Raw genomic sequence first — 72089 nt, forward strand, 5'->3', positions numbered from 1 at the left:
AATTAAAATATTAAAAATAAAGTTTAATGGGCCAACCTATGCCAAGTGGGCTGGAGGAAGGGGTTATAGGCCCACTAAAGAAATTGCCAGGTATATGACCGTGACGTGGCACATGGAAGAGATGCCACATCAATCCCTATCCTATTGGATCCCACATCAATCTGTATCCTAGTGGACAATTGTTATGATGAATGTCCTTGTTGTTCCACATAAATATATTCAAATACGCCTTCAAAGTCCAGAACCCTCCAAATCAATCAACGCCAAAAGGCATTTCTTTTGGGCCCCAACAAGAACCAAAAATCTAATCTCAAGAGAATCCCACCCTCTACAGGATAAGCCTATAAACCTCTCCATAATCTCACATTCTTAGGCTTAGCTGCCCATTATCCACAATCTCTTTGCCTTTTTTATTTTTTATTTTTTTCATTCATTAATTCAACAAATTAATTTATTTAATCACCACAAAAATAAATGCTCAATTCTTTACTTGCTTATTTGTTTAATTAAATTTTAAGAATTATAAAAAATATATATATTAAATAAAATAATAATAATAATAATAATAAAAATTAAAATTAAAAAAAAAAAAGGATAATTCCTAAGCACTTGCGGCCCATACTCTTTGACCTTTGTCCTTGGCACGACATCAATACCCAAAAAGGAAAAGAACTCTTGGTAAAGTAGGCAGCCTAGTCCACTTTATCTACAATCTACTTTGTGTTCTTTATTTATTTATTTCTTCTTCTTTCTTTCTTTTTTTCATTTTGATCTAAAAAGTATGATTAGTTTTAACACTCCTAGTTTTATATTAGAATAGTCCATATTTTTTTTTCCAAAATTATAATTCATAACAAAAGTTTGAAGTTGAAGATTTTGATGGAGAGTCGTTTCTATCCCGATGTGATGTAAAATTTCGTTTTATCGCTTTTAATAAAAAATTGACACATTCTGTAAAAATATCATATACAATAATGATGAAAGTATAGTATTTTTAATTTAAATCAATTTCATTACTTTTTCATTCGTTTTAACCTAACATCCACCACCCACCTCCGAGTCCTAAATGCCCGTGCATCTAAAACCAACTAAGACGGTGACTCCAGTAGTTTTATCAATGATTTTATCAATGTGTATATTGTCAAGCAATATATATATATATATATATATATATATATATATATATATTTGGCGTAAAGGGTTATATTATTTTTTGGGGTTTCAAGTTAATGTGTTTATTTTCTATTGGAATATAAACAACACTAATTTACACTACGACCTAATTAAAGTTATTCTCTATATATATTACATATAATATAATTCTTTTTCAAAGAAAATATATAATTTTCGAAATAAAGAATGTTAGCTGTTTTCCTTACGTTTTTATAGTGTTCTTGTGATCTAAATGGTTATTATTTAAAAATATATATATATATATATATATATATATATATATATATATGATGCTGACTTAGTTTTTTAAAAATAATGCCAGGGGATGATGAGAATGGTAAGAAGTTTCTGCGCCACTGTCCAAGAAAGTCCGTGCAGTGCGCTTGCGGTCTTAAGCCCTCTATAATTATGTTGGTGGTTCTTTTTAATTTTTTGGTATAATTGTGTATTGATTTAGAGAGTGACTTCTAAGGAGGTGGTGTAATCCCACCCCTTTTATGTCCACCACTTATTAAGTGACGCTTCAGTATTTTAGATGAACTCATCCGTTAAATTCAATCGTTAACTTCAAATGGAAGCTCAACATATGACCTTCACTTGATTTTTTATCCCTTCCATACCCATTATACCCTCATACTTATTTAACTTAAATATCCAAATTACCCTCCTTTAAAAAAAAAAAAAAAAAAAAAAAAAAAAACTCAAATTTAACCTGTGAAAAATCTTTCGATCAAAACAGTTTGGCAAACACATTCGAAAAGAAATATGCTGTTCTTTGCTCATGATCGCGATGCTCTATTTCTCATACTCAAAAGATTGTTAACATTCAGCAGGAAGAAAACCGAGATCCTTTCTATGTTGGATACAACTATGATAATGCCAAACGGATAGACTCTTTCAATTACCAGCCCTTGAGAGCATGAGAAGACTCATATCAATTCCGTCTTTCTCATGCTCTTTTGTGCCTTCTTTCTTGCTTTCTTGGAATTGCTACAGTTTCGCCGCTAACTGAGAAAGGGATTTTGCTTCAATTCAAGGGAAACATTTCCAATGATCCGTACAATAGCTTAAGTTCATGGGTTTCGAGTGGGGATCCTTGCCAATATTACAGCTGGATTCGTTGAAAGGATTGTGTTGTGGAACACTAGTCTTGCTGGGGTATTATCCCCGGCTTTATGGGGTCTGAAGTATTTGAGGATTTTAACATTGTTTCGAAATCAATTTTCGGGTAATATCCCACAAGAATATGCTAACATTCAGACATTGTGGAAGATCAATTTCAGTTCCAATGCGTTATCCGGGTCAATCCCAGAGTTTATTGGTGATTTACCAAGCATTCGGTTTCTAGATTTGTCAAGGAGCAAGAGCAGATTTCAGCCGTGGGTCAGAAGGACTGCATCTTCGAGCGGGTCTTCTCTTAAGTTAGTAAGGGTGAGCATGACAGTGAGGGTACCGGGTACGAAAGGGGTAAAAAAGGTCACGTGTTGACGCTTGTGTTTGAGGTTCACGATTCAATTTAAGAGAGGGATCTAAATTGATTTTAATTAAAAGTTCAAGAGACTAAATTGAGAGGTTTTGAAGTTTTCAGATTTGTCAAATTGAGTAGTAATTCAAAAATATAAAGTAAAGTTACTTCAAAATTGTTTTTCCTTTTATTTCCGTAAACCATTTTTCAAGTTTTCCACTCTCTTTCTCTCAGTTTATTTTCTGCAGTCATTAGAGATCACCGAGATTCACCACCGGCCGCCGTTAGAGATTGTTGGGATCCACCACTGGAGTTCACCAAAAGTCATCAGCCATTTTCTAGCCGATTGTTGCATGAAGTCGCTAGAATCCCCCACAAGTATTCACCAGAAGTGGCCGATCGTTTCTAGCCACTGTCGGAGGTCACCAACAGTTTCTGACTTTACATACGAGAAACCGAACTTATTTTCTTTGCTGGAAAAAATATTTTCCGTCGAAAGAAATCTAATAATACTCTTTTAGTTTAAAAATAATATTTAGTAGTATAAAGCTTCCCTTTTATATGATATTGTGATTCTTTGAACAAAGTTTAGTGTTGAAGAGAATTTTGGCATAGAAGTTGCAAGTTGTTGGAAGCAAGTGGTTGAGAGTATAAATGTGGGGTTATCTTGGATACCACTTTTTCTTCGTGAAGGATTGACAATAATTATGCAAATTCCTCACCACTATTAGTCTATTACTATTTCCATATTTAATTAACTCCATATATATATATAAAGGAAGAGGCGTGATGATCCATTATTCTTCTAAATACTACTACTTTCTTTTACATTAAAAAACAAAAGACTATATATATATACTGCTGTTTTAATCTTCTAGAAACTCTGGTCGTATTTTGACGAATTCATCGTGGCTGAGCGGTGGAATGGCATTAAGTAACGTGGCATCTATATCTATATATTATAATATATTTTTATGTGAAAAACTTTTAAAAAATAAATAGATAAATAAATAACAAAAAAAAAAAACATGATGACATTGACTGCAATATTTTTGCCTGTTTCCTGATAAAATCCAATAATCCTTGCCTTTTTTAAAAAAAAAATTTTTTTAGGGATGATAGGGACCCAACTTTTTTGCCCAATAAAAGTTTAACTTTTGCCTTTTCTTTTCCCTATTTATTTTTTGTCTTTCTTTTATTTGGTATTTTAAAAAAAATGAAAAATAGTATTTTTTTCATAATAATGTCATTTTTTTTAAGAAAATGTCATTATTATGAAGAAAAATACCATTTTTCATTTTAAAAAAAATATTAAATAAAAGAAAGGCCAAAAATAAATAGAGTTACTTCAGACATTTTTTTCATTTTATTTTTTATTTTTTATTTTTTAAAAAAATAAGGCAAAAGTTAAACTTTTGTTGGGCAAAAAAGTTAGGCATTTAGCATTTTTTTTTTTTTTTTAAGCTGCTGATATCCATGCATTGAGCTTGTGACACGCAATTACTCATCTACTTGTAGAAGAATCTCTATCGATCTCTCGAGTTTCATGATGGCGGCGGCTAGAACTTATCAAAGACCTAAGAGCATCCACATCATATTTATTATTTATATATGCTTTGAACAACCATTTTCTTTCTATTTTTTACAACCCCATCTTAAATCCATTCTCATTTTTATTTTTTCCCATCCTTCGTTCTTTTTTTTTATTATATAAAAAAGCATCCCATCGTTCATTTTAAATGAGATGATCTTTTTTATCTCCTATTTTATTTATTTTTCTCTCTTTCACTTAATAAAAAAAACTTCCTCTCTCTCTCTTACCTAATAGAGAAATAATAAAAATAAATAAATAAATAATGAGTCATTCTCCAAGATAAAAATGGGATAAATATTAAATAATAACCCTCTTAAATTGCCGCATCATTTGCAATTATACTTCTAAACTTCAAAAACTCTAAATTTAGTATATCCATCTTCCATTTTTTTTCAATTTCGCCCCTCAGTTAAGATTTTCCGTTTAATTTAGTCAAAATTCTCAAAATATCCATATATTTTTTATTAAACAGTACTAAATTTTTTAAAAGATTCAGGCGTGGGTCTTTTTGCAAGTTCCGTTAAATTTTGGCCAACTCCTAAATCCTTGCAATTTTTTTCTTTTTTTTTCTAAAAAAAAAAAAAGTATTTTAAAAATTTGGACACCAAACCATTAACATATGGGTGAAATTGAAGAAAAATTAAAAAATAGATACACTAAATGAAGAGTTTTTGAAATTTTTGGAGGAAATTGCGGAGGCAGCGACAATTGATCAAGGAATTACGTGAAATTTTTCCTTTAAAAAATGGTTCTTCAATTTTATTTTTTTTTATAAGTAAGATTAATTTTCAATTTTTTTTTTTTTTTTAAAAAAAAAAAAATAAAGGATCCAATGTGATGCTCTAAGAACAGTGGCAGAGCCAGACGTTTGAGAATGTAGGGCCGTAAAAAAAAAATTTCGCGTCCTAAAAATTTTTTTTTGCGTCCTAAAATTTTTTTTCACACTGAAAATTTTGTAATTCACACAATATATGCATCACAAAAAAATATCTATAAAAGTTTATAAATATGTGCTCAAATTGATATATTAGAGAGACTGAGTCATTGAGGGCAGTGAGGGGGAGAGCCAGAGAGAGGGAGAAGAGGAAGATGCGTGAAATTGAGATTTGAGAAAGGGGGAAAACAAAATTTTTTTAATAAATAATATCAGACCATGTAGCCGCCAAAGGCCCAAAAGAAACATACACTAAATTTTTTTTTTTATTTATTTTTTTTTAATATGGAGGGGCCAGCTGCAGTGCATTGGGCCCTATTTTGAAAAAAAAAAAAAAACAAATGAGCTTTCAGAAGAATTGAGGGGCCTAATTTAGGGGAAAAAAAAATCTTAATAAATTAATGCTGATCCTAAAACTCGTTACTATAAAATTAAAATTAAAATAAATAAAAAATAAAAAATAAAAGAGCAAGAAGTTAGGGAACAATAATCGCGCTGAGGTTTGAAAAGAAAAGAAACATAGAGATACGTGAGCCCCACAAATCATTTATCTCTTACTTATGATCCACCATAAAATTTAATTAACCACATTATTATTATTATTATTTCTCTCCCCCAATGCATTTCCGTGATTCCACAACTTAAAATTAAATAAATAATACAAATAAAGTAAGCCTTTGAGAATCTTCACCCAATTCAAATGGTACAAGATGAACAATTTACAGGTAAAGTAAATTCAAAATTTTTTTATTTTCGTGTGACTAACAAAATACTTCATACGAGAGAGGCTAGCTAGCTTGATGCTATATACATATACTCTTTCAAAAGTTTTCTATCTTCTTATTTTATAAATTGAATAAAATTTGACATCCTATGCAAGTGTTACATGTATATGCATCTTTTTTTTCTTTTTCTTTTTCTTTTTCAAAAGTTTTTGTTTATTATTGTTCTTTACTACCCAGAGCCCACCCTTTATAAATATTTGTACTATATTATTTAGTAGACAGTTATACCATTGCCATAATGATATAGCAATGAAAATCAATTATTGAACCAATTTTTATAAATTTTAAAAAATAAATAAATGTTGATTTTTACTGGCACATCATTTAACTGATGACATGGCACGTGTCGTAGATTCTCCAATCAAAATAATGAATAAGGACTAACCTTCCTCAACAATTATCAGCTTAAATGTTGTAGGCTTTTGCCGAATTGGGGTTATGATTGTTTGGGGACATGTTGTAGTATTCCTGATTTGGATCAATGATTAAAGAAGGATTTGTTTTTTTTTTTTTTTTTTTCCTCTTCTTTTATTTTTCTTTAAGCTTTGTGTGTGTATGTGTGTAAGATCTCGCTTTGCAAATTTTAGGCCAAAACCTTTGACCATCTTTTTTTGGTTGTTTGGTTTTTCTGTCTATGGCACCTAAACGTTCACGAGGAAGAACAAGGTTGATCAATTCTGAGGCTGACATTTTCTTTATTTCTTCTGAGGAATTAATAAGGACAACTCCGGAAGGAAGGCATCAAACTATCCAGTTAATTAAACGTGCAAGGCCTACAAAACAAAGAATGTTGGATATTTGGTAAAAAGGTTTGAACTTGGTGATAGGTTTTTGTCATGAAGTCTACTTTCTACTTAGAGCGGTGTTAGAAAGTATGTTTAGGCCTTACAACATGCTAGATAGGTTAAAGGTAAGAAATATTTGGAGATTTAAAGTTTCTATCCAATAGAACATTCAAATGATCCGAGCACTAATCGAATAGTTATAGCATTCAAACATTGCGAGGAACGATCGAACGGTCAAAATGTTCAAATGATCCCAATAACAATTGAACAGTTAGGCTGACCGAATGTCTAGAAATCCAAATTTTTATATTTTTAGATGGGTTCAAGTCCTAGACATGTGACTAGCTAATAGTAGAACGTTTCCCAAGCCGACGGTCTTGGAGAGTTTGAGGATGTATACCATGACGATCCTTATGACCAAGGTGAGTAAAAATTAAGTAGAAACTTTTTATCAACCTTTACGGTATGTCGATTTTATTATTAAACGTACATCATTATACTTGCATGAAATATTTTGCATAAATATTGTGAACTCTATCTTTGTGTAAATGGAGTGTTTGAAAAAATGATTGATGCATCGTGTGAGTTTTATAAGCATATGCATGTAAAAGGCAATGATTAACTGTATCATATGACATAGCTACCACGGGAAATATGTGTGAAGGATATGGATCCTATGCATGTCAATGTATTGGCTTAACTGTATGGTCAATATTTAGATTAGTTTTAAGTTGCCTTGGATCCATTAGCCAAAGTGACCAACACAACCATCCACGAATGACGAGTAATTTTAGATGGTCTACTTGTGTCCTACTTGTATCCTACTAAGAATGATGTAGCTATTAAAATCATCCTTTGATCAAAATTCAATAATGATCAATCACAAGCTCAATGGTGATTTTAATAGACACATCATTCTTAGTATGATACAAGTAGGCCACATAGAATTACTCACGAATGACAGCCACACCCAAAGGTATCACTAGTGGTGTGGATCACCTGGGGTTGGACTTAGTCGAACACTAGTAGCGGCTAGCCATTGTACCTCACCGGAAAACTAGTGTTGTACTAGATGTCCTTCGAGGATGCACAAACCTTATCATTAGAGTGTAAAGGGTACCAGTAGACCATATAGGGAATAGTTGTGACTTATTCACATGTGATATTACATATTATTATTATACGCATCAACGTGATTTTTCTTCCTTGTTATTCTAATAAGAGCCCTATTGCATAATGCTGCTTAAAATTTATTAATCTTTTACAAACTTGCTGAGTTTACTACATAATAACATGTTTTCTTGTGTAACATCCTACCTCAATGATACACAATATTGTTCGCTTTTGGCTCCTCCAAACCATACTTCCCAAGAAGTCACCAATCCTGGTACTACTCAAGCAGAAACACGCTTAACTGCGGAGTTTTGGTAGAATCATGATCATCACGGCTTTAAAACACGTTGTTGTCATTAAGGGTGTAGTATACATTTAAGCACATCTTCATCTCCATACCCAGGCAATGCGGGACATCACAGTCACCCCCTCTTAAGACCCAGCATCCCCGCTGGCGACACTCATGGGATTAGCCCATTCTTGGCGTCCATCCCAACGAGTGCCCGCTAGTAATCTTCATGGGCTTGTGCACGCTCCCCCCATCTCAGGCTGGGCAATGGCTCTGATACCATTTGTAACACCCCACCTCAATGACACACAATATTGTTCGCTTTTGGCTCCCCCAAACCAGACTTCTCAGGAGGTCACCCATAAAAGCACGCTTAACTGTGAAGTTCTGATAGGATCATGACTATCATGGCTTTAAAACACGTTGTTGTCATTAAGGATGTAGTATACATTTAAGTACATCATCATCTCCATACCCAGGCGATGTGGGATGTCACATCCTGTGTGCTAACTCATTAAGTCATGGACCTACACTTTATCTTTTCCGTTTGTAAAACACTTTTGTTTTACAATGGGTTATACCCTAAATGGTGGAATCTGGGGACCAGGCAGGAAGACGTCATTAGAGAACTTTGTCAAGTTGCTTTTTCAGGAGTTTGACCCAAAGTTGTCAGGCACGATCATTTTTACTCTCTACATGATTCGTTCGAGACTTTTTGTGGGGATATTATCAATTGTTTTGTTGCCCCGAGTTCATTCAAGGATCTAGTATCTCTTATATTTAATGACTTTATGACTCTTATACTTAGATTGTAATATTGATATCTAACTTGGTGGCCGGTCCTCGAGCGAGATACTGTTGTGCCAAATACTACTTAAATTAATAGATAATAATTAGTACGTTTTACTCGCAACTGCACAAGATCAAACGATAGTATAGTGCGACAAATATGATATTGTTCCCAAGGAGATTGTTGATTTTGTTTCGAATTAATTAAAATATCAAAGTTGTCACAAAATTAATATTGATATATTTAAAAGAAGTAAAGATAAATAAAAGGTAGGGCTTTGATATCTACCACTAATCATGCTCAAATAATATAACAATATGACAATGCTTTAATTATATTATAAATACCTAATGTTTGCCAACCTAAGAGCATGGGTCTATACTCCTTAAGCTATAGATTTTCCTAAGTAACGAATTAGGCATGGGTGTATACTCTAACTCTTTTATTTCTTAAAGGATTTAGCATGGATGTATACTAAGTTGTTCTTTAAGAAAGAATAAATCTAGGAAAATCGACAAACACACGGAACCTAGGGCATGGGTATATACTCCTGGTTTTCTATATTGATTAACCAAAGAACCCATGAGGAATTCTTTTGTTACTCTATTAAACCTAGGACTCGATTATCCAAATTGATTTAATTAACTAATACATACCACATGCATATAATAGTCAATCACACACATATGAGGAATTTAATAAAATAGGAATTAATCAAGTTAAGCATCACAATATGATTATCACAAAACCGCCAATATTCAAATATTAAATAAATATAATTAAGACTTTAATCTAGCCCTACTAAAGAGTTAGTTACACATAATTAAAATAAAACTTAAAAAGAAAAGGAAAAGAAAGAACTCAAAACCGCTCCTAGAAATAACCTCCAATTCCTCTCCCTAAGATTGTGTATTGAAGGATCCTCTTTCTAAGAGGCTTAGGGGTCTATTTATAGGCTTAGAAATACTCTAGAAATCCTAGAAACCTTAGTAAAATGGTAGGGTGCGCTAGGACTAGAAAAACCCTAATATGGAAAGCAATATAAGTTTGGTCGTAGCTTCTAGAATTCTCTAGCGCACGGGTGCGCTCGATCGCATCCCGTGTGCACTCGATCGCACGTATGCGATCGATCGTGTATCTTCTGCGCTCGATCGTATATGTGATCGAGTCTTCTCTTGTGCGCAGGAGCCAATGCCTTGCTCCTTCGTTTGGACCTCTTTGGAAGTGCGCTCGATCGATCGCACTACCAGAATACTTTTGCTTGCTTCAAATCTTCTAGCTTTTTTCCAATTTTGTCCTTTAAGCCCAATACTTCCGAAGATGCTTTCTTTTGTTCCAAAAACCTATAAAACAAAGAAAATACAAAAATGAAATAAAATAGCACAAACTAACAAAACTAAGGAATTAACAAATATAAGTTAAGGGCTAAAATATGAATATTTTGGCACTTAAGACACCCCCAAACTTACATATTGCTAGTCCCTTAGCAATACGAAACTAAAAACAAAATGGAAAACAAAAAAGATAAATCCATTTTTCGTGGGATGTACGATTGCATTTAGCATATGCAACAAGCCTTTTAAACCCCTAGGAATTTCCTAGAGGATGAGTGAAGTCTCGTGAGGATTTTCTAGAAATGTTACCCACAAACATTATGCAAAAGTTATGTTATTCAAAAATTCAAGTGTCACTCAAAACCATGATTTTCATTCATTAGCAAGCTTAAAAAAATAAACTCCATCTTCACAATGAATTGGAATTTTCAAGTCTAATTACTTAAAACATACACGGTAAGGCATCACAAGTTCGACACAGTGTAAAGTGAACTAGCACATAAATATAAAGCTTCAAATTAATTCCAATGTGCAAAGTCTCAATATCGCAAAGTCCATTAAAATCTCCATTAGAATGAATATCCATGGCATAATTTTTTTATTTTTTTATTTTTTTTAGGCTGTGCAATATTTGGTTCCCTTAAGCTTTCTAATTGACCCATGTAGCGAGTATTAAGTCAATGATTCTCAAACCAGATAGTTTTAGGGTATTAGGTGTAAAACACCCCTAAGGACTCACTAACTCGAGTCAAAAAGGCTACGAAACCAAACTAACCATGACATTAACCAAATCAAAATTCTTCACCTTTTGACGTGAACACTCAATGTTTAATGAGGCAAGATGTCCAGTTACTTAGTGAAAAGCTTATCAATAATCTTTTTTTTTTTTCTTCTTTTTTTTTTTCTTTTTTTTTTTCTTTTTATCACTTATTTATATGCCAAAGTATCTATCTAATAAATCATCAAGTTTCACCCAAGACATAGAAACACACAGATCAGACTTTCATGCCATACCTCACAAATTATGTGTTAATGTGCTTGTGTAAGATCATATTAAACATGTGAATTCTCAACTATCAAAAACAAGTAACCAAACTGAAAAACTCTATTATTAGATCATGTGTTCAAACTTTTAAGACAAACATGAACATGCATATATATATATATATAAAGTGGGACAAAGTGTGTGTAAAGTGTCTTCCATACCCCCAAACTTAATTACACATTATCCCCAATGTGTGTATAACATGGAAAGATCTTACCTGGGAGATGGACGAACTGTCTGGAATAGCATGGCTCATAGCACACCCCCAAACTTGAATTGAAGCACACTTGTTCCTGGAAAATAAAACACTAAAGTAACAAAGGAAAACAAAAATAAAAATAAAATAAAATAAAAATAAAATAAAATAAACAAAGAAAATAAAAAGGATATGCTGTGGGGTGCCTCCCATGAGCGCTAAGTTTAACGTCTTCAGCCAGATTGTGGCACTTTAAAATTGAAGCACCGATCTTTTTTTTTCTTGCACCATAGAGAATGAATTTTTCCTACAGCAGGGGGATTCCAATTTTCTTTAGATCGGGGTGGACCACTCTGCGTTTCCTCAAACAGTTTCTCATCCATAAGGGAATCATGAACAAGAATAAAATAAGAAGAAAACTCATGGAGCTTTTCTATCTTGATGTCCTCAATTTGCTCATTTGGTAGCTATAGCAAACTTCTCTCATGGCCTCTTGGTGTTTCAGGAATCAGAGCTAATGTTGAAGAGGTCTCAGTGCTTTCTTCTTTTTCTTGATGTAGCTCCTGTGGAACTTCGGTTTGCTCCTCCTTCCTCTCATCCACTTGATTTTCAATCACTTCTTCACTCCTTATTGTGACAGCTTGCTCATGATAGTTAGTGCACTCTTCCTTCATGTATTATCCATTAAGATTGGCCACCAACTGACCTTGACACTCTTCTTCTTTGAGGATATCTGATATTTGCTTGAAATGAGCTCCATCCTTTCAAATGATCGCTTACTTTCCTCTGCTTGGCAAAGAAAAGCTGACATTGCTTCTTCTAAGGTAGAACTTGCTTCTAACAACTTTTCAGAAATCTCAGGAAGAGGTGGTTCTTCATGATATTGTTGAGATCAGTTGATGGGAAATGGCTCCTCTTCATGATAGCAAATACTACATTCCTTCATGTAGTGTCCATTGGGATTGATCACCAACTGACTTTGGGGCTCTTCCGCTTCGAGAAAATATGTTGTTTGTTTGAGGTGGGCCTACGTCCTTGCAATTGATTGCAAGCGAGAGTTCTTAATCTCCTTAACTGCTTGCTGTGTAGTCTCAGTCAATACTTTGATCTTATCTGACAACTCTTCAGAAACCTCAAGAACAGGTGGTTCAGCCTAATATTGTTGTTGTGGAGCTGATTAAGAGGAATATGCATGATCATAGAACTGCGAATATGATTGATGTTGCAGTCCATGAAATTGTAGAGCATGAATTCCAAGAGCTTGAGCTTGAGCTTGCCATGAGAGATTGGACTATTGGCTCCATGACGAGTTATAGGAATCATAATAGTTATCGTTCCCTGGTCTAGAGAACAATGTATTCATATGCCCAAAAGATTTGTTAGAAATTTGTCTTATTGAAGAACATTCGCTAACATGGTGATAAGGGTCATGGCAAAATGAACATGGTCCATGGAGCGTCAGAATGCCTCTCCACATGTGTGAAATCAAAAATTTTTTAAAAAAAGAAGAAGTTAAAATTAAAAGTAAAAGGAAAAATAAAAATAAAAACAAAATTTAAAATAAAACTTACTCAATTGACCCTGCATGAAAGGAAAAGAAAAAAAAAACATCAAATCTGTAATTATAATAGTTTGTGTGCTACTTTCCAGATGTGTGATCAATCGCACTGGTGCGCTCGATCGCCCTGGAATGGGCACTCGAGCGCACCTCCTAAGGTGGAACAGGAATTGCGGAAAAACTAAAAAAAAAAAATTAAAAAATTAAAAAAAAAAACTAAAAAAAAAAAAAAAAAATCCAAACAATCTCCGGCAATGGCGCCAAAAACTTGTTGTGCCAAATACTACCTAAATTAATGGATAATAATTAGTATGTTTTACTCGCAAGTGCACAACATCAATCGTTAGTATAATGCAGCAAATACAAGATCGTTTCTACAGAGATTGTTGATTTTGTTTCGAAATAATTAAAATATCAAAGTTGTCACAAAATTGATATTGATATATTTAAAAGAAGTAAAGATGAATAAAAGACAGGGCTTTGATATCTACCACTAATCATGCTCAAATAATATAACAATATGACAATGCTTTAATTATATTATAAATACCTAATGTTTGCCAACCTAAAGGAATGGGTGTATACTGCTCAAGCTATAGATTTTCCTAAGCAACGAATTAGGCATGGGTGTATACTCTAACTCTTTTCTTTCTTAAAGGATTTAGCATGGGTGTATACTAAGTTGTTTTTTAAGAAACCATAAATCTATGAAAATCGACAAACACACTGAACCTAGGGCATAGGTGTATACTCCCGATTTTTCATGTTGATTAACCCAAGAACCCATGAGGAAATCTTTTGTTACTCTATTAAACCCAAGACTCAATAATCCAAATTGATTTAATTAACTAATCCATACCACATGCATATAATGGCCAATCACACACATATGAGGAATTCAATAAAATAGGAATTAATCAAGTTAAGCATCAAAATATGATTATCACAAAGGCGCCAATATTGAAATATTAAATAAACATAATTAGAGCTTCAATCTAACCCTACTAAAGAGTTAGTTACGCATAATTAAAATAAAGCTTGAAAAGAAAATCAAAAGAAAGAACCAAAAACGGCTCATAGAAGTAGCCTCCAATTCCTCTCCCCAATATTGTGTATTGAAGGATCCTCTTTTTAAGAGGCTTAGAGGTCTATTTATAGGCTTAGAAATACTCTAGAAATCCTAGAAACCCTAGTAAAATCGTAGGGTTTAGTCCTAGTGCAACTAAGACTAGAAAAACCCTAATATGGAAAGCAATATAAGTCTAGCCACAGCTTAGAATTCTCCAGCGCACGGATGCGCTCAATCGCTGCCCGTGTGCACTCGATCGCACAGATGCGATCGATCGTGTATCTTCTGCGTTCGATGGCAGATGCGATCGAGTCTTCTCTTGTGTGCACGAGCGCACGCCTTGCTCACTCGTTTGGACCTCTCTAGAAGTGCGCTTGATCGCAGGTCCCCTGCTATCGATCGCACTACCAGAATGCTTTTGCTTGCTTCAAATTTTCTAGCTTTTTTTCAATTTTGTCCTTTAAACCTGATACCTTCATGCTTTATTTTCTTCCAAAAACCTATAAAACAAAGAAAATACAAAAAAGAAATAAAATAGCACAAACTAGCAAAACTAAAGAATTAACAAATATAAATTAAAGGCTAAAATATATATATTTTGGCACTTAACAGATACTCATTATTGTCTTTTTCGTTAAGATATGATATGGGATGCGATTTAGTTGTATGGCTATCTAATGATGTAAATGATGTTTTTCTTCCACTATTTAGCCCTCTAATTAATCATGGGATCCCACTAATTCATTCTAATCATGAACTTATTTTTGTAGTAAATAAGTTCCGAAGAGATTTACAAAAAAATATGTGTTCCAAGTTACTTATTAGTTAATTAATTTTAAGAGCGTTATAGTTGACATGACATGAATTGAATAAAGATAAAATGATTTTTTTTTTAAGGGGTCATTCAACTCATGTCAAGTCAACTAGTGTAAAATAGGCATCTTAAAATATGTTTGTTGATTAAAAAAAAAAACCAAACTATGATATATATATATATATATATATATATAAAAGAGGGATATATATATAGTTGCGTGTTTGTGAAATAACGTTGAATTTCAATATTATTTACTTATCCCTCTTGTGTAGATAGTAGATATCTAAAAAAAAAAAAAGGGCGTTGCCTGGCCTCTAGTTTTACTTTCTCTCATCTCCTCTCCTTTTTATCTAAAAAACCCGTCACATCAAATAAAATTGATCCTTATCTAAAGAAGAAGCCACGCCCAACTCAATCACTTCAGTCTTCATCCATAATAATAATAAAATCAACATCTGCTTCTCGCACCCACTCCAAACTCCTATGAGGCTATCATCCTCTCTCTCTCTGTTTCACAGCTTCTTTAATTACCACAACCGTGAATGAAGATCTCAAGTCTTTAGAGGAAGGAAAAAGGTGGGATGTGGGTGGTGGACATGAAAGTGGTGGTTACAAGGAAGGAGGGAGGGAGGGAGGGCGATAAGGGGTAGGCTTGTTTTTAACACTATACATCATTTTTTGATGATGTACGTCTCTAATTTTTGAACCCATTTTTAATTATATCACCATACACAGGTGATGAATAAGACGAATGGAAATAAAAAAAATTTAGTTTATATATTATTCAACTTATGTCATGTTAGCCATTGCGTATGGTGTAATAAAATGAGTGAATAATAAGTAGTGAAATTGGAGATTAGGTGTTCGTCTCAAATGAAAAATATCAACTTCATACTCTTTTACAGTTTGTTTTTCCAAACATGATTGGTGCCAGGAATAAACCACAGAAATCTACCGATTCAAAGCCCGGATACAAAGAGGTCCACTACCGCATAGATACATCATCGGAAAAATGTGACAAATTGGCAAGTCCTAGACCAAGAAGATTCATATGTTACATGCAAAGTTCTGGGACAAGCGTATCCCGAGACAACCAGACAGTCATCTTGAACACGAAAGATACACAAAATGTCTATTCCGTGTACCTAGGAATGATGCTATTAGGTCTCAATCCCTAATATTTCGGAACCAGACATTATCTTGAAGAATCTAGATTAAACTTTTACTCCAAGTTGAATTGGAGTAGGAAATACAATTGGGTCCAAGGCAAACTCTACGCTATCTAGAAGAATTGAGTCTAACGGTCCTATTTCAACTCAAACTTTTTCTCCCAAAATACTGACTTAAACATTAGAGTGAGACTTGGTTTGCAAATCCAACAATCTCCTTTGTTTAATTGCTTTTGTTTTGCCGGCAAGCTCCTTTGCTTAAATTCTTTTGTTTTGCAGCAGACGTGTAGATCCACATGTTCGGAAACTGTTGTAACGATTGGCATTTTCCGAATATATATATATATATATATAGAAAAAGAAGAAAAAAAGATGAAATCGAGAAGAGCTCAAAACGCAAAGGAAAATAAATAGATATGATTTAATAGTATAGGCTGTATAGGGAAACACGCCAAAAGGGTTGTTTGGATCAAAGAGAGAGAGTGAAATTGGTTTGTAAATAAAGCTGGTTGGGAGTATCAACATTCAACAAAGGAGTGACCCTGGCCCATGTGAATTTGTCAACCCCCTCCCCCATCCTCACCCATTTTCCCCCAAATCCCAAATCCTAATACATCGTATTCACGTGGGTCTCCTCCACACCCCGACAAAACCCACCCCCACACCCCCCCTTATCGCTCTACCATTATTATCGCCGTCTGCTTCACTAAAAATCCAAATAACCCAACAAAACAAAATCCAACTACTCTCTCCCCCGCCACGCCACCATGGCCGCCACCATCAACGACCTGCCGGACGCTATTCTCACCAACATCTTCGCCTTACTCTCCGACACCCGTACGCGCAACTCCCTCTCCCTCGTATGCCACAAGTTCCTCCAGCTCGAGAAGGCCACGCGCACCTCCCTCACTCTCCGAGGCAACGCGCGCGACCTCGTCTTGATCCCTCACTGTTTCCGCTCCGTCACGCGCCTCGACCTCTCCCTGCTCTCCCCCTGGGGCCACGCGCTGCTCTCCTCCTCCTCCTCTCTCTCCTACGATCCCAAGCTCCTAGCTCGCCACCTGCGGCACGTTTTCCCGCTGGTCACCTCCCTCACCGTCTATTCCAGATCGCCCTCCGTTCTAGAAGTCCTGTCCCCTCAATGGCCGGGATTGCGCCACGTCAAGCTTGTGCGCTGGCACCAACGGCCGCAAATCCTTCCCGGATCCGACTTCTCTCCGGTCTTTGAGCATTGCCCCTCGCTGACGTCACTGGACCTATCGGAATTCTACTACTGGACCGAGGATCTCCCTCCGGTTCTGCAAGCCTATCCGGCCACCGCGGCCTCGCTTACGAAGCTCAACCTCCTGACCAAGTCCTTCACAGAGGGCTTCAAATCCCACGAGATCCAACAGGTGGTCGCCGCTTGCCCAAACCTCAGGCACCTCCTCATAGCCTGTGTGTTCGATCCCAGGTACATTGGGTTCGTCGGCGACGACGCCTTGCTGTCAATAGCGAGGAGCTGCCCCAAGCTCACGCTTCTCCACCTGGCCGACACGGCGTCGTTGGCGACCACCCGTGGGGACCCCAACGAGGAGGGGTATAGTTCGGAGGACGCGAGGATTAGCCGCGCGACGCTGGTGGAGCTCTTCTCGGGGCTGCCTCTCATAGAGGAACTGGTGCTCGATGTTTGTAAGAACGTGAGGGATAGTGGGTTAGCGTTGGAAGAGCTTGGGTCCAGATGTGGGAAGCTCAAGGTGCTGAAGCTGGGGCACTTTCACAGCGTGTGCACGCCGATTGGATCGCAGTTGGATGGGGTCGCGTTGTGCGAAGGGCTGGAGTCGCTGTCGATAAAGAACTCGGCGGACTTGGACGACATGGGGTTGATAGCGATCGCGAGGGGGTGTTGGAAATTGAAGAAATTTGAGGTGGTTGGGTGCAAGAGGATCACTGGGAAGGGAGTGAGGACATTGGCTTCCTTACTGAGGAGGAGCTTGGTGGAGGTTGGGATTTCTGATTGTATCAATCTCGATGCCGCGGCGTCTTTGAGAGCACTGGAGCCGGTTTGCGATCGGATCGAGCGGCTTCATATTGATTGCGTGTGGGAGAGCGTGGAAGAAGATGGGGAGAAGGATGCTGAGGCAGGTGTTTGTGATTTCAAATTGGGCGAGTTCCAGAATGCAGCTCATGTGATGGACTTGTTTGGTGGGAGTGAATTCGAGGGGGTGAGCAACAAGAAGAAGAGATGCAAGTACTCGGAGGAAGCAGGTTGTTCGTATAGGGGAAGTAACGGGAATGGGTTGTGGTACAAGAGCTGGGAGCGGCTGAGATATCTCTCTCTTTGGATTGCTGTTGGCGACCTTCTGTCTCCTTTGCCAATGGCGGGTCTTGAGGACTGTCCTAACTTGGAGGAGATTCAGATACGGGTTGAAGGAGATTGCAGAGAAAGGCCCAAGCCGTCCGAGCCTGCCTTGGGGTTGAGCACACTGGCACAGTATCCTCGGCTGTCGAAGATGCAGTTGGATTGTGGTGATACAATAGGTTTTGCACTGACCGCTCCGTCGGGGCAAATGGATCTGAGCCTGTGGGAGAGGTTTTTCCTGAATGGAATTGGGGATTTGAGTCTTCTGGAGGAGCTCGACTATTGGCCACCGCAAGACCGGGATGTTAATCAGAGGAGTTTGTCACTTCCGGCGGCTGGTTTGCTTGCAGAATGTGGGACTCTGAGGAAGCTTTTTATACATGGCACGGCTCATGAGCATTTCATGAATTTCATGCTGAGAATACCTAACCTGAGAGATGTGCAGCTGAGAGAGGACTACTATCCGGCGCCGGAGAATGACATGAGTACAGAGATGAGGGTGGACTCCACCAGTCGCTTCGAAGACGCATTGAATAGGCGTCTGATCCCGGATTGAAATAAGTAAATGGTCCATGCTTGTTAATCGAGAGAAGTACCCAGTTCAGAAGAAACCAAATTGTTCAGGGTGAATCATGAAAGCATATATATATATATATATATATGAGTTTCAAATCACGTTTTTGTTGTCTTAAAAGCTGCTGCTTCTTTTTTCTCTTGCCAATTTTTGAGGGCAGTCTACAAAGAATGTGTAATTTGCAACTGTTGGAGAGATCAATCAATTCATTAGAAGACCAGAATCTGATCTTGGTATGGTTTGATTGCACAAAAAAGGGACGAGTATGAGCCAGTCAAAAATGGAAAATGAACCATCTCATGTTATCACAGTGACTGGAAAAATCATTAAGAGTTTACAAATTAAGCCGGGAACACAATGTAACACCTCTACCATGTTTTTGGTTTTCCTTTTTGTTTTTTTTTTTTTTTTGTAATTTTTTTTTTTTCTATACACAAACAAACAGGGTGCATCAGCAGAGTGAGTACTCGCAGTCGAGCAAGCGGGAAAGTATTTCCTCACAGTTTGGCCGTTCATGCGGTTCTGCCCAACAATCTGCCAACAGAAACAAGAACATGAGCTTGTGAGGAGTAGAAAATGAGTGAAGCTAAATCAAAGGTTTTAACTTTTTTTGGGTATTTTTTTTAGTGTTTTTGCTATTACTATAGTACCTGAAATTAGCCTGCCCAGAGGACCTTCAGGAATCTCCAGCCGGGAACCCTCATTAGCAACAGAATAAACAACCTGAAGGGCAGAGAAAAAGAGGTCCATGCTTTAATAATTACAGAAAAATATCAGTAAACGATTCAGTGCAGTCAAAACATGAATGAAAGTACAACAAAGAAATGAATCACTAGACATATATGTCAAGCATATACCCTCTCTGGTGGTATCCCTTCCCATGGCCTACTTAGCGTGCAGAGCTCCCACATTACAACCCCCAGGCTAAAAACATCACATTTTTCGGTGAAGGGCTCATTTCGAATAAGTTCAGGAGCCATCCATTCCGGAGTTCCTGCAGACGAAGAGTCTCTCATGGGTGATTCTGTCATGATTCTCGAGAGCCCGAAATCACAGATCTTAACAGTCCAATGCTTGTTCACAAGGCAGTTTGCACTCTTTATATCACGATGAACAATCTTCATCCGATGTATGCACATCAAACCCCTACATTGATATCAGGAAAATTCAAGTCAATATGACATTGATATTCTTCATCACTTTAAAGTTACAAGTTGAATTTTGATGTTGATCATGATGGCAATCATAGTAGCAGTAACTAAATATAAAAGCAATAACAAGAACAAGCAGTTTTCATATCATGTATAGTAGGACTGTAAAGACAAGAGGCGGTTATTAATCATTAATAACTACCAACTGCCTAAGGCAGTGCAGTTGGCAATGGTAGGATAAGCAGAGGCGGTTAATAACCGTATAGCACATATATATAGGAAAAAATGCAAAATTAGTCCTTGTAGTTTACTTAATTTACAATTAGCTCCATGTGGTATCAAAATGAACTCTAAGGTCCTTGAGGTATGATAAAAAAACAATTTAGTCCATTCAGTCAAATTTCGTCCACTAATTTAACATATTCCATTAGTGTGACACTGATTTAACTAGGGCATGTATCACAATTTTATTGGCTTTGACGTTTCACGCTATCAGAACCTGTTAAGTCAGTGAACAAAATTTGACTATAGGAACTAAATTGTTTTTTTGATATACTTCAGAGACCTTTGAGTTCATTTTGATACCACAATAAGTTAATTGCAAATCAGGTAAACCACATGGACTGATTTTGCATTTTTTTCCCTATATATATATATATATATATAATATTCGTTTTGGTATAGGGTTTCATACCAAAACACTAAAACAGGCCCAAAACTGTTTAAACACACCCAAAAATGATGCCCAAAACACTAAAATAGGACCAAAAGGGACATACCTGACAGGCAGATACCGTGGTGAGGTTTAGGGATCAATAACCGCTAACCAATGGTTACTCAAAATTGCTAACCGCCTAAGGCATTACAGTTAGCGGCTAGAGACAATAACTGCTAACCGCCACCATTTGTACAACCCTAATGTATAGATTCAATCATAGAATCTTGTATAATGAACAGGTAAAAATGCTAGTGGAGTTCATCCCATTACATTCGACTATCTGATAGTACTACAGGCTGCCAAATCCATGAATAAGAATAATAGAATGCATCAGGTTAGAACATTATTTTGAAATGACCATCACTGCACAAAGCCAAGCCTTTCAAAATATTCATGTGAATCTAAATAGAAACTCAACTAAGAAAAATTTTCCAACCATTTAGGACAACATCAATAAGGCATTGCCTAACTACTCGGCTCCTTAGCCTCCTTATGGTCATGCTCCAATAAATTCAACTAAACACATGACACCGTCTTTGTTCCACTTCATGTGGCAGTGCCATATTAACCAAGTTTCACCATCTAGCTACCTACTAGTACTACCATTAAGACCTTAAGAGTACATCCAATTCCATTCCTCTACCTGCTCTTCTCAAGCCACTCATCTGTGACAATCAAATTCCAATTTCAGTAATGCACATTCATAGATTTGCTTCATGACCAGCATTTCCAATGAAGCAGGGCAGCCTTATTATTCATTAATGACGACGTTTTTCAGCAATATGATAGCTAGACTACAACAGTTGAAAATCCCTGTGCTGCACTTGCCCAGATTCCACTGGGCATCCAATCAACACTTTCCATATTCACTAGTCGCACACGAATTCTCTCATGGATATCTTGTCCCATCAAATATTTGTACCCTTCTACTCATAAGCTCTGTGAATGGAGGGCTGTGTATAAAGATTGATTTTGTGAATTACAATATCGCAGCAAACCATGACATGGAATATCCTTTTGAGCATTAAGGCCAAGAAAAAGGAAAGAATTTTAAGTTACGGATAGACTGAGCACACCTGCAAATATCACGCAGCATTTTTAATTTCCTCCGCCAACTAAGCTTCTTCTTCTGACCACTCAAGTGAATAAGATAATACAAGGATCCCATTTCCATGTATTCAGTAACCATTGACAAGCGTGGAGGCTTCGTGCATGCACCAAGAAATAAAATAACTGCAAAAACAGCATCACTCAGTCTATCAATATTTATTGCGTACTTGCTAGTCACACCAGAGATTATTATGCTTGTATGTTAAGAACAATACATTAACCAACATATGCAGCAAGCATAAACAAACAAAAGATAAAAAGGCATAATTTGAAGAATAGCAGGTGAGGGAAAGTACCATTAGGATGTCGAAGGCGGCTGGAATGAAACACGTGCACCCCACACAAGAAGAACAAGCATGTAAGTCAGTGATGTAGAGATGAATTTTTTTGACAATTAACATATCAACTACGACATACCTGAGAATGGATATCTCATTGCAGAAGTCCTCCATGTTTTCAGCAGTCAAATCTTGCTCTAGAAAAACCTTAATTGCGACCTCTGTTCCATTCCATATGCCTTGAAAAACTTCTCCAAAGAAACCTGGATGTGACAAATACAACAAATCTCAACTCAATGAAGTATCCTCAAGAAATTGGAGCCATATACAACAAATAATATCCGTACATCTTTTAAAACAAAACCTTAAATGTTTTTCCCCGCACTTTACTAAGTTTTAGATGCAAATTTGTAAGTCCAAACAATTACAAGATAGAATAGGTAATCTGGGACACCTTGCAAGGTGTAAAATACTAGCCCTTGGAAAACAGAGCCAATTAACCATGAGTAATTAGCCAGCTTTCACACGAGTATCCATTGGGTAAATTTTCATTTTTAGGGTAGTTTCTTTTTCTCCCCCTTTCCTGATCCCAGTAAAACAGTTAGCAGAAGAACTGACAACTTGATAGGATTTCTATTTTTCAATTGTCGGAAAGCCGTTCTTCGTGCCCTATCTTTTAATATAAAATAGACAATTTTAGGGAAAAGGGAAAAAGAAAATAAAGAAAGAAAAAAATGCTTTAAAACATTAAATGACCACGAGGGAATATAGAGGTGTAATGCCAAACAAGACTCATGAGGCCATTCTGCGCAGTAGAGCTACTGGTTATTGTACCTCCTGCCTAGCCTTTCTAAGAGAGGTCTATGGAGTATTGAGGTGCCAATAAAATTTAAAACAAAACTCGGAGGATTCCAATAGATAATAGCACATATATTGGTTTCATTAAACAAAAAAATTCTAAATCCACGCCGGGTCTCTCCCTGATCTGGAATAGTGTTGAAGTCTCCCACACATAGCCACAACCCACTAAAAGAGTTACCCACTTCAAAGAGAGATTTGCCAAAAAGGGAATTTGTTTATCTTATTGGGGGGTCGTACACACAAGTTCCAGCTCGGACGATCCGAATAGATAAAAGCACATATATTGTTTTCATTAAACAAAAAAAATCTAAATCCACACCGAGTCTCCAAGCGAGCAGGAGTCCACCCTTTGTGCTAGTGGGTGTACCAACAAAAAGAAACCGAATTGATTTAGGATAAAGCCTTTTGAGTACATGTATTAGTTTCAAGAAAAAAATATATATAATTTCAGGACTTGGCTTCCTAATCAAGGCCATGAGGGTTCAAACTACTGTAGGTCAGGCAAGCCCCCAACAATTCCAAGACAGTAGCTTTATTAGACTAGTGTGGGTGTACATTGGCCTACCTCTTCGGCCTTAGTTTCAGCAATGATTGGAGGAAATCCATCTTAGTATCTACCGACCAAGTCCTGCAAGAGGCAGCTCCTGTGGAACCCCCAGACCTTTGATGTTCTCCTAGAGAGGTTTAGGAGGTGGGAGATGGTGGGGTTCTCTTCCAACTCGCCACAGAAGGGGGGATTGATAGAGCATTACAGAGGGAGTGGAGAGGGCCTTTCTTCTGGGAAGGAGCAGATCGTTCCAGTTCATCAACAAATCTAACCCTCTTGTTTCTCCTTTGGGCCTTGGTTGAAGAGTAGTCGGCAATAGGAGAAACCTTTGGCTCTTGGGAAGAGGGATTATGAGGGTGGGAGGGTAATGGGTTGAATTGTATGTTTTTATTTTTATTTTTTTTGGAGGTCTCTTATGGGCCTTCCTAAAAGAGGAAGAGCCCATCGAGGTAAGGGGGTTAGGTGGGCTGGGAGCAAATATTATCAGTGAGTGGACCGACAGATTAGTTGAGCTGGGCTCAAGATGAATGACAGGGCTAGTGAGGGGTAAGGAGCCCAAGAGGGCACAATTAGGAAAGAAGGGGGGTGATGGGTTTTGAATAATTTCAGAAGAGTGTTTAGCCATTTAGTTTCAATTGAAACTAAATGGGTTGACTGCCAAAAGGGGGTTGCTTAAAAATGGCAGAGCTCATTACATGCAGTGGACTGCACTGAAGGCTGAAAGACATCACTAAGGGGGAGTTGCCACTGCCCTGGGTTTAGAAGAGGAAAATGTTGGGTGATAGTGGGACAGGTGGTAGAATGAGGATTTAGTGTAAAGTGGAGGAAGGTGGGCGATGAGATTGTTGGCCTTCTCAAGGGGGGACACCCAAAGGAACAGCAGATGGGTTTGCCACATGGCATACCTGGGCTTGTAAAGGCGGCACCGGCCAAGTTAGATTGTACGAAACGAGTTGACTCAGTTGTGCCTCCACAGCTAGCGCCTCCACCTCGGCAAGATCTGAGTTTTAATCAAAAACACATTCCACACTCTAGGGCTCATCACCTACTCCTTGAATGACATAGTTAATCTCAGGGCTAAGGAGGTGGCCCTAAGGTAGGGGCCATACCTCCCAACAACCAGCAACAGCAGTTGAGGGCAGAAATTTTGTTTATGGCCAATTAACCCACAAGAGTTGCAAAAATAGGCAAGCATTTCATACTTCAGTTGAACCTAGGTGCCTAGTCTTCCTTCTCTAACAAAGCTGAACCTTGGAACCAGAGGCCTCCTTGTGTCTAGCTCCACTCTAACATGCTGAAATCTTCCAGAGATGAGCACAAAATCACCAAACTTCAACTTCCAAAAAATTCCCAATACCTTCACCTATGCTAACTGCGTTTTTTGTAATCATGTTTTGGAGAGGTAGCCCATGTATTTGGACCCAGAAAGGAGAAAGGTTTAAGCCGGTCTCTTCAATGGTGAGTAGAAGGTTCCAAGGCTTGAGAATAAGGAGTGGACCTCTTAACATTCCATGAGGCTTGGTTGAGAACACGATCTATCTGGAGTTTTTGAGAGAAGGAGAAAAGAAATTTATTGGGCTCCAGCTCTTTGATGGGAAGAGGGTTGGCGAAACTCCAGGCTTTCGAGAGTGTAGCTCTGACCATGGGGGGTTAAGAAACTTGAGGGCTACAATTATGACAATGAGAGCTACATTGTCTCACTGGATGTGGTCATTTGAGAAAACTTCGAGTGGGGAGAAGGGTCTTCCAACACAAAGCTTCCATTTGAGAAATAACGTTTTATAGGCCAGGGTTTGGAGGATCCATGGGTAATGGGGAGAAAAAAGGGTTGAGGGGGTTAGAGAGAGGAAGTAGAGTGTAGGAAAAGAGAGATTAAGAGAGGGGGAAGGAGGAGACTCGAGGTCGAAAGGGAAGAGGAAGGGGTCTTCAGGTGATCTCCAAAGAGAGCAAAAGAATCTAGAGGCTATGATTGGTGGATGGGTTTCCAGTTTGAGAACATCCCTGAAATATCCTTCTAGATTAGTAATACAAATGCAAATGAGAAAACTCCTACCTAAGACTAGAATAGTTCCAATGATTTTTATTAGGTAGTTTCCTATGCAATACTCACTCAATATTCAAGAGAGCATCAATTTCATAATCTTAAAGAAAAATAAGGATTAAAAAAAAAACAATATTTTATGCATTCTTTCAACAACACCAAAATTTTTGTCGACTGTCTTCTTCTTTTCTAATTCTTTTAAATGGCATATACCAAAATCAATGATAAAAACTAGGAACAACTGATTACTATAAAGACGTTTTTTGGATTTCCTTCCATTCAACAATTTCACCTTTATATTGTACAGAAATCCCTCCTCAATGAGAACGTAGAAGTAAAAAAGTTCATTAATTTTTTAAGGTTTCATTTAGTCTTCAATTAAACAAAGTAAATAGAAATATGTGAATGAAATTTGTTATTATAGATCAAATAATTGATTCCACCGCACAAGTATAATTCCTGGCTCCACCACTAAAACCAATATATGACAATGCACAGAGGATTATGAACAACATGAAATTTGAATGCACTGATCTTTTCAACAGAAGTCTGTTGAAGTCTGCTCAGCAAAGTAGAATTGGGTAAAACAACTACCAGTATTAAAACAGAATATTTTACAAAATCTCAGAATGGGGTACTAGAATTTTACTCTTCATTAATCCATTACTTTTCTAGGGTAAGAAAGAAAATATGAAGAATGCAATCACTGATAAGGGCAACCCTAGTACAAAGACTGAATGGGTCTATCACTTTCCTCAGGAACAGTTTTAATGGCAGAGAAGGCAAGCCAAAGACCACCTATATCCATTCTAGTACTGCGCAAGCTATGCATTGTGCCAAAAAAAAAGGGGGAAGAAGGGGGGCAGGGGGACATCAAACTTAAAACGTAAACTATAGTGAAGAGAATGTTAAAAAAGAATAATGCTCACCAATCCCAACACGAGTTCGAACTGTCAATTCTGAGAAATCGATACTCCATGCTTCAAAAGGTAATAGAGGTTTATTTTGAAACATGGGAGATTCAAGAACTTTATTCCATGTTGAGACCAATTCATCATTTCTAACGTAGTCTGGAGGTCCGCCACTCTCAGAAGTTTGTCTTCTATATTCATGTGGAGACGAGGGTAATGACACCGCCTTTTGTGAACTTATCAGGTCTCGAGGAAGAGAATATAAAGCACCTGATATGTCATGATGACCATCAAGATGGAAACTGGATACCTAACGTAGAACAAAAAAAATTGATTAACGACTAAGCAGAAAGCTATGAAGATGAAATTATTAACCACGCTTACCAACTAAACCAATAAAAAGCACATGTTGATTTCAAGTCCCATAAGCAAGCCGACGTTTTAACACAAGACCTAATAAAACATACAGAAATGTGCATGTTGACCTAATAGATACCAACACATTTTTCTTTTAAAAAAACTTTAGTTTCTAGATGAAGTGGTAAAATATTCTTTTCAAAGAGATGGGGATTAAACTTCTTCAGATTTTCTTTAGGGCAGAGGTTGTTCAATTGATTTCTGGTTCAGATTCGACTGTTCAAACATCAACTTTTACTTGACATCCTAGTATAGCCCACAGAAAGACTGAATGAGCAGCAAGTGATCTGAAAACTGAGAATCTTTAAGAGAAACATTAAGTAGTATTTGTGCGGTCGATCTGGACACCTAAGTAAAAGAATGAGAGGTGGTTACAGCAATGGAAGAAATAAATGCAAAGAAGATTAATAGCAATGTTAAAAGCGGGAGGCACTAAGCAATCCGTTACAGGAGCTGGTTGAGGCAACCTTTACATGCACTAAGAAAAAGCTGATCAATTGTAAATACCAGCTCAGAAATTAGGAAGAGAGAAGTACAGAAAATTAAGCTTTGATGATTTCATACTTAGAATACTGTCGTATGTTACACCAAGCATTTTAAGTTTCCAAAGTAGCGATCAAAATGCAACTGAACAGAGGACATTAGTACATACATCATCTCATACAAAGCACAAAAATAAGATGACAGCGATAGATATAATACCACCAAAAATAGTGACAACCAAATCCCAAAATTAATAACGCAGAAAATCAACCTCCAAGATGATGATCACATCCCATCTCCTAAAACAATTACGAAGTAGGGACTTATCAAATGGTTTAAAAAATGGCAAATATAAAAATGTCATATGCATCAAAACAAACACTTAGATACCATAAAGGGAAGATCATACTCATCTATATCATGGTCTCAACGTGTCAATAAATGAGAAGATAAGTTACTGAAATGCTAAAGAAGAAAAACAATGTATATTATAAATCTGGTTCTCTGTTACATGGAACAAGGAACATACATCTTTCTGAAGATCTGAATTTCTGTCATTTGAAGGGGAGAATGACCTGTCATCGCCTTGCTCTCTCAAAAGACGATTTTGCTTCAATGTTTCATTCATTGCACGTACAGCCCTGAGGAGTCCATTATATGCCAAGTTATTGCACCACATATGCACAAATTGTATAATGAGCAAATCCAACAAAATGGCACACACTAGTTTTTTTCGCACACTAATTCAAATAAAAAACAATGCCTTGTCCAAAAAGAGGATTAGGCAAAGCACTTGACCAGGATAGAACAAACTAGGTGATGAAGGCCCCAAGTTGATATACTCATCCATTAAAACCCAAATACGACCAACCAGTTGAACTGGTCCATGCACCATCAAAACAAATTATTGCTCAGTTCAATATTTGACCAAGTAAAAATACAAACAAGTGCAATCCATTCAACCTGCTGTATCCAAAAGGGTAACACAGATTTAAGGAAAACCCAAGTAATTTTGAGGAAAGCATTTCTTTAGCCAGTGAACTACGTCCACACGAGTGAATACTGAAGGTGGAAAATTCAAATGTTTAACATATGAATAAGCTGACTTCAATAGCCACATAGGAAGAGATTTGAGATTTAAGAAAAAATGAGTTTAATAAGGAAAGCAGGACAACAGATGATGAATTGAATCCTTCAGTACATCATTGCCATTAGCCCAAATCTACACTACTCACATCAATTCCAGGTTTTTTAAATCACAAAAATACAGCCATCAATAGCTGAGATGCTGTCACTAATATGCTGTAAAATTAAGAACAAGAAGACTTCAGATCTACCTAGTTTCTCCCAATTGTCTGTATTGATATTCAAAATCCAATCTTTTCAATTATCAAAGTGTTGTGACACTACCTTTATCTCTATTTATATATATATATATATATATATTTTATAAATAATCAAGAATATCATTGAAAAGTGCAGAGGGACGCAGCCCAAGTACACAGAAAGTATACAAAGACACCCCTTTAAAGATAAAAAGAACATAAATCTACAAATTGATGCAACGAAGAAACTTGAGGAACGTTCAAAACACCCGCCCAATGGAAAAACAAATTGAGAAACCTATTGCTAAGTTCTGCCATTGTCAATTCCTTATCTTCGAAACATCGAGCATTTCTCTCCCTCCAAATAGTCCACATAAGGCACAAAGGGGCCATTCTCCAAACCTCCATTACCATTTTATTACCTCTTTGGCCTTTCCAGCAAGGAGATCACTAATACTACCATTCATGACCCACTTCACATCAAAAAGGGAAAAAAGAACACTCCAAAGAGCACGAGCCACGTCACAATGGAGGAGGAGATGATCAATGGACTCTCCACTCCTCTTACACATACTACACCAATCCACTACGATCAAACCTCTCTTCCGAAGGTTATCCAAAGTGAGAATCCTTCCAAGGGTAGTCGTCCACACAAAGAAACTAACTCTGAACAGGACTTTAACCTTCCAAATACTCTTCCATGGAAAAGAATAGCTCCCCACCTCGTGCCTCTCCGCAGGAGAAGGAATCACACCGAAGAAAGAACGTACCTCAAAAAGCTTCCTCTTTGAGGGGATCCACCAAATGAGATCCACCCCCCCATCATGACGCCGCGTCTCATACAATTTCTCATAGAAAGTCAACACCACCTCCACTTCCCAATCCTGAGCCGCTCGACAAAAAGGAACATTCCAATGTACTTCCTCATTCAAAAACTGCATATTATCACTCACCCAAGCCTCTTTGTTTCTTGCAATACGAAACAATTCAGGGAAAAACTCCTTCAAAGGGTGATCACCACACCAAATATCATGCCAAAACCTAATTTGGGAGCCATCACCAACTTCAAATCTGATGAACTTAGAAAAAAACTCCCACCCTCTCATATGCTTCCAAACCCCTACACCAAAGGGCCTATCAACCTGTTTTGTACACCAATCTCCCTCCATTCTTCCATATTTTACCTCAACAACCTTCCTCCAATACGCCTCCCACTCCGTAGCATAACGCCATAACCATTTCCCCAATAAGGCTTGATTGAACCTTCGCACATTTCTAATCCCCAAACCACCATCCTTCGAAGGAGAGCACACTAAAGACCATTTAACTAAGTGAAACTTAGTCTCCTCATTGGTACCACCCCATAAAAAATCCCTTTGCAACTTTTCTAACCTATTTGCCACACTCGAGGGGATGGGAAAAAGAGATAACAAATAGGTTGGAAGGTTAGAGAGAGTACTTTTAATCAGCGTTAGCCTTCCCCCTTTTGATAAAAGACCGAATTTCCACCCAGCCAACCTCCTCTCCGTGGACTCAAGCATACCGTTCCAGATTGTGGTATCCTTGCAATGCACTCCCAAAGGAAGCCCCAAATACTTCATATGTAAGCCAACCACCCGACAATCAAAAATGCTAGCCAACAAATCAATCTTCTGCACCTCCCCAATAGGAACAATTTCAGACATTGACAGATTTATCTTTAATCCTGATGCAGCTTCAAAACAGAGAAAAAGACAGCGTAAGTTGCGAAGTTGTTCCTCATCCGCATCACAGAAAATCAGAGTATCATCCGCAAACAACAAGTGCGACACACACTACAACCCGGATTGTGCACAGGACCTATAGAAAACCCTGCAACCAGCCCCCTAGCTTCCGCTTCCCCCAACATAGTACTCAACGCCTCCATGTTAATAACATAAAGCAAAGAAGAAAGTGGATCACCTTGACAAATCCCCCGAGAACTACTAAAATAGCCTGCTGGTTCTCCATTAACCAAGACTGAGTATCGAACCGTAGAGATACAAAACGCAATCCAGTCTCTCCATTTCTTCCCAAAACCACACTTCTGAAGAAGGTGCAGTAAGAAGTCCCAATTGACATGATCATAAGCCTTCTCAAGGTCCAGCTTGCATAACCAGGAATCCCGGAACGCAAACGGCTGTCAATGCATTCGTTCCCTATAAGGACCGAATCCAGTATTTGCCTTCCCTTGACAATAAATAGATTTTTTAAAATATATTTATATTTTAAATATTCTATCATAGAATATTTAACAACTTATGGCAAGACTCAAAGATTAAAATGTGATAATTCTCAAAAACTTACCACCCAGTCTCTCCTGTGCATGCTATAAAGGGTCAAAAACTTTATAAAGAAATCTCTATTATATAAGGTATATATATCGACCTCATTTTTAAATTTTTTGGCTTTGCACAGAGTAATAGATGATTTATTTTCTCCGTTTCTAGGCAATTATTCATTTCCTTTTCTTCTTTCATCAATTTTTTTTTCTTGTGAAAAAAACATTAAAAATTTATCAATAACATCTTGATCAAATCCAGAACCATTAACATGAATTTAGAGGAAAAGAACAGAAGAAAAACAATACTTCGGGATCATACAAACACATGACAATAAGATCTTTTAAATTCTCAATACTAAAGTTTCTTCAATGAAACCAGAATAAAAACCAAATTTTAAAAATGAAAAAAGATATAGAGAGAGCAGGAAAACAGTGTTTTTGAAGTATAAAATCAATAATAAACGTAAATTCAGTACAGTTCATAATGAAACAACCACTCTTTTAGAAAGGTAAGGAAACAAACATCAACCTTACGATATCATCACCAATCTCCGGAGTAATGCTAATACTTCTTCTTCTGAGTCTACGAGCTTCTGATGTTGATGCACCGTCAGACCTGTAGCTTAAAATGAAAATAGAATATATAAGCAATTCTTAGCGATCTTATACATAGGCTTTACAAATTAGTAGATTAAGCAGTAAAAAAAGTAGAACAAAAGCTAAAAATATGAAGTACTAATCACAAAAGTAAACAGACAATACAAAGATAAAATGATACAAATGCAACTATTTATCAATTTATGCTGGCTATAACCCTCCTCCCCAAACAGTTTACAAACATCAAAATCATTTTAAAAGACCTTTGCTTCATAACCAGGAAAACACATAAACATGGAGACACTTGCGCTCATACAAAATAGTATAAATTACTTTTTTTTGTAAGTAATGCAATTTCATTAAAAGAGCAAAGGAGCGAAACCCTAGTTCACACCAAGCATACAAAAGAAAACCCCTTTAAGAAGAAGAAGAAGAAGAAGAAAATAAAAAAATAAAAAAATAAAAAAAAGAGAAAAAGAAAATCCACAAATTCAGAAAATTTAGAAAAATATGAGATATTATAAAGCAATCTGACCATGATCTTCTTTAGCTCTTTCACCGAAATATCTTGATGTTCAAAACACCTTGCATTTTGTTCTCTCCATATGCACCACATTAAACACAAAAGACATCCTCCAAGCTCCTAAAACAGTACGAGTTCCCAACTAACCTCTCCAACAAGCCAACAATTCTATCACCCTTCTAGGCATGACCTATTCTACTCTAAAAAGATTAAAAAAAAAAATCAAAGTCCATATTTTCTTGCCACTTCGCTATGGAGAAGAAAATGATCTATGGACTATCCGCTCCTTACACACATACAACAACAGTCCACCACTATGACTTTCCTCTTCCTCAAGTTAGCCAAAGTCAGAATCTTTCACAGAGCAGCCATCCTAAAAAGAAACTCACTTGATGGAAACTTGACTGTCCAAATACTGTTTCAAGGAAATGACGAACTAGCACACTTGATAAAACAACTTTACTTCAAACTCCACCTAGTGGATGGGATCCACCAAATACTATCCTCACCACCTTGTCTCAATTTGAGAGAGTACAACACATTAAAAACCTCATCACCAAGTCTACTTCCCAATCCTTCACAGGTTTCATAAATTCTGCTAAAGATTTCTATTCAGAAACTACAAATGATCCGCCACCCATGCCTCCTTACAGCAAGAAAAAATAAACAACTCTAGAAAAAATTCCTTCAATAGCTGGTCCCCACACCATAAATCATGCCAAAACCTTATCTTGGTTCTGGCTCCCCACTTCATATTTAACAAATCTCAAAAAATAAAACTTCCCACCCCCTCCTTATATTTCCACACTCCAACTTCAAAGGGTCCCACTACCCCCTTAGAACACCAACCTCCACTCATGCCATTTTGCTTCCTCCACCAATCCCCACAAAGCCTCTCTCTTTGTAGCATGACATCGCAATCATATACCCAGAAGAGCTTACTTAAACTGAGACAAAATATCTACCCCCAAACCACCAATTTGCTTCAGAGAACAAACCTTTGACCAATTTACCAAATGAAACTTCAACTCATCATTGATTCCTCCCCATTAAAAATCGAGTCAAATTTTTTCAAGCCTTTTAGCCACAACAATTGAAATGGAAAATAAGGACAAATAATACATAGGCAAATTGGACAATGTACTTTTAATCAAGGTCACTCTACCTCCCTTTGACAACAACCAGCCAAACATCTTTCCATTTTTCTACAATGTCAGTCCATATAGAGGTAGATTTATATGATGCTTCTAAAGGAAGACCCAAATACTTCATCGGTAGCATAGCTACCCTACACCCAATGATACTAGCCAAACTTTCTACATCATCCACTTCACCGAATGGAATAGTCTCTAACCCTAAAACCACTTCAAAATTTAAAAAGAGAATGCCAATTATGGAGTTGTTCACTATTAGTCTCACAAAAGATCAAAGTGTTGTTTGCAAAGACGAGAGATGAGACATTGCAAATTATTCATTATTCCTCGAACCTACCGAAAAACCTGATTTATATGATGCTTCTAAAGGAAGACCCAACTACTTCATCGGTAGCATAGCTACCCTACACCCAATGATACTAGCCAAACTTTCTATATCATCCACTTCACCGAATGGAATAGTCTCTAATTTAGATACATTAATCTTCAAGCCTAAAACCGCTTCAAAATTTAAAAAGAGAATGCCAATTATGGAGTTGTTCACTATTAGCCTCACAAAAGATCAAAGTGTCGTTTGCAAAGACGAGAGATGAGACACTTCACCGAATGGAATAGTCTCTAATTTAGATACATTAATCTTCAACTCTAAAACCGCTTCAAAATTTAAAAAGAGAATGCCAATTATGGAGTTGTTCACTATTAGCCTCACAAAAGATCAAAGTGTTGTTTGCAAAGATGAGAGATGAGACATTGCAAATTATTCATTATTCCTCGAACCTACCGAAAAACCTGATAGTAGCCTCCCCCCCTCCCTCCTAATCCACTGTGATCGGCAGCATCCTACTCAGAGCCTCCATAACAACCACAAATACAGGAGTATCTCAAGCCATGAGAACTGCTAAAGAAACCAAAAGGGAACATTGTTAACTAGAACGAAGAATTGCACTGTAGATATACAATGTGCCATCCAAGCACACTATTTCTCCGCAAACCACTTATCTTCAATAAATACAACAAAAAACCCCAATTCACATGGTTGTAGGCCTTCGCTAAGTCCAATTTACACAGCAAGCCAAGGACCCATGATCAAATTCGGCTAAAAATACATTCATTAGCAACCAAAACTGAATCCAATATTTGTCTCCCCCTGATAATTGAATTATGCAAACTTGAGATGATCTTCTCAAACACCTTTTTCAACCTATTCGACAGTACTTTGGATACGATTTTATATACACCAGCCGCCAGACTTATAGGACGAAAATCCTTAATATCCACACACCAACTTTCTTTGGAGTTAGAGAAATAAAAGTTGTATTAAAGCTCTTCTCAAAGTTTCCTCCGCCATGAAACTCCTTGAATATTTTCTTTTGATAAATAAGTAATTCATTGAAAAGCGCAGAGGAGCACAACCCTAGTACACAGGATGTATACAAAGAAAGAAGAAGGAAAAAAAAAACTCATTGAAAAAAAAGCCAATGAGAATCCATCAAGACATAGTGCCTTATCACCATTCAGTGTGCTCACCACCTCATATACCTCCCTCTCCTCTAATTCTCTTTCCAACCAAGAACTCTCACTTGCACAAACGGAATTGAAAGAAAGGTCATCCAGCTTTGGCCTCCAACTAAATTGTTCTAATTTAAAAATAAAAATTGCTCTATGTGCTCCTTTATTTCAGTCAAATCTGAATATATAAGGACCCATTAACAACTAGAGAATCCACGGTATTATTTCTTCGATTTGAATTTGCCACCCGGTGAAAAAACTATATTCTTATCGCCCTCTCTCAACCAAAGCACCATTGATTTATGAAAGAAGAAACCTATCAATTCTTGACCAACATTGATCCTCACGATTATTGGACCACTTGAATTTTCCACCCACAAGAGGTATGTCCATAAGACCCTGTTCAAAAATGAAATATATCTAAGAACTCTAAAATAGCTGGAGAATGACGAGTATCTCCTGATCACTCACTCAGATATCAAATAGTATTAAAATCTCCCCCAATACACTATGGCTTCTCTCACAAGCTCACAATCCCAGCCAATTCATCCCAAAGCACTCTCCTGTCATTGTCATTATTTGGACCATATACACCCGCAAATACCCACTCAAAATCATCACAGATACTTCTAAAGGAACACGTTATGGAAAATTCCCAACACATTCCTCCATCTTTGCCACCACCCTTCTATCCCACATTAACCAAAACCCCTCGGAAGCTCCTCTCACTTCTAAATAACACCAATCCACATGTAGACACCCACATAGACTTCTCACCACCTCCCTAGAAACGTACTCCAATTTAGTTTCTTGTAAACAAATAATATCCACCTTCCAATCCCTAATAAGGCCTCTAATCCTCATCCTTCTCGTTCAGCCCTCTCACATTTTGAGATAGTATCTTAGGCTTCATTAAGCAAACTATTACCCCTCCCCTTTCCTTTATATCTATTAGAATGCCCTCCCTTTGAATCATAATTAATAGAGCAAACCAACCACTTTAATTTCCGTTTTTCTCCTATTATCTAACTTGGAACAAAATTTTGGGTCACCAACCAAGCCATTTTGGTTCCTATTTGCTTCAATTTCGATAAACAACGCCATCATCTACTCTTCAAACCCCTCACATGGCAAAATCTTATTCTTTTTTTTTTTTTTTTTTTTTGATAGGTAATTAGAGAAATTTTAACTTTAAACTCAACAAGGGTAAGATGAATCAACTGCAATACTAGACAAGAAAGAACAGTTATTTCTTAAGTATTTTTTATATAACTCAAGGAAAAATTCATTTAAAATCTAGAAGGGCAACTAAAAGATAGAAGACCTTTAAATTAAAAAGCAGTAAGCTTGTTCTAACACAATGAAAAAACAATAAAAATCCTATATTGGATCTCACACCTACGATATACTGTTTCCAGAGTATAATAAGTGTTCACTGTAAACCTTTATTACCATTGGCTTCATATAAATTAGTTCTATCATCAATAAAGGATGTTCCAAAGCTAAGGAAAATCATTATAAGAAACTGATTTCCAACTCCACAAGGGAACATCAGAACAATGTGTTTTCTATTTGTTCCTTCAACATTATAAAACTTCACTATTGCAGGGTACAAGAGACGAGAGGATTCATGTGGCTATTTCAGCACGCTACGTAATAGCTAGGCCTTGGCCAAAGTGTGATTGCACCAAAGGTAAGAATCTAGTACAAAAGAAATTTGTCCATGAATATTGCTTTTCTACTTTATCTGCCTTGGACAAAAAATTCAGTTCTGACCCCACCTATACTAATATAGATTGAAGTGTACGTCAGAACACCTACAGAAAGTTAAACCACAGATTCACTGAGACAAGAAGGTAGGACAGAACCCTACCAAAAGATCAGGAATCATCAATACCAACACTTGGGATTCACTGAGACATTAGCCAAGGGCCCAAATGACTTTAGCCTCCTAGTTTGAGGGGAAGGACTGGGTTTTGTGCCAGGACTTGCACCCCATTAGGTATTAATCCTTTGAGAATAAATTAAGGGATGCCTAGGCTCACAAAAAAAAAATTACACCAACTTTAAAATCTTTAGCCTAAGTGAGAAAACAATCACAATGTGGGGGAAGCAAAAAAATTCAATCAACCTTCAAATCAAACTCAACCAACAAACACAAAATGAACCTTCAGGCTCCCAGTAATAATAAGTCAACACAGGAAATTCATGGGAAGAATTGCTAATGATCATTATGCATGTACTTAAGTGAGATCATAGAGGTAAGAACCTTGATGAAGCCACGTCATCAGAAAAATCTCTGAAGGTTTTTCTATCACCACTAAGCATAGACCGTCCACGTGCTCGAAATGAAGGATGCTCTGGACTGAAAAGCCAAAAGCATTTCAAAAACAATACTTAAACACTGCAAACATCAAACAGTAACATTTCAATTAACTAAAAGGTAGACTTTTTTTTTTTTTTGATAAGTAAAAAAAAAAAAAGGAAAAAGGTCTCTACTTTCTAGTTAATTGAAATGTTACTGTATCTGTCCACCTATATCTGTCCTCCACAATAAAATCAAGACACAACAATTGGCAGATCATGCAGAGCATGAATGAGTTTTTGGGCATGTCTATGCTTACAAAGGTGCCACCGCTAGTGTCCAAGCGCCTTTGTACATGTATGTGAGCATATCACCTTTTCATGGACCAATAAAACTGAATCTTGACCATCAAGAGTAACATATAGCCCACACAGATTTTCTTTTACGTGTGTGGGGGAGGGGGAGGGGTTGGGGAGTATAGTTTGATTATTTTAATTTTCAAGATTGTGGGGAGGGGGGAGGGGGGGAGTAGTTTGAAAATTTTAATTTTCAAGATTGTAAGTTTAACAAATAAATTGTGTAGGCAGTAGCTTAGTATCCACCTAAAATTTGTAGGAGTCGCACAAAAAGTTGCACCTAATTTCTAAAGGACTAGCACAAAAGTGTTCCTTCAAAAGGAACAGATCTGCTTGCTTCCCTCAAGAATAATCGTTTACAACACCAAATCCAACTAGCATTCATGATCCATCAGCTCACCAGCCACCAGGATATCCATCAAAAGGCAGTTAACTGAGTCATCGTCCCCACATGACAACACTAGTTATGATATATTTGTTCCCTCTTAATGAAACTCTTAATAGACAGACTTTTTTTATACACTCAAAGTCGTATAGGAATGCTTATGGCACATTAGGTATACATAATAGACCCTGGAATGAAATAGCTATTCTGTTATCTGGCTGCATCACCATTACTGGAAATAACTATTCATCGGGAATAGTTATTCCTCACCTTTTTAAGACGAATATATTCCTCATTTTGGGGGAATAGCTATTCTAGGACCCCATGAAATGAAAAATTAAAATAAAAAACTTTTTTGCTGACTCCTCTTCTACAGTCCACCACACCATGAGCTTGCCTGCCTTTACCTTCAGAGCGCCATCTCAACGTTATCATCCTCAAGCGTCTGCGTCCTCGATGTCTGTGTTCTGGAAGACCAAGAAAAACAACAACACTCCATCAGCCTCGCTCGCTCGGTTGAGGTAGTGGCAGCTGTGTAGGGACAACAGAGCAAAGCCAGCCTCACTCCGCGAGTTTGTCATGGTCGAGCAAAGGTTCAAGGATGACGCATTCTTCACTGTTGCGGCAGAGCTTGAAAGCATGGTGGTGGAGCAGCGGCAACGGAAACAGCAACAGCAAAGAAATGGGGATGTACAGCTGTTGTTTGACGATGGGCAGGTGCTTCCGTCAGCCTCTAATGGTGATGTTGATGATGGGGCATCAACGATTGGGGCGCCCTGTAGATTCCCAGTTTCACTCACAGGAATTTGTAGCGGCAGAGCAGGATAGAATAATTTCTTTTGTTTTTGTCTTTTTTCTTTCTTTTTTGCGGGGTTCCAAGTTGTTGCCGGAGGTGGGGTTGGGTTCGCCGTTCGTAGGGTGTTGCATGTTGGCTGAGTTTCTTCCTAATGTATATATGCTCTTGATTTTTATTTTTATTTTTATTTTTCAGAAAATGTATATTAATAGGATTACTTATTCCATACCAACTTGTTTCATTCCTAGCAATATCAAAAAAAAAAGAATCAATCCAAGAGAAAGGAATTAAGAAAAACCTGGAACTAGCTGTTCGCTGTTCAGCAATAGCCTTTTTCCGGTTGCGTCGCCAACATGTATTTGCAATGTTGGGTTCACTATGTGAGAAACTGATAGAATTGACCAAAAAAGATTTAATAAAAACATGTCACGGGATACACTTTTTTGAGGATTTCAATCAAAAAGTTAAGAATAATAGATTTTAAATTTTTTTTTTTTTTTTTGATAAGTAAATTAGATTTTAAAAAATAATTTTTAAAAAAAGAAAACACACGAAAAGTCATTGCAAAAGCCATTAATCAAAAATGAACTACCTGAGATAAGGTAATGAATATTACCTCAATTTTCTTTCAATAGTGGTACTTGATCGCAGCATCATGTTTCTCAATGAAGGACCAGATACATTTGATGATGCTTCAAATTTCCTATGGAACTGAAGGTTATCATCTTTTTCGGTACTGTGGCACAAGCAACAAGAATAATAGTGACCTAACCACCCTTTAGAGAGCATGTATTGACCAGAACATCATGTAATCAGTGTGCAGGTTCAAAATGTAAAAATCAAACACCATCAGCTCACCTGTCAGGATCTACTCTCTCAGGAAACCCATAAAGAGGACTATTTGGTTCTAGTGGTGAATCACAGGAGTCATTTTCTGCAGAATCACTCTCCCCTGCTGCTGAAATATGGGTCATAAAAATTGCCTTGGTTGATCGGCGCAGCAGCTGGCCAGGAAACCGCATAAGATCGACCAATAGTTCCACAGAATTCAACACAACTATCACAGACATATGCTTATATGAGTCTACACATTCAATGACCCCTTCATTAGGCAAACCCTGATGAGAGTAAACAGAAACAGCCTTCCAGATATTAGAAATGACCATCAGAAATTAAATATATATCTTTCATATTTTCTTCTATTAACTAAAAATTCAAGCTGATAACTGTTTGAAAGAGAAAAACAATAGGAAAAAAAAATTAAAAAAGGAACAGAACAGGTTAACTAACCAAAAGAAGTTAAAAGCTTACCACCATGAGCCTACTTTCAAGACCTACAGTATCTGCTAGAACTTTAAATAAGATTGCTCTAGGACGGCATGAACCATGCCTTATTTGCCCTAGCATCTGAACACCTTGATTCTCAAACATGTGGGAGGTTTCTTCTAGTGCAGCTTTCGCTGGACTTTCCAAATTTGGCCGTTTATAAAAATCAGAGACCTGAGTTGGAATAGAAGTCAATATAGATTTATTTAGTGAAACGAAATATTAGTCATATTTTCACATAAAAATGGTTGACTTTTACTGCTTACTATCAGCTAAAATTTTGGGATCAGCAGTAATTTATCCAAGCAAAGAGACAAATATGCTTATGGAAAATGGTGATCTCAAAGATGGCTGGGCAACAAAACTCATTTTCTTAATTATTATATTAGATTATATCACAATCTGAACAGCAAAACTGATTATAATCAGAACACCAGCAAATATTTTTATCTCATCATCAGATGTGGTTCTTAACAAGTAGAACATGTTCTATAAGAAGTCCACGCCTTGAGGCGCATACATGAAGAACAACATATGCAAGTGTATCAGCAAATGTAAACAAAATGTTGTTTGGAATAAGAAAAGAGAAAAGTAGCACACATCCAGAACCAAGCAACAGTACTTGGCATTAAATTTTGGTTCCTGTCATCAAAAACATCAATTGGATGACATCATATTGTTTGACACTTGTTAGCCCTACAAAAAAAAACATAACAATAAACTATTTATGAAATTGCATGACAGTTTAAACAACTTCTTAGAACGGTCAAGAAAATTCTCACCAATCCTGCAATCTTTTTTATCATTGCAGCTGGATTTGAGTTCAGCCCTTTCACCAGTGCCACAATCAGCTGCTTCAGCATAGATAGCTTTTTATCTTTCTCGCTATCTACAAGAATGATATCAGCTCTGAAACCCTCTCCCTCCAAAGCATGTAGCTCCTCCATCGTAGGAATAGCATCAAAAAGCTCCTTCAGCCTTTTGTCCTGTACATAATTTTATACAATCAATTTAGTTAGACTAGGCATTGAGTGGAAAACCAGCTAAATCACACACATCAAGCACTGGACCAATAAGCATAATTACAAGTTCAAGCATACATCAACAAAAAGACAATGGTTCAAGTTTCAAAGACGTCTTCTTCAAGGATCATTACCTAGTGCTAATCCCACCTACATGGGTTACAACATCTTATTGCTAGAGTTAATTACATGTGAGGATTATCATGTCAGCTTTGACTGAAAATGGAATAAACAGGTCCAGGATAAATTTGAATCATAGGTATGAGTTCTAGAATAATCTTCTAGCCATCCATTGAGGAGGTAATTATTAATTAAAGCTGGGAGGCAAATGATTAAATCTTTTTTTGATAAGTAATTAAACAATGCTATCAAAAGAACAAAAGGGTGCCCTAGTATTTGGAAGGTAAATAATAGAAATGGAAAGAAACAAATATATATATTATTAAGACCAAAATTTATAAACGTCTAAAACATCCCAGAACGAAATAAACAATCAGTAGATGAGAACCACTCAAACTGCGACCTCAATTTAATCACTAATAATTCCCTGCATTCAAGGGTCCAGGCATTATTTTCTTGCCAAAACACCACATGAAGCACATGGGCACCACAATCTGACGTACACATAGGCACCATTCAATGGAATTTTCATCAAAACTTGACACATCAACTTGAACTAGAATAAATAACCTGCTCGATAAAAAAAATCACCCAAATAAAGTTAACTAATCCTCCTTCATAACTAGATATTCCACAAGTTAGCCCAGCAATGAACTTCTATGTATTATGAACAAAGAGTACACTAAATCATTTCTGCAGAAAATACCTACCTTCACTTAGAGTTAACACTGTTCTAATTTCCTCCTATAGTACATTACTGGGGTCCCTATTCCACTCCTTGGTGGCACATTCCAGTGCAAATCATTTAGAGATTACAAGCTGCTCAATAACCAAATTTACTTTAGCATAGTACCATAACTCATACAAGCCACAATTTATTGTTGCTACAATTCATCCCACCTTGCCAGTTTAAAACCCACTTTATACCATCTAGACACAGAACTCAACAAAGAGAAACACCTTTCCAAAATCTCCAATTACCACTAATAACATCTGTGATTGGAAGTGGGATCTTGTCCTTCCATCAACTCTTCAAACCCTGCTCTTTCTTTCCTTTTAATTTGGAAATTGCACAGTCTCTTTAACAATCATATTTGAGATCTGATGCAAAATCAGAGAATCTGATTCAAAAACGCTTGAATTAGCCCAGGTTGTACGTTGTTTACAAACACAAACAAGTGGGTGATCCATTTACATATTCCAGCAAGGCTTCCCAGTAGATTTGTGACAGAAGGAGAAAAAAAGCACATATGAGATGCAGCCAAACATTCAATAAGATTTAGTTTCCAAGATCACAATAAAATCAAATATGTAACAGCCAGAACAACAATACTTTCAACAAGAAACAAGAACTCCTTCGTACAGAACAGTAAAAAGAATTAACAAAAACAAATTCACAAACATAAGAGCAAAAAAGAAAACCTTTAGCATCCAAAGGTTTTTAAAAACAAAAAACTGCAAGGGGAACTCCATCCCTTTACTATCATGTCACTAATACATCTCCTGGACATCTTGGGTTCCAGAAAAAGTCAGGCAAAGAATTAATCCAGAAGCAATTATATCAACAAAAAAAAATTTTGATTATCTGCACCAGCAAAATTGGACTTCAAACTCACCGGAATGACAGAATAGAAACCATTTGGGATAGGTTCAGAAAGCATTCCCGTACGCCATAGAATTTGAGATGCTCTCTGAGGTGACAACCGATCTTCCTCAAAACTTCTAGGCAATTCTGTATTACTTATGGTCTCTTCTTGAGAGCCCAAAGAAACAGACCCAAATCTTTCCATGAAATCTGAAGACCACCATGAAGCATTTGAAGGCCCTTGCTCTGCTGGCCCAGCATCATCTCTTGTCTCCTCCATGTCTTTAAATATTTGGAATCTAAAACCATTTCGCTCCCACTTCTTACCCCATAAAAGGCATTTTCAATCTAAGAGTAGTTCTTAGACTAAAAAAACATTGGATTACAAACATCAATTTTTCCGAATTCTTCAAGCTGGAGGCCATATGACCTGCAAAACCCAAACCAAAGCGATAAAACAAAAAAAAAATTGAAATCTTAAACAAGTAAATGATTTAAAAGAATATCAGAAACATGGTGTGCCCTTACAGACAAAAGGACAAGAGCAGAAAGCACAAACCAAGAGAACTAAAACTAAGAGCAACATACTTTTTGATAAGTAATCAAGATATCATTAAAAGTATAAGGCGCCTCAGATACATAGAGAGTATACAAGAGAAGCCACCTAACTAGTAAGAGCAACAAACAATATACCTGTCCACATAATTTCTATAGAGTTGGTGACCCTCTTCAAACTCAAGGATCACCAAAAAACAAGAAATAGCCACTTAAGTAATGTACAAGAACTGGCTCTACAAATATGAGTATCTCCAAGGACTCTGAGAAATGAAAATAACCTGATTCCTAACCATGGACCAATCAGCTTCAGGAAATAAATTCCACCCCAAGCTAACACCTTCCACAAACCAATACCACAGTCTCACAAAACCTCCCCAATCACAACCTTTCGTACAAAATGATGCTGCCAATGCCTAACTAACATAATATCTATGAGGAAACAATTAATTTAACTCTACCTTAAAGCACGCAGTTTTCCACTATGCAAATATTAAAGCTCATAATTTAACAAAATAATGACCAAAACGTAGAAATTAATAAACACAAATTCAATATATTGGCTATAGAAAAGTACAAAAGGTTTCCAAAGCCAAACCTATACACCACTTGTCATTATCTCCAGTATCTCAAAACAGAGTTACTATCTCAACAGAGATATCACGTCTCAGAGAAATCGTACAGTTGGAGGATACTTATATCAAGGAAGAAAAGCTATTTGAACACATGCTTATTTTTTAAGTTCAGCCCATAATCTCAATGGATAAACATAGTAATAGAAGAATAAATAATTATTGAGATATATATAGTTTCCTACCAATAATATGAGTTTAGCATATATTTTTTAATTCCTATTCATATTGGTTATGTAAGAAACAACTATATGGCTATGGAAAATGTCATTTACTACATACATGTTAAAACAATATTTTATTGTCGGTAAAAAGAGTTTAATACACATAACTAAACACACATTCAGGTTATCCTAGTGTAATTTGTAATGAACTGAACATAAATAGTAATGATAGAACATGAGTTATTTACAAATACACAAGTGAACAATCTTTGCATCCCACCTAACATATACTTGTCACACAAGTTAAAAACAGATACTAGCAATGGCCAATGTATACCCAGTGTTTCCTAGAATTGGAATCCCAAAAATACCTTTCAGTAAATGTTAAACTCAGCGTTTCCATGACATGTAATGATGTAAATCAGTCAAACCGCCTGAGCAACTAAGACTTCTTTCACCCAGGCATTCTAAGAAGAAGCACATGCAAAATTTAAGAGGGGAATTAGCACTGACCAAAATTTCCATGCTACATAACTACACGAGAGAACATAGTGTGGTAAATCAAAATGATTGTAAACATATCAAGTCAGGTTAAACTTCAATGATCTAAAACTCTAGTTAAGCATGCATCAACAATTAACCCCTACAATCAATCCCTAACATAAGAATTCTTTCCCATAACCTTCAACATTGTCTTACATTTTTCACCAAAAAAAGAGGTGTATTTTCAAAGACAAAGCTACTGTTTCCAAGAACATGATCATTGAATAACAGATTACTTCATGTGATCATTGGAAAACCAACCAAGAATTACCTCCCCAAGAACAGTTTTCTTATATCTCCAAAACCTTAACAATCTTAATACAAATTATGAACCGTCTCATCACAATTACGCCACTCAATCCTTAACAAAGAACTAGATAACCGTTTAAATTCAACTATATCTCTTACATAAGGGTATAATTCCTAGCTTCAGTGTCTCCCAAACTTCAGATTTCTAATCCTGAAAGAAAAACCAAAAGCATTGCAAACAAATAACAGATATAGCAATTTTAAATCAAATTCCAAGATCTCTGGAAGACGCCCACTTCTCCAGAAAAACCTAATGACACAATACTTCACCTCAGTCCCTTCAGATCACATACACATTCCCAAAACACACTTCCAAGCCAACTTTTGCTTAAACCCCATATCAAAAAACCCATCCCCTGACCATTACAAACACTTAGATAAACAATTCCACACCATCACTATATTTCCACCAATCAACCCACTAGTCTATCAAAAATCAACTCAGGATTCACAAATGGAACTAAATTCGAATAAAAAATTCATATTAGAATTCAAGAAGGAAAAGCTTTACCACCAGCAGATCCGAGCATTTGAATCCTACCCTCCTTTCTCATAAACCAACATTCGCATCTCAATCGCTCCGCTTCCAAATCCTCATCCCTACTTTCCTTGCAACAAAACACCAAATATCTATCTATGGAAATACAGAGAGAGAGAGAGAGAGAGAGAGAGAGTGATTGATGTAAACGAGGAAAGGAGAGAGAGTTGGATTTGAGTTATGGGGTTTTTGATTGATATAATTGATCGCTGAGGAAAGCGATGGGCTTTTCTTTTGTTTTTTCAGAGAGAGAGAGAGAGAAAGGAGAGCTGGGAGAGAGAGTGAGGTGGTGAGTCACGTGCAGAGCGAGAGGGGGGAGATCTGGGGCTGGGGACCTCTCTCCCACAGCCAGCTGGCACAGTGGGTGGCTCACCAACATCCACACCTTCTCGTCCGCGTGAGACAAGCCTTAACAAAGCAGCTCTCTCCCCCTTCCCCCCTTCTTCTCCTTTTCTGCCTCTTTTCCTTTTAAAAGAAAAAGGTGAAATTACAGTTCATGCCCTACGAAATACGGAAAACTTTTCAATAAAAAAACTATTTTTAAATTTTAATTTTAAAAAGTGTTTCATTTTTAAGTGTAATATAAAAGTAAGAGTGTTTTTTCTTTTTTTTTACGTTTGAAAATAATTTTGTATTTTATATTATAAAAAAAAATTATTTTATATTATTTATTAATATGTTTCAGAAAATATGTTTTTAATTTTGCAATCCAAAGATCATCGCCAAAAATAATGACATGATGCTTTTATATTGATGATGTGGCAAATAGTGCAAATAATCACACTATTAATTTTATCTGTCAATTGTTTTTTTTACCATTACAATACTGCCAATTAAATGAGAGAGCCCCCTATATCATGTCTATCCTCATAACTCTCATTATGTAACCTTCAATTATTATGTGACACATTATCAATTTAAGAAAAATACAAAAAAATAAAAGTGAAAACAATCACACCAAATCAAAGAAAAAAAAAAAAATTCGTAGCCAGCAAGACCCAAGCCAAACCCACGTGTGGATCTCACCAAACCAACGTCGTGGATCTCACTGGACCCATGGGTTTGGCTGACGGTGAACGCCTCAAATCCCGCCGGCCGTGATTCGTCTCAAAACCCATTTTTAATGCCCCAAAACCCGTTTCTAATATCTTAAAACTTGTTTTTTGATTCAAAACTAAAACCTAGAAGTGGAAAGTTAACCCTTTAGAGATTTTATCACCCTAAATTTAGTGTATTTTGGTCCAACTTATTTTTGTGCATTTTTTATGTTTTTGCTTATGTGTCGGTTATTGATTGAGATCTGTAAAAAGAGTATTATTAAGATGGTCAGGTTTGTACAATTTTTATGTTTTTGCTTATGTGTCGGTTATTGATTGAGATTTGTAAAAAGAGTATTATTAAAATGGTCCTGATAAAAGGTTTTCTCATGACGATATATATATATATATACATATATATATATATATATATATATATATAACATTTAGCATTTTTCTTTTTGAAAACTATATTCAAACTATTTTACACAGATTTGGCTTAAGTGTTATAAATAATGAAGAAGAAAAATTCTATAGCTTTTTAAGGTGTGTTTAGGAAAAATACTTCATTAGGGGTACTTATTTGAAAATGCACGAATTTAAACTAATTACGATTTTTCATAGCAAATATTTGATAAAAAAATATTTTTAAGATGTTTTACCAAACGCTTTTACGATTTTAAAAAGTAATGATTTAAAAACATAATTTTTAAAGTCACACTTATTGATACCGTAATTCCAAACAAACCCTTAATAATTGATATTTCATTTTTACGTTTTTTATAACCAAAAAATATAAAGAGTGTAAAATTAAATTGGAATAGTTAAAAACTTAAAAGAATTACAAAAAATCTACTATAAACTTTTCTTTTCAGCACCTTAAAACAATTCATTCTTAAAATAATAATAAATAACAAAATTTATTAAAAAAAAAAAGAAAAAAGAAAGTTGTAATATAAAAGGATAAAGAATGACCACGGCCAAGTCTAAGCTTTCTACTGGCGGCTTTATTTGGTACTAGTGATTTGTACAAGATTGGTGGGCCATCGAGGCCCAATTGGCTCCAGCCAAGCCAAGTGTAAGCTTTTTCTAGGGAACATGAATCACGTGGGGGACTTATTTATAAACAAGTTGACGCCATTTTACTCGTTACAAACTTTGGACCATCGGAATGAGATGTGAACAAATCATTCTCCACATAATATATTCAACATTGTAGACCCTAGAAGGGGGCCTATAATTTTTTTTTTTTTGTCCTCTTAGATGTAATTTGGACTTTTAAAATTATTATTATTGAATTATGATTTGTTTTTTATTTAAAAATCACATCACATTTAAAATGACTTGAAAACAACTATAATCATGCTTCTAACATTACTCATAAAAAGATATTATAGACGCTTATAACTACTTCCAAATCTATTTACCACCAAATATTGTCTTGAGAATTCTTAAGATTTTAAAATGTCATGTTTTATCATTTTCACAAAGTTTTTTCTTTTTTAAAAAAAAACAAATCATCTTTCATTCTATTTCATCAAAAAGACTAGAGCATTAAAACTTTAAATAACAAGAGCAGAAAGCTCTAAAGATATAGTAGCAGAGATAAAACTAAGCACCTCCTCCATCCATATGGACCATATCCGATCAGTAGGCTCCTTGGAAGCAACTTTTGCTGAACCGTGGGCAATAGAATTGGCTTCCCTCTTTACATACCTCACTTCTATTTCAAATCCTATCTATTTCTTTCAGTTAGTGCATTTAGAAAAGTAGTATTGTCCAAAAATTTTAACCTCAAAAAAATTTGGACAATTTTGCCCTTCTAAATGCACTAACTCGAAGAAATTGAAAGGATTTAAAATGGAGAAGATCATTTTCCCATTTCCAGAAGCCGCCTAATAACCCTTAAATATTAGCCACAATTTGCCCATATCTGCTCCATTGTGGCTTCATTCCTTTAATAGCATGTACCACGATTTTGGAATCCCCTTCAAATATTATATCTTACATCCCCAATTCTCGATAGAATTCTATTACTATCACTTAATTGACAATATCCTCTCAAACTAACAAATATTGTTAATGTCTCCCTAATGACGAAAATACACTTAATGAAATTAAAAAAAATAAATAAAAATTAAAAATTAAAAGGGTTAAATACCTTATTCACCCCTATGATTTAACTTCTTTATTTTTTGACCCCTAAGATTTACTTTTTATCACAGAAGGTCCTTCTAGTTTGCCTAAAGATGGATGGGCTCTCTGTCAAAATTCTGATGGAACGCCATGTCAACACCAATCATGGTTTGAGTCCATATAATTAATTAATTAAAAAAATAATTTCTTTTAAACTAAAAACATTAAAAATTTATATTTAATTAAATTAAAAAAAAAAAAAAATTAGGGGGTGACTTTTTTGGCCGTTTAGGTGTAGAGACCATGGGGTGGTTTAGCCACTTCCAAGGACCAATCAATTTTTTCTTTCCCGGAAGGGCCTTTGGGGGTGGCGAACCACCCCATGGCCAGAGGGGGTAGCCAGCCACCCCCAAATGGCCAAAGAGCTTTTAAAAAATTAATTAAATATAATTTTTTAATGTTTTTAATTTTTTTTAAAAAAAATTAATTAATTATATGGACACGTGTCAAACAGTGAGGGACCATTTCCGTTTCTGTTTTCAGGCAAACCAAATAGACCTCCTGTGATAAAAAGTAAACCCTAGGGGTCAAAAAATAAATAAGTTAAACTACAAGGGTGGATAAGGTATTTAACCCAAACTAAAAATAATAGAAATTTTTTATTAAAAAAAAAAAATTGTTTTTGTTAAAAAAAATGATTTTTTTTTTTATTTTCGAATTTAAAGGAGTATTTTTATCTAACAAATATTTATGATCATTTTTGCTACTCTTGGGGGACATTGTTAATTGTTTGGTAGTTTAGAAGGACATTGTTGCAATTGAAAGTTTAAGGGAGATATTGCCAATCGGGGGTGATAGTTTGAGATAGAGTATGTGGACTTTTTAAAAAATAAAAATAAAGTTGAAAATTTTTTTATTTCAATTCAGTATATTAAATTAATATATTTTTAGAGTATGTGATTCTCACTTATATATATTTAATAAAATTAACATAATATGTCCTTACAACACATAATTTTAACATGCATAAATTTTGATTTGGTTTTTAAAGCACCATTTATACAAAGTTCAACTTGTTGAACAAGTTGTGAAGATATAGAAAACGATCTTGATTTAAAAGTTGGCCGGCAATTACTGGCCTTAAATAATAATAATTGTAACTTAAATAATAATAAATAAATAGATCCAATTCTGTAACTTGAATAATGAAAGTAATGACAGGTAAGAAGACAGAGAGGTTTTCTTTTTATCCTTACTTTTGTGTGATTGTAGACAAAGAGATGACTCCGGACCCAAACAAGAGACAAAACATAAAGAAGAAAGAGAAAGAGAGTGTGTGAGCACTAAATGTGACTCTTTCCATAAAAATAAATAAAATTATATATATTACACTGTCATTTTCACCTTATGATGTGACGATGTACATTAACCTTGTAATGAAAATATAAAACACTAGGAAGTTAAAAATAAAATGGGATGCAGCTATAAACAAGAAGAAAAAAAAATATGATTGGCGTTGGAATAATTGCAAGGGACTATGAAAGGAAAGTATTAGCCTCGATGTATACGACTATGGGGCGTCCCACATTGCTCGAGGATAAGAATATGCTTCATTATATGTATACTTGTGTTATTTTTTACAACAACGTATTTTAAAGTCGTGATAGTTATAAACCTATCAGAATTCTTTAGTTAAACGTGTTTATGCAAGAGTAGTATTATGATGGATAATTTCTTCGAAAATCTAGTTTGAGAGAGCCCAAAGCATACAATATTGTGTCATTAGGATAGGGCGTTACAGATTAGGCTTTACATTGCTGATCCAACTGTTGCAGATGCCATAGCGGCTTGGAAGGTAGTGAAACTATGCACAGAGAGTTGGGTTTTTACCACATCATGTTGGAGGGTGGTGCACCGAAAATAGTCATTATTCTGCGAAAGGAGGGATGCAGTAAGAGTAGATACAAACATGTATGTCAAAAGAAGCGCCAATAAAGCTGTGCATAGGGTTGCCAAATTGGCTATTGCCCAATCTTTAAGCCAGGTGTGGAAGGAAGATTTTCCTAGTTATATTAGTGATAATGTACTTGCTAAACAAGAGTCTATTATTGATTAATAATAATCTCTTATTTCATCTATAAATAAAAAAATAAAAAAAACCAAGGGTATAGTAAGAATGTATACTCTTACATATTTGATTTTTAAAGTTATTACTGAATATGGCAAGTAAAAGTTAATTCTGTCAGATTCGTTTTTCTACCACAATAATGTGGTCGTGGACAGAACCACATAATGCTGTATTTGGCTTGTAAATGTTTGACACTCACACACCCCATAATTGAAAAGTGAAGAAAAGCAAGCAGAATTGAGTAAGAAATAAAAGAAGAAGAAGAAAAAAAAAAAAAGCAGAAGAAAAACGTGCACAATGATGTGAACAGAGAGGCCATTTTCAACAAAAAGGTGGACTTTGATGACACATTTCAAACATTATAAGCATGTCAATTCATACCAAACACGCAGGTTTTAATGGGTTTTGAAACAAATTAACATGTATGCAAATCAAGCAAACTTCATGACCCAGATAATGATGTTGATATTTCCCTAACATGGAACACATTATTTCATTAAAAGGGTGATAGTGAATGTGTAACCATAAGAAATAAATAAATAAATAAATAAAGAGAAGAAGAATATTAAATTGTTGACTAATTCGTTGTGAATTAAAGTACATGCAACACATCATGGTCATGCATGATACAACTAGATGGATGATATCATCAATAGTAGTAGTTGCTACCTATTTGACTAGAGGGTAGTACTATAATTTTACATGTGGGGACAAAATTAAAAAATAAATAATAAAGGGTAAAATTTTGATTTTAAGAGTATTATAAGGGTATTTTTTTTATTAAAAAAAAGAGAGAGAACATTTTGAGGCTTGGGAGACTACTTACTAGTTCCACCACTATATTTTGACTATTTCCAGATACAACTAGACCACATGGAAGCAATCTTCAAAGGCAATGCCTAACATTTTGACCACTACTATGAGGATTGAGGACTGGTCATTTCATCTTCAGTTAGCGAGCCTGTTAGAAAGTGTTCATATTTTTGGAACAAAAATTGTAGCAAGGGGCAGAACTGCCCTAAGCTTGGGACAGAAAACCTCTAAAAATTTTGAATTTTTTATTAAAGTTTATGCTTTTTTATGAGTTCGACCTCCCAAAGTTAATTTTTTACCCTTTAAAATCTTCATTTTTTAGTTACGTCTCCTCTCCTCTCAATCTTGGTTCCGCCCCTGACTACAGCCCATGCCTTGTACCACAGACTGAGCCTTAATGATACAAAAATTCTCTAGTATGGTTACTGAAAAGAGAAAAAAAGATTATGGGAAATGATTTCCACAAGGACATGAACAGTCTGTGACAAAATTGTAAAACCCACTCTATATTTGCTTCAAGATTTGGCTGACAAAATAAAATTTGCTTTATTTGGGTCAATGAAATTGGCCTAGTTCAAATTTGAAGGGCAATCTTTGGGGCAAGCATGAGTAGATGCTCCAAATAGGATGTTGAAATTAATCACACTTTTATGCCAGAAGCCAAAAGGCACTTTTTAATGTAGTGGACAATCAAGTGTATGAATTGTAAACTTGCTCATAAATGTTAAGTTTTCCATTAATTTTTTTTTTTTTTCATTAAGAGAGACTGACATTTTAGAAAGCTTGCTTAGAAAATAGATCTTCTATCTATAGAAAAGCCTAAAAGAGCTTAGTAGAAAAAACTTTATTTTCAAGCTTTCTTAAAACACAGTTTTTGGCTTTGTTTTTAAATCAAAATTTTTTTAAAAAAAAATAAGATTTTTTTTTATTTTTTTTTATTTTTTTAAATTTATTGTTTTCTACCAAATGAACCTATTTTTTCTTGACATAGCTTTTTATATACCAAAAGCACTGTAATTAATGTTAGGGGTGAAAAGGCGGATGCAAATGTGGTTAAACCGCATTCGTATTTTTTAAAACCGCTATATGCATCTTCATATACGGATAATGATTTTTGATAATCGCATCCACATATGCGGCTAGCAGATGCGAGCAGCCGCATTTTCACCGCTAATTAATGCTATCATAATGCAAATAATTGGGGATGGAAGATAATGAATAGAGTTACTCATACAGTATTTAAGCTAGTTAATGCAATTCCAAACAATATTGTCCATACAAATGTGACTTGTATTTTCTCTTAATCATGATCCACATTACATTGGTGCCAAGCTCGTAAACAAGATTATTATTATTTTCTTTTAAAAGTACACTAAGCATAAACAAAGTATGATCTTCCAAATTTACCTTTCTTTTAAAAACACAATCCGAAATAATTCATTTTCTACGATCTAATTTAAAATCGCACTTTTTACCTATAAAATTACAATATCAAACCTACCCTTACTTGCAACCTTAATCAAAATTGTAGGCGAATGCAACAAATTCTTGAAATGCGTGGCATTTTGGCATGCAATAAATAAGAATAGAAAACCATTTGTCAATTAGAGACTTAAATGTTTGAAGGGAGGTGTACGGAAGTGAAAATGGAAGAATGGGGAGAAGAGAGAAAGCTAGGTGGATTTTTCAAAGGGGGTGGAGTGTAAATGGGGAAAAATGGGCTTATGGGAAAACAAGAAAAGAAGTCATTTCTTATTGCCCATGTCTTTACATGCAAAGCAATTTTTCTCAAAAAGTAGGTGGTATTTTGCATGAAATGTTTATAATTTTAGGGTAAGAAAATTAGCAAGGGTTTACTTAGTTAATTATGATTAAGGGTATGTAAATCACTCTATTAATAAAAAAAATAAACTATTAAATTATGCATATCATTTTTAGCTTTTATGGTCTCTTTTAAAAGGTTTGATCTCATTTTTGTTAAGTTAAGTAGGCCCAATATCAAAGGCCTGCACATCTACACCCAACACCTTGAGCCAATTCACATGCTTGAGCCCACATCCTAAGATGAGAGTGTTAGTTAACCTTCACCCTCTAATGCAGAGTTCACCTATAAAGAGCGTGTTCTCTAACAAGATGCATCTCTCTTATTCATTCAAAAAAAGAAAAGAAAAAAAAAAACCATGCATCTACCTTAAAAACAAAATCGCTCCGAGGAACCCCTAAATCTAAATGTAGATATATATTTCAACAATTTTAGAAATGGACAGAAGAAATACAGTCCGTGATTCTATTATGATCTTAGTGTCTCACATGAGTTAAGTACAATCTTCACTATGTGCATAGAAGCTTTTGGAAACCTTCCCCTTGTAAGCCAGTTTTTAAGGGTGAGTTTTACTCAAGATTTATATCATTTGATATCAAAGCTAGACACCCTGTCATGAAAAGAGTGACTTATAGGGTAGATTAAAATACTAATAGGTGAGTGGAGCCGTCAAAAGATAAAATGGCTACCATCAAGTTAGTGTCGATAGAGTAGGCCGTTGTGAACGTCGGCTGTAGAAGTATGGTGGTATATTATGATCCTTAGTGAACCAATTTTTAATAATAATTTCTATCCAAAATTTATATCAAATTTCTCAACCCATATATTGTAAAAGAAATAGGGGAAATACAGAAAACAAAATTGCTCTTAAGGTGTGTTACAATATCACTTTCCTTAAGAAATTATTTGCCCCCACTAGATATGGTATGCAAGAAGGTTACAACAAATATTTCTCCAGGATACAATAGAGCCCATAAAACTTCTGTATTTAATTGCATTCTGCACAAAACGAAATTAAATCCGAAAATACCCTCAGATTTTTCTATTCTATTCAGAAACAAAGACTCAGATAATATATTAAAATACATAGAAAAGATTTTAAATTAATTAAATAATTAGAGATAATTATCCACACAACTGCTTAGATAATTTCGAAATTAAACTGCTGTTTTTAAATTTTGAAATTAAATTGCTGTACTACTGTTTTTGAATTTCGAAATTAAATTGCTGTTTTGAATTTCGAAATTAAATTGCTTATCAAACAGCGCCATCAAAGCACCACTAGCGCCCTACAGCCCACGCCACGAGCGCGTGTGTGTCCAGTGCTTTGCACCTTACTAGCATGTACTACTAATGTAGACCCAAGTTTTTTTAATAGCTTAAAGTTAGTTGAACCTTATAAATGCCAACTTTACTTTTCCTCTTTTTAATGTGAGATTCTCTTCATTCAATGCTCTTTAAAACTTTCAATTTTAAAATATTCCCAAGACACAAAATAATATTTAATAACTATTGATTTTGAAAATATTTCTACAATCCCCCAACATTTTCAAAATCAAAAAGTAACTTTTTTTGAATAAGAATAGCTTCATTGATTAACTCAAAATAACAGGTACATCTTGCTCAAGGACAAGAAGGTCCTTAATACAATCTGGTGGGTCATTGAACCACTCATTTTCCATGCACTGTTTTGAAGCCTCCCTTGCCAATACGTGAGCTATGTGGTTAGCTTCCCTTTGCACGTAAAGCATCTGCCAGTGAGAGAAAGATCGAATTTCAGTTTTAATCGCCTCAATAATATGGCCCGTTGGACTCCAATCCGTTTCATCTGATAGCACAGCCTGCACCACCACCTTTGCATCACCCACAAATTGAATCCAATCATAGCCCAATCTGTTGCAAAACCAGATGGCCTCCAAAGCAGCTATGGCCTCAGCAACTGTGGGATCTAATACTCCCAACCGAAAAGAAGACTTGGCTGCAATCATCCGACCCCTAGAGTCCCTTAGAATCATACCCATTCCCCACCAACCTTGCTGTTTGTTGATCGAAGCATCCCAGTTTGCCAATATCCAGCCCACTGGTGGTGCCTCCCATCTTATAGATCTCTGCGTATTGGATAGAATTCCACCCACCACATTAGCAGCATTGTATTCCAGAATAGCACTCAAAGTGGCCCTGATAACCTCTGCTGGAGAAGTGAACTGGCCCCCATGGACAACTTCATTGCGCCGAAGCCATATTCGCCTGGCAAGGCCCGCAAACTGAATTATTTCCTCTCGGTCACACCTTGCAAACATTTCCTCAGCTAGTTGAAAAAAAGTCCTACCACATAATGAACTTTTCTGGAAAACTCTTTCCCTTGCTCCCCAGACGTCTGCAGCTGAAGGACAATTCCAGAGAATATGTACTACCGTTTCATCTTCTAATTCACAGATCAGACACTTCGGGTTCTCAATAATATGACGCCTATAGAGGTTGGCTCTAGTCGGAAGTATTTCATTACAGGCCCTCCAAAGAAAGTTTTTCTCCACGTTTGGGATTTGCAACTTCCACAGCTTAACCCAAATGGCGCTAGACGGACCTCCACAGGAACTTTCAGCTTGATACACCCTGTCCAACTCTTTTTGAATATGGTAAGCATTGCGAACAGAGAATACCCCCTTGGCTGTACCCCTCCAGATGAGAGCATCCTCTTGTCGTGATCCACTGAGTGGTAAGGAGAGTATAAGTTGGGCCTCCTCTGGTGAGAAAATCTGATTCACCAGATTATGGTTCCACCCTCCTGTATCATCGTCCAAAAGTTCCTTCATTGTCGCTGTAGGGGCTAGAATAGACGGCTTCGATTGAACCTTGAAAGAGTGAGGTTGAGGAATCCACCTATCATGCCATATACGAATTTTTTCACCACATCCCACCTTCCAAATCAATCCTTCTCGAAGCAATCCGCAAGAACTATGTATGCTTTGCCACGCAAAAGACGGTTTTCTTCCTAGCGGGGCTTCCAAAATCGAACTCTCCTGAAAATACTTGGCTTTCAAAATCTTTGCAACAAAACTATCCGGCACTTTCCATATCCTCCAACATTGCTTAGCCAAAAGGGCCGTATTGAAGCAAGTAAAGTCTCGAAAACCCATTCCCCCGCGCTTTTTTGAGAGACCCATACGGCTCCAACTCATCCAAGCAATCCTTTTATCCTTCTCTTTGTGCCCCCACCAAAACTTTTGCATAAGTGAGTTTATCTCCGAACATAGGGATTTCGGAAGACGGAACACACTCATACAATAAGTCGGAATAGCTTGAACGACCGCCTTTAAAAGGATCTCTTTCCTAGCTTGGGACAAGAACTTTAGTTTCCAATCGTTTAATCGCTTCCTAACTCGGTCTATGATGTGGCGAAAAGCTATTGTTCTCGACTTTCCAACTAAAGCAGGGAGACCCAAATAGGTGTCATATCTTTGTGAAGCTGGAATTCCTGCAAGCTCCAACACCGAGTCTCTGTCAATAGGCCGGGTATTGTTGCTAAAAAATATTGCTGTCTTATCTTGGTTCAATTTTTGTCCCAAAGCTACTTCGTACACTCTTAAAATATTTGTCAAATTGCTCCGTTGTACAATATTTGCCCTGCAAAACAATAAGCTATCGTCGACAAAAAATAGATGGCTAACATGGGGACCTCTTATGGAAGTTGGCACCCCCGTCAGCAACCCATCGGTATTTGCCTTAGTCAACAAAGAACTCAAAGCCTAGGCACAAATTAAAAAAAGATAAGGTGAAATGGGATCTCCTTGTCGGATCCCCCAAGAAGGAGTAATATTGCCACACGACTTCCTATTCACTAAGACAGCATACTTTGTGGATGTAATACACATCATAATTAAATTAATCCATTTTATATCGAACCCCATACGCCTCATGACCGCCTCCAAAAAGCTCCATTCGACTCTGTCATAGGCCTTGCTCATATCGAGCTTGACCGACATAAAGCCCTTTTTCCCCTTCATTCCGGTGTGCATAGTATGAAGCGTTTCATATGCGGCCAATATATTGTCCGAAATCAGCCGACCCGGGATGAAAGCACTTTGTGTTAGGGAAATTATTAGGGGAAGGACCCTCTTCAATCTATTAGCCAACACCTTAGACACCAACTTATATATAACATTGCATAAACTTATTGGTCGAAATTCCGTCACACACGACGGGTTTTTGACTTTTGGAATTAGCACAATATGAGTCGAATTTAATTCATCAGGCATTTTTCCAGAATTGAGAATATCAAGAACCACGTTGCATACCTCGTCCCCCATAGTGCTCCAATGTTTTTGGAAGAAACCAGTTGTGAAACCATCCGGGCTCGGGGCCTTGAGGGGACCCATTTGCATCAATGCGGTGCTTATTTCATCTTTTGAAAATTCTTTGAGTAAATCTGTGTTCATCTCCCTTGTAACCCGTAAGCTCAAATGTTGGAGACATTGCTCCATGTCCCCTTGCTCTCCAGCAGAAAATAGTCTAGAGAAATATGTAACAAAAGCCATTTCCACCTTCTCTGTATTATTCCACTCCTGCCCCGTTTCATCCAGGATTTCTCCTATAAAATTTTTCCTCTTTCTTGCATTAGCACATTCATGATAGAAACGTGTGTTCTTGTCCCTATTTTTAAGCCACGTGACTTTTGCTCTTTGACTCCATCTGATATCTTCTTGGTCAGTCAAAAGTTGTAGCTCCTTCATTATCTTCTTTGCCTCCAAAACCGAAGCTGCCCCTTCATTCCCTTGAATATTCAACAATTCCTTTTTGAGTCGGTTTATAGTGCTTAGAGGATTACGCCGGTTCTGCTGCCATTGCAGAAATTTTTTTTTGCAACATTGAAGTTTCACCGCCAGATTTTCCCACGGGCCGTCCTGCCTTGGAGCTTCTTCCTAAGAGTTTTTAACCACTGCACCATACTCCTCTTCAAGAGCCCAACTAGCTTCATATCTGAAAATTGGAACCTTGTTTCTCCTCCCAATTTCTCCTTTTAGACACAAAAAGACAGGTAGATGATCCGATCCCAAAGCAAACTCCACCCGTAATTCAGCATTGGGAAATAGGTCCCTCCATTCATGATTTGCTACCCCTCTGTCGAGCCGTTCTTTTATAAAATCCTCCTCCTCCCTACCATTGTTCCAGGTATATTTAGGCCCCAAGAAACCTAAATCCGTTAAGTCGCATTCCTCCAAAGCCTGCTGGAAATCCCACATCAGCCTCCTGCTCCTTGTATTCCCACCCCATTTCTCCGATGGGAACAATATTTCATTAAAGTCCCCAATACATACCCAAGGTAAGGGTGAAAATCGTGCCAAGATTTTTAGCAAACACCACGATTCATGTCGTTTGCCCATTTCGGGATGACCATAGAAACCGGTGAATTTCCATGGCACATGATTTGGTTGGTCTCGAATCACACCATTTATATGATACTGGCTAAAATTTTGAATTTCGACATTAATCTCCTCACTCCAAAACAACGCCAATCCCCCACTCCTTCCAATACTATCCACAACAAATAATCCATTATAACCAAGTGTACATCGGATTTGCTCCATTTTTGTTTGACGGAGCTTGGTTTCCATAAGGAACACCAAACTGGGTCTCTTCTGCTTCACCAAACGGCTCAGGGCTTTAACTGCTCGGGGGTTCCCAAGCCCCCGGCAGTTCCAACTAAGAATCATCATATCGGTCGGCGGGGCTATCCCGCAGCCTCCGCCACTCCCGATCCTGAAATAGTTGTTGCATTTTCACTGATTTTTCGTCCCTTTTCAGCCAAGCGACCTTCTCCCCTATATCCCTTTCTCTTTTTAGAAGCTGGAACCTCATCTTCTTCCCCATATTTTCTTTTCCACGCTACCAGTGCCTGTTCCGGATGACGGGTTGCTTCTTGGGCCGCTTTAACTGTCCGGGCCACGTCTGCAATTATTGGGCCCGGATATGAGGATCCTCCTGGGCTGTACTTCAAACCCATCTTCGCTTGTTTTTTTTTCCTTTGGCTAAAAGGCCTCCTTTAATATCCTTGACCGCGTGTGAGTCAATATCTCCGCCAGAATTTTGAGATTCCCCCTCCAGCTCATCATTGTTGCTCAAAAAGGAAGTATTTTTTGGTGACACCCATGCTTCGCACCCTCCTTTAATTCCATGATTCCCTTCTTTTGATTCCAAATCAATTCCAGGATTTCCTCCCCCAAATCCAGCCGTATCTGTCATATCCCCCAAATGGCGGGATCCTTTATAGAGTCCTTGATCAGCGCCGCTAACTCTGCTACCAGTCTTGGCGAAATTTTCCTGTTGGCAATATGGCGTCTCCTCCCCTGACTCCTCCGTCCCCCTGGGTGTCCCCGGTTTAGAGCTCAAAGAATCATGATTTCTCATACTTGCATGGACCGACCACGCCTGTCCCGGTTTGAAGCTCTGCCTTTCTGTGTTTTTTTCATTTCGTCGAGTTGGAGAAGACACCCTCAATCCCTGGCCAATTTTGCCGGCTCCGTATTTCGCATATTACTCTTCTTCGGGCACCCCCCCCCCATGTCGGATGACTCCGCAATGGAAGCAATACTTTGGGAGCCTTTCATATTGGAAGGCAATCCATGTTAATTTCCCTTCCAGCTTCAATTTACGTCCCCTGGAAAGAGGTTTTGACAAATCTAAAGAGATTTTAACTCTTAAGTATTCCCCCCAACCGATCCCTTCCGCATCCGTATCAACCTCTTCCACTTCTCCGACAATAGCCCCTATTTTCTTTCCCACTTCCCTGTTCATACAGACCAATGGTAGGTGAAACATTTGTATCCAAAATGACGCTCTATTGAAAGCTATTTTTGAAGGCGCTAAAAGGCCATCAAAATCTTCCACCAAAAATAGATCACCTTCGAAGACCCAGGGTCTACCCTTAAGAACCTTCTCTTTATCTCGAGTATTTTCAAACTCAATAAGAAAGAGATTTTCACCCAGCACTTTGAATATTAAAGACTCCAGAGGTCTCCACCATTTCATCAGGGCATTCTTGAGGGTCTCCATGCTCACATATCTATCTACAAATAATTTCCCAACTACACATAGTTTGCCTCTGGTTGCTGCCTTATGCACCTCCTCCGTGAAGACTTCAACCTCCACATCTTCTTCTTCGAGCAACGGATGACAAGGCCATGGATTTGGCATGTCTTCCGCCATCTCTTCAATCTGGAAATTCTGGTTAACACGTTCACAATCCTCCCTAAATCTTCAAGAGATAAGGGAAACAAATCCTTCTCCCCTAGGTGTGAAGCCTAGTGAGAAAACACTGAACTGTCTTAAAAACAATTCTCGGCTAAGAAATCAATTCCTTCTGCCCTAGATTTGAGATTTCTAGGGAGAAAATTAACATACACTAAGCACAAAATTGTTCTCGTGGCAAAACCGTCTACCAAAAAAATAGTCCAAGACAATCCTCTTCCACCTTCTCCCTAACAGATTACAGACAAATAGTAAGCGCCACCGCAAAGGCTACACCAACCATTGTCCCCATTAGGTTCTTCGAAGGCTTAGGAGACTTTTTCAGACATAGCTTTTGAGATACTTGCCTTCGTTTTTCATTGTAAGTGAAGCCCAAAAAGTAACTTGAATAGAATAGGAAAACTCATTCATAAATGAAGGTGTCTTGAGGACTTGAACCTTCACTTAGTGTGTAATACCTTGAAAATAAATTAAGGCTAAGTACATTCTAATTATGATGTTAGTGTTGGTTCTCATTTGGTTAAGTGTAGGACCTTCGACTTTTAAGAATTTACTGTTGCACCGAACGATCAACTGAGGTGCCAATGCTTGTAGTACTGAAGAATCAGCTTATACATGGTAACCAATGAGTATGGTATTAATTACGGTGTGAAGGTTAAGGGATAATTCCTAAAGGATGAGAAAGCATTGGAAACATTGTCTTAAGAGGGAATCTTGGATTTTTGAATCCCGAGCGCTCGTTCCTTTTCAGAGATTCTCCTGCAACGCCTGAAAAGCATTTTTGGATTGTTGTGAATAGTACACGAGCACTCGACTCTGTAGTACAACGAGCGCTTGATCCTTTCCTGATATTTTTCATTTTTCCCTCAGCCTCTTCCCCCACAAATACCTCACCCCCAATTCATTCCTAAGCCCATTTTTCGCCCCAGAAGTGCTGCTTGAGTGTTGTGTGAGCTTTTGAGTGTTTCCTTGGTGTTCTTGGAGGAGAAGGAAAGATTTCTTGGAGGTTTCGCTTCAAGGAGGTAATCTTCTAAGCTTAGCTTGTTTCTTACTTAGTTGTTATGCTTTTCATAATTAGCTTAGTTGTTGGTTTGAGCTTCTAGTTAGGTTTTTGTCTTTGATCTTGATTTAAGCTTGGTTTAGCATTTCCTTTCCGTTAGACTTATTTTTTTTATGCATGGAGACGTTGTTTTGGGTTAGGAAGTGTTAGAAACCCCTTTTGTAGCCTTAGGACCAGTTGAGGAAGGTCGGGAGAGCATTGGACCAAATGAGGTTTTACCTGAACTTCTCTGGTCGAGCGCTCGCCCTAGGGGCCGAGCACTCACCCAGTGACGTTCCAAGGAACGTTGTTTTGGCCCGATGTTCTACCACCCTTGTTTTATGTTATAGGTTTGTTTTAGCTCGAGTTTAGAACTAATGATAGATCTTTTCTCAGTATTCGAGGTTATGGAGCTTCAATGGGATTTTATGGAGGAGCCTTACAACCTAGGTGAGTACAAACTCACATGGAGATACTTATTGTTACTTTTCCCGCATTGCACGTGTAACGACCTAGATTTTAAAACTCTTATTTAAATAATATTAAATAGATTAAAAGAATAATAGATAAATTAGAACAATGATATGTGTATTAACAATATTAAATAACTATTTAGTGTTAAAGGTATATTACACTGATTTTTGACATCTTTTGTATATCACTTCAATTCTAAAATTTAGCTTCACTAATATGTTTATGGGCATAATTAAACCCAATTTAGTAAATAAATTATTTATATTGGTGTTTAGTGAAGTCAGAAATTAATTTGAAGCTTTTTAGTTTTTAGCCTAAGAAATAGTGTCTTAATTTTGATACTGTCTAACGAAATTAAAACTGCTAAAGAAAGATACCAAGGCTGGCTACCTTTGTTGAAAGCTTAAAGTCTTCTAGTAATAAGGGTTATGGGAAATATCATGATAATAATAATTTAATAAGGCAAGTGGCCAAGTGGAAATGCAAGTAGTTAAAGTCTAAATTGAATCGGAAACTTTGTACAGGCCAAAAATAGACTCAAGCGAACTCGGATGAAGTCAAATCAAAGATAAAAAAAAACATTTGTCTTAGAGTCCTTTATCTACACTCAAAATTTCATGTGAATCGGTGTGAGTTTGGACATCGAAAAATGGATCAGGATATACTGCCCCCATTTTGGACGAAAATGCTAATTGGTATAGATCATGAAATATGGACTAGGTTCATTCTTTTGGTTAAATACATCTCAAGATCAAAAGTGAAAAAATAAATCCTAGCCATTCATTCTCTTATAAATAGAAGCCTAAGTTAAGTCACTTTCACTTGAGCTTTCTTATAAGTACCAAAGTATTCATATTTTAGCCCTAAACTTATATTCGTTAATTCCTTAGTTTTGTTAGTTTGTGCTATTTTACTTTCTTTTTGTATTTTCTTTGTTTTATAGGTTTTTGGAAGAAAAGAAAGCATTCCTGGAAGTATCGGGCTTAAAGGACAAAATTGGAAAAAAGCTAGAAGATTTGAAACAAGCAAAAGCATTCTGGTGGTAGGATCGATTGTAGGGGACCTGCGATCGAGTGCACTTCCAAAAAGGTCCAGACATGAAGAGCAAGATGTGCGCTCGTGCGAACAAGAGAAGACTCGATCGCATTGCAATCGAGTGCAGAAGACATATGATTGATCACAGAGGTGCGATTGAGCGCACACGGGATCCGATCACTGGAGAATTCCAGAAGCTGCGGCCAGACTTCCTTTGCTTTCCATAGTAGGGTTTTTCTAATCCTAGTTGCATTAGGACTAAACCATACGATTTTACTAGAGTTTCTAGATTTTCTAGAGTATTCCTAAGCCTATAAATAAAACCTCTAAACCTTTAGAATATGAATCCTTGAATAGACACAACTTTGGGAGAGGAATTTGGAGGCTACTTCTAGGAGCGATTTTCGGTTCTTTCTTTCCCCTTTCTTTTAAGTTTTATTTTAATTATGTGTAACTAACTCTTTAGAAGGGTTAGATTGAAGCCTGATGTGGTATTTTTGTGACAAAAAATATCAATTATAAAATTACCACTCGCAATAGGACGAATCCTGTAGGATATGGCTATATTGAGGGTGTCAAATCTCAAGCACTACATGGGTTCTATTATCAAAATTTGGAAGATTAAAATTAACTTAATTCAAAAGAGATTTGATTTGTTTGTGTCAATTCAAAGTGCATGAAATAAACGAAAAGAAAGAGAGTAAATATATGAGAGAGAGAGAGTAGGGTATTGACTTCATCTCTATCCGCACAACAATAGCTAATCATAATTAATCCCAGAAATTCATTCTATGCATGTTATAAATAAACAAAAAAACTACCTTATTTAAGAATAAGCATAATCTATCTTCGGTTAGCACGGATTGTCCACATAACCACTAAGATGAGATACGACCCGTCTTCCCTAGGTATAAATTATCAAATTTTTTAACAGGATACATACAATCAATAAATAAGTGTAACCCATCTTCGATTGGCACATACTGTCTACCTAAATTACACTAAATTAGGGTGTAGTACAATCCGTCTTCCCTAGGCATGGCCTATCAAATCCTAATGATCATATGTCAGATAAACTCATTGTATAACCATCATCTTCATAATCACAGAAAACAAGAATGATTTGAGATCAACAAAAGTAAAATACTTTCTAAGACAAGAGAAGAATTTCACAAATATTGATTTTTGAATTTAAGAATAATTGCATTTAATAATTAAGAACAGAATTAAAAGGTGGCAATTCTCATAGTTATACAATCAACATGCATAAATTGAAAATCTAGAAATTAAATACAATCAAACCATTGTGCTTGGATAGGGTTACATCAACACCCCACGAAGGGGTTTAGCCGCTCATGATCTTCTAAGCTCTAAAGACAATTTTCTGATTTCTAGCTCTAGGAAGCGATGTCCCCTTTTTCTCAATGCTTAGATGTCTATTTATAAGGATAAGGAGAACCCTAGAAGCCCTAAGAATCCCCAAAAAAATCGTAAATCAGTCTCCTAGTCAGATTGGGAGACCTAAAAAAACTTTCCTTCTATATTTCGGACTCCTTTTTGTCTCTGCCGCCCGTGTGCGCTCGAGCGCATTGTAGCTGCGCTCGAGCGTACTGTAGCTACAGTAATGTGCTACAGTACTTGAAATGTATTTTGAGCCCAAAATCAATGATTTTCTTATATCTTTATTAAACACCTGAAAACACAAAAACAAAATAAAATCAAACAAATAACAATGCTAAGGAATTAACATATGCAAATTAAGAGGCTTGAATTTGCAACATTCGGCGCTTATGAATGCCCTAATTATGTTTATTTAATATTTCAATATTGGCGCCTTTATGATAATCATATTGTGTTGCTTAACTTGATCAATCACGTTTTCTTGAATTCCTCATATGTGTTTGTCTGATCAACATATGCATGTGGTATGGACTAATTAATTAAATCAATTCGGATGATCGAATCCTGGGTTTAATAAGAGTAACAAAAGAAATCCACATCGGGTTCTTGGGTTAATCAACATGGGAAACTGAGAGTAGACACCCATGCCCTAGGCCTCATGTGTTTGTCGATTTCCATAGATTCATACTGTCTTAAAGAACAACTTAGTAGACACCCATGTTAAATTCTTTAAGAAAGAAAAGAATTAGATTAGACAACCATGCCTAATTCGTTGCTTAGGAAAATCAATAGCTTAAGGAGTAGACACCCATACCCTTAGGTTGTCAAATATTAGGTATTCATAATATGATTGGATCATTGGCATATTGTTATATTATCTAAGTGTGATTAATGGTGGATATCAATGCCTTACCTTTTATTTATCTTTTTATCTTTTCATAATATCAATATCGTGACAATTTTCATATTTTAATTAATTCTATATAAAATTAACAATCTCCGTGGGATCGATCTTGTACTTGCTGCACTATATTATTGTTTTGATCTTGTGTACTTGCGAGTTAAAACGTACTAAATATTATCTATTAATTCAGGTAGTATTTGGCACAACAAGTTTTTGGTGCCGTTGCCGGGGATAGCTTGGAATTTTTTTTCCTTTAATTAATTAATTTATTTTTAAAATTTTTCTTTTTTTCTAGTTTTTTTCGTAGTTCCTGTCCTGCCTCTAGAGGTGCGCTCGAGCGCCCAACCAGGGCGATCGAGCGCACCAGTGTGATCAAGCGCACCTCACGGTGCGATCGATCGCACATCCGAACAGCAACACAGTTACTGTACTAATTATAGATCTGATTTTTTTTTTCTTTTCATGCAGGGTCAGTTGAGTCTGCATCTTCGTAAGTTTTAATTTTAATTTTGTTTTTATTTTAACCTTTTGCTATTTTATTTTCACACATATGGAGCGGCATTTCGACACCCCGTAGACTATGTTCATTTTGCCATGACCCTTATCATCATGTTAGAGAATGTCCTACAATGAGACAAATTTCTAACAAATTTTATGGGCACATGAACACATCGTTCTCTAGACCGGGGAACAACCGCTATTTTGATTCCTGTAACCCATCATGGAGCTAACAGTCTAATCTCTCATGGCAAGCTCAAGCTCCCAGAATTCATGCTCCACAATCTCATGGATTGCAATATCACTCATATCAGCAATTCTATGATCATGCATATTCCTCTCAATCAGCTTCACAACAGCAATATCAAGCTGAACCACCTCCTCTTAAGTTTTTTGAAGAGACGTTAGATATGATGAATACATTGATTAAGACTACACAACAAGCATTTGAGGAGATGAAGACCTACCTCAAACCGCAAGGTAATAGTCTCAAAGAAGAAGAAGCATACCAAGAGGAGCCATCTTCCACCGATTGGCCTCCACAATGCCAAGAAGAGTAGCCGTCTCCACAATTATATGGTCAATCATATTCTTGTCTTAGCTCCAGTTTGAGACAATTCATTTTCAAGATAGTAGTTCGTGAAGAGGAACCATCTCCCATGTATGATCATTCAGATTTTTCTAATGGACACTACATGGAGGATGAGGAGACTGACTATCATGAGCAAGCTGTCGAAAATCAAGTGGAAGAGGGGAATGAGGAGCAAACCAAAGTTCCACAGGAGCCACATCAGGAAAAAGAAGAGCGCACTGAGATTTCTTCAACATTAGCTCTTATTCCTAAAACACCAAGAGGCCAGGAGAGAAGTCTATTAGAGTTACCACATGAACAAATTGAGGACATCAAGATAGACAAGCTCCCTGAGTTTTCTTCTTACTTTATTCAAGTTCATGATTCCCCTCCGGATGAGAAACTGTTTGAGAAAACTCAAAGTGGTCCTCCCCAATCTATAAACATTTGGAAGCATCTTGCAATAGGAAGAATTCATTCCCTTTGGTGCAAGAGAAGAAAAGACTGGTGCTTCAAGTTTAAAGTGCCACAATTTGGCTGAAGACGTTAAACTTAGCGCTCATGGGAGGCACCCCACAACATATCCTTTTTATTTTCTTTGTTTATTTTATTTTATTTTGTTTTCCTTTGTTACTCTAGTGTTTTATTTTTCAAGAACAAGTGTGCTTGCATTCAAGTTTGGGGGTGTGCTATGAGCCATGCTATTCCAAACAGTTTCGTCCATCTCTCGGATAAGATCTTTCTATGTTATACACACATTGGGACAATGTGTAATTTAAGTTTGGGGGTATGGGAGACACACTTACACACACTTTGTTCCTATATTTATATTTTTGATTATAATATATATATATACTCATGTTTGTCTTAAAATTTTGGTTTATCTGAAAAATTGTGATTTGATTTCATCAGTGAACTTAAAATTTTGAACACATGATCTGATAAATGAGTTTTTTAGTTGGTTACTTGCTTAGGACAGTTGAGAATTCACATGTTTGATATGATCTTACATAAGCACATTAGCACATAATTTGTGGTGTATGACATGAAAGTCTGGTGTGTGTGTTTCTATGTCTTGGGTGAAACTGGATGATCTATTAGATGGATACTTTGGCATATATTTATGTGAAAAAAAAAAATTGATCATTGATAAGGTTTTCACTAAGTAACTGGACCTCCTGCCTCATTAAGCATTGAGTGTTCACGTCAAAAGGTGAAGAATTTTGATTTGGTTAATGTCATAGTTAATTTGGTTTCGTAGCCTTTTTGACTCTAGTTAGTAAGTCCTTAGGGGTGTTTTACACCTAATGCCCTAAAACCATCTGGTTTGGGAGTCATTGGACTAACACTCATTACATATATCAATTAGAAAGCTTAAGGGAACAAAGACATGCATAGCATGACTAAAAAAAAGAGAAGAAAAAGAAAATTATGCCATAGTTATTCATTCTAATGAAGATTTCAGTGAACTTTGAGATATTGAGACATTGCACATTGGAAATAACTGGAAGCTTCATATTTGTGTGCTAGTCCACTTTACACTGTTTCGAACGTGTGATGCCTTGCTTGTCTTTTGTAAGTAATTAGACTTTAAAATTTCAATTCATTGAGAAGATGGGTTTGTCTTTTTAAGCTTGCTAATGAATGAAAATCATAATTTTGAGTGACACTTGAGTTTTGGATAACATGAATTTGTGCATAATGTTTGTGGGTAACATTCTTGGAAAACCCTCACGAGACTTCATTCGTCCTCTAGGGAATTCTTAGGGGTTTAAAAGGCTTGTTGCATATGCTAAATGCAATCGTACATCTCACGAAAGATGGATTTATCTTTTTGCATTCCATTTTTCATTTTGTTTTTAATTTTGTATTGCTAAGGGACTAGCAATATGTAAGTTTGGGGGTGTGATAAATACCAAAATATTCATATTTTAGCCCTTAACTTATATTTGTTAATTCCTTAGTTTTGTTAGTTTGTGTTATTTTCCTTCCTTTTTATATTTTCTTTGTTTTATAGGTTTTTGGAAGAAAAGAAAGCATTCCTAGAAGTATCGGGCTTAAAGGACAAAATTGGAAAAAAGCTAAAAGATTTGAAACAAGCAAAAGCATTCTGGTAGTGAATCGATCGTAGGGGACCTGCGATCGAGCACACTTCCAGAGAGGTCCAGACGTGAAGAGCAAGGCGTGCGCTCGTGCGCATAAGAGAAGACTTGATTGCATTGCGATCGAGAGTAGAAGACATACGATTGATCGTAGAGGTGCGATCGAGTGCACACGAGTTGCGATCCAGCGCACCCGTGGCTGGAGAATTCCAGAAGCTATGGCCAGACTTCCTTTGCTTTCCATATTAGGGTTTTTCTAATTCTAGTTGCACTAGGGCTAAACCTTACGATTTTACTAGGGTTTCTAGGTTTTCTAGAGTATTCATAAGCCTATAAATAAGACCTTTAAACCTTTAGAATAAGAATCATTGAATAGACACAACTTTGGGAGGTGAATTTGGAGGCTATTTCTAGGAGCGGTTTTCGGTTCTTTCTTTCCCTTTTCTTTTAAATTTTAATTATGTGTAACTAACTCTTTAGGAGGGCTAGATTGAAGCCCTAATTATGTTTATTTAATATTGTATTGCTTAACTTGATTAATTCCTGTTTTCTTGAATTCCTAATATGTGTTTGTCTGATCAATATATACATGTGGTATGGACTAGTTAATTAAATCAATTTGGGTGATCGAGTCCTAAGTTAAATAAGAGTAACAAAAAAAATTCACATCGGGTTCTTAGGTTAATCAACATGGGGAACCGGGAGTAGACACCCATGCCCTAGGCCTCATGCGTTTGTCGATTTTCACAGATTTATGCTTTCTTAAAGAACAACTTAGTAGACACCTATGCTAAATCCTTTAAGAAAGAAAAGAATTAGAGTAAACACCCATGCCTAATTCGTTGCTTAGGGAAATCAATAGCTTAAGGAGTAAACACTCATACCCTTAGGTTAGCAAACATTAGGTATTCATAATATGATTGGATCATTATCATATTGTTATATTATCTAAGTATGATTAGTGGTAAATATCAATGACCTACCTTTTATTTATCTTTTTATCTTTTTGTCTCTCCGTTGAATTGATCTCGTACTTGCTGCACTATACTATTGTTTTGATCTTGTGCACTTGCGAGTTAAAACGTACTAAATATTATCTATTAATTTATGTAGTATTTGGCACAACACTTTTCGTTTACAATCTTAGAACAAGTAAAATTGTTTGCTCCTCCTTTCATTCTATTTCTTAGTTCTAAACCAAAAACCATATGGCCTAAGATCTTTCTTGTAGTGTTCAAGTGTTCTTATTTTTCTAAACTACTACCTAGAGAAGATTTGGTGGAGCTTTACTTCTAAAAAATTATCGGGTAAGAGTTTCTTGTATAAATATCATGATTTATTGTTTGTATCATTTGTTCTCATTTTTTTTTATTTAAATTTTGATTCATACTTTGGTAGGTACGGACCATTGGTCTCATTTCCGAAATACGAGTCATGCTTTATATATATATTATTTATATGATAATACTAGTTTGTATTTAGTGGTACTGGCCGTTAGCCTCGTCACTAGAAACAAATTTAGACATAAAGTTATTTATAAGTGACTATCTCGGATTAATATAATAAAATGAGTAAGTAAAGATGAAGTGACGAATAATAAATAAATATAAAAAGATGAGGGTCTTTAAACAATGATATTATTTGAGAATGAACTAATATGTATATATTGTTTGAATGTATGTATTTATATGCAGAAGTGGAGCAGAATTTTACATTAAGGAGTGTAAGTATGGATATACTTACTGAGTATTAGCTTTGTTTTATTGTTATAGGAGTTTTTATTTTGTCTTATTAATATAATTTTGCAATACAACTGCTGCATAATGTGTCTAATAAAATGGGCTGATAAGATAGCCACCTTAAGAATAAGCTGGGTGGATTGCCGCGAGGAACTGTTGGTATCTCAGTGGACGGGGGTATATAACCGTCCAACGAACCTATTATATAACTAAGCTGGGGCGGTGTAGTTACCAGCACCAAATAGGTAAATCTCTAAAGTGTGAGGGGGCATAACGGACATAAGCGGGCTGAGAGCTCATGACGAGAGGTCTGAAGAAAGATTATCATAAAACATAAACTAATGTCATCAAGCTGCATTCGCAACTCATTCATTATATATATATATAGCCCTAAATCTTACTTTTTTTCAAAACAGTCTTTCTAGTCTTTATCTCTAGGAAAATAGATTACTCACTTGTTTGTTTATGTAAACATGATAATGTCATCTTTATATAGACCTTGATGCAGGAATAGAAAGTGAGGATGATGGTCCCTTTACTGGTTTTGATGGTTGATAGACCATCTGCTGCAAGATTGATGCTTACTCTATGGAGCAAGTCTCATTTATGTTAATCTCTTTTATTACGTGTGGTGATGTGTGTGAACTTGATAAATATTACTATATTAATTTGGTGCCGTCTGTGGCATATATTTAGTACACCCAGTGTGTACATATGTTGTAATGAAAACCAAATTTCTATTTTGTTAAATAATATATCACCTCGAGATATTTCAGTCAGCTCAATTGTGTTGTGCAAGTTATTCCTAGGTCATAGAAAAAGAAAAAGAAAATATACATACTCCGCTGTAAGATTGTATTTCTAAAGTTGCAGCGTCAAGACTTCGATATTTGCTAGATCAAATATCGGGGCGTTATAGCACACTTATTTTATATATATATCAAACATGTATATTTACAACTTTCTTGAAATACATTTTGGAACCACTTTGAACTCTCTTCTGCGAAAATGTATGTTGATTAACAAGATAATGATGAGACTTGTAAAAGCATGCATGTAAAAGACGGATAAAATAAATTGCATCGTATGACATGGTACACTGGTACATATGAGATAATGGCCACAGGCTTATTATACAGGTTAACTTTTATGGTCAAATGTGTGTGTGTGGACCTTGGATTTATTGGTTATTCTTGACTGGTATGCAGCCATTGCCTAATGGTTAGTCAATACAGGACGGACATCATTAGTAGCGTTGGCTACCCAATGTCGAACTTAGTCGGGCTGCTAGTGATGGAGTAGCGTACAATATTCGGGGCATCGGTATTGTATTACAGGTCCCTCGGGATAGCGCTAACCCTACTGAGAATGGGTACTATCTCGGGTAGACCATACTGTTGAATTATGACATGATTTTCATATTATAGCATATACTATATCTATATTGCATATATGATAAACTGTCACCTCATAATGCTACATATGCTTTATAAACAACTGAGTTCACCATTTAATGACGGGTACGTCATGTGCGTTTATACTCACTAAGTC

The 72089-nt window shown here is 36.5% G+C and overlaps 4 protein-coding genes across 6 annotated transcripts in view; 1 reads left to right on the plus strand and 3 right to left on the minus strand.

Annotated features, from left to right (window-relative positions):
* The first annotated feature begins 16523 nt into the window (after positions 1 to 16523).
* Positions 16524 to 19461, plus strand: LOC132180968 (F-box/LRR-repeat MAX2 homolog A). The gene has a single exon (XM_059593986.1). It carries the CDS (start codon positions 16884 to 16886, stop codon positions 19011 to 19013), a length of 2130 nt encoding a protein of 709 aa, XP_059449969.1. The 5' UTR covers positions 16524 to 16883; the 3' UTR covers positions 19014 to 19461.
* LOC132180966 (probable serine/threonine-protein kinase SIS8) lies at positions 19205 to 46008 on the minus strand. 3 transcript variants are annotated; one of them, XM_059593984.1, is made up of 18 exons: positions 45568 to 46008; positions 44576 to 44671; positions 42885 to 43283; positions 40909 to 41112; positions 40112 to 40300; positions 39659 to 39918; positions 39417 to 39536; positions 39099 to 39188; positions 37228 to 37323; positions 31705 to 31791; positions 28078 to 28189; positions 26667 to 26958; positions 22428 to 22551; positions 22307 to 22326; positions 21977 to 22133; positions 19889 to 20177; positions 19682 to 19754; positions 19205 to 19565 (listed from the first exon to the last, which is right to left on the minus strand). In XM_059593984.1, exons 3-18 carry the CDS (start codon positions 43131 to 43133, stop codon positions 19483 to 19485), a joined length of 2445 nt encoding a protein of 814 aa, XP_059449967.1. In that variant the 5' UTR covers positions 43134 to 43283; positions 44576 to 44671; positions 45568 to 46008; the 3' UTR covers positions 19205 to 19482. The 3 variants fall into 3 exon arrangements, with proteins under 3 accessions (XP_059449967.1, XP_059449966.1, XP_059449968.1); XM_059593983.1 differs by lacking the exon at positions 44576 to 44671; XM_059593985.1 differs by lacking the exons at positions 37228 to 37323; positions 44576 to 44671.
* A 9117-nt stretch (positions 46009 to 55125) lies between these two features.
* LOC132181841 (uncharacterized) lies at positions 55126 to 59244 on the minus strand. The gene is made up of 3 exons (XM_059595071.1): positions 58465 to 59244; positions 57434 to 58365; positions 55126 to 57154 (listed from the first exon to the last, which is right to left on the minus strand). The coding sequence occupies exons 1-3, from the start codon at positions 59242 to 59244 to the stop codon at positions 55126 to 55128; spliced, it is 3741 nt and encodes a 1246-aa protein (XP_059451054.1).
* Positions 59245 to 60061: 817 nt separating this feature from the next.
* Positions 60062 to 72089, minus strand: part of LOC132181842 (exocyst complex component SEC6-like) — a 52114-nt gene continuing 40086 nt past the window's right edge. Inside the window, exons 15-16 of the mRNA XM_059595072.1 lie at positions 64985 to 65016; positions 60062 to 60782 (exon numbers count right to left, since the gene is read on the minus strand). Of these exons, the coding sequence (XP_059451055.1) occupies positions 60062 to 60782; positions 64985 to 65016 (753 nt within the window). The remainder of the gene's footprint in view (positions 60783 to 64984; positions 65017 to 72089) is intronic.

The sequence above is a fragment of the Corylus avellana genome, chromosome ca5 (assembly GCF_901000735.1).
Source record: "Corylus avellana chromosome ca5, CavTom2PMs-1.0".
NCBI classification, from domain to species: domain Eukaryota; kingdom Viridiplantae; phylum Streptophyta; class Magnoliopsida; order Fagales; family Betulaceae; genus Corylus; species Corylus avellana.

Bases quoted from the DNA above. Each gene is read 5' to 3' on its own strand.
- LOC132180968 (XM_059593986.1), top strand. From the start codon at position 16,884: ATGGCCGCCACCATCAACGACCTGCCGGACGCTATTCTCACCAACATC.
- LOC132181841 (XM_059595071.1), bottom strand. From the start codon at position 59,244: ATGATGATTCTTAGTTGGAACTGCCGGGGGCTTGGGAACCCCCGAGCA. The intron at 58,366-58,464 runs GTTAAAAACTCT...CTGCAATGGCAG, and splicing joins AAGAGGAGTATGGTGCAGTG to CAGAACCGGCGTAATCCTCT. The intron at 57,155-57,433 runs GTTCGATATAAA...ATTGTTTTGCAG, and splicing joins GCGGTCATGAGGCGTATGGG to GGCAAATATTGTACAACGGA.
- LOC132180966 (XM_059593983.1), bottom strand. From the start codon at position 43,133: ATGGAGGAGACAAGAGATGATGCTGGGCCAGCAGAGCAAGGGCCTTCA. The intron at 31,792-37,227 runs GTTCTTACCTCT...TTTAAGCTACAG, and splicing joins GATGACGTGGCTTCATCAAG to GTCTGACGGTGCATCAACAT. The intron at 20,178-21,976 runs GTGTGCTCAGTC...ATATCAATGTAG, and splicing joins ATGCTGCGTGATATTTGCAG to GGGTTTGATGTGCATACATC.